The sequence below is a fragment of the Mytilus californianus genome, unplaced genomic scaffold, assembly GCF_021869535.1.
Source record: "Mytilus californianus isolate M0D057914Y unplaced genomic scaffold, xbMytCali1.0.p SCAF_14, whole genome shotgun sequence".
Taxonomy (NCBI): Eukaryota; Metazoa; Mollusca; class Bivalvia; order Mytilida; family Mytilidae; genus Mytilus; species Mytilus californianus.
This window is the reverse complement of record NW_026262626.1, coordinates 24105851-24167518: the sequence shown is the minus strand read 5'-3', so window position 1 is coordinate 24167518 and position 61668 is coordinate 24105851. Positions and strand designations below refer to the sequence as shown.

At 33.3% G+C, this 61668-nt stretch overlaps 3 protein-coding genes across 3 annotated transcripts; 1 reads left to right on the top strand and 2 right to left on the bottom strand.

The window, feature by feature from the left end:
* Positions 1-10137: 10137 nt before the first annotated feature.
* On the top strand, positions 10138-13159 carry LOC127724931 (uncharacterized). Its single transcript, XM_052231933.1, has 2 exons — positions 10138-10246; positions 12173-13159. The coding sequence occupies exons 1-2, from the start codon at positions 10138-10140 to the stop codon at positions 12745-12747; spliced, it is 684 nt and encodes a 227-aa protein (XP_052087893.1). The 3' UTR covers positions 12748-13159.
* Positions 13160-27096: 13937 nt separating this feature from the next.
* Positions 27097-31040, bottom strand: LOC127724930 (uncharacterized). Its single transcript, XM_052231932.1, has 2 exons — positions 30855-31040; positions 27097-30196 (listed from the first exon to the last, which is right to left on the bottom strand). The coding sequence occupies exon 2, from the start codon at positions 30109-30111 to the stop codon at positions 27097-27099; it is 3015 nt and encodes a 1004-aa protein (XP_052087892.1). The 5' UTR covers positions 30112-30196; positions 30855-31040.
* Positions 31041-35930: 4890 nt separating this feature from the next.
* Positions 35931-37480, bottom strand: LOC127724449 (uncharacterized). Its single transcript, XM_052231413.1, has 3 exons — positions 37446-37480; positions 36343-36497; positions 35931-36070 (listed from the first exon to the last, which is right to left on the bottom strand). Exons 1-3 carry the CDS (start codon positions 37448-37450, stop codon positions 35931-35933), a joined length of 300 nt encoding a protein of 99 aa, XP_052087373.1. The 5' UTR covers positions 37451-37480.
* Between the last annotated feature and the right edge of the window lie 24188 nt (positions 37481-61668).

Here is a 61668-nt window from a genome sequence, read left to right as displayed (position 1 = left end):
ACGAAGTTGAAGCTCTTGCTTCTGAAATTTCGTGCAACACCACATTCTTCAACATTAACTTTCGCTTTACCCTCTCTCTTCTTCTGGGTGTCAAATTTAATTCTCTCAGTTCTAATTCAGTTTTGCTGTTAGGTGTACAAGGTTCAGATGGCCTTCTAGTTCCGGAATTAATCTTAGTGCTGAGCCTTTTCAGTTGTCTGGACTTTGCTTTTAATTTTTTCAGAAGCTTTTCCTTTTCTACTTTCAAACGCTTCATTGCACCATGGGCTCTAGCTAAAGCTCTTGTATTTTTCTTTTTTCCTCCTTTCCTCCTTCCAACAAGTGGCAACTTTACCACCAATGGGCTACCTATACTTTCATAACCACTGCTTTCTGTAACAGATTCATTCAAAACCATTGCTGCTGCATTTCTTTTGCGTTTATGTGTTTGGTTGTGGACTTTTGCTCTTTCGTTTCTTTTTTTTCTTTCCTTAGTTGGCAATTCAGCTGCTGGAACATAGTATTTAATCACCCTGGCTGATTCTTTCTTTAAATAATTCTTTCCCTCTTTCAATTTCTTTCTCTCTCTGTACTCTTTTTGGATTTGACTTCGTGACTTAGCCATGTATACCTGAAAAAGGAGTACATGTTGCATCAAACTGAACTATAATGTTCCAGTTTTATGTTAATTTAGTGATATCAAAATATGAACTATATTAGCAAACACTTTGTTTTGAACGAAGATAGGAATAATAAGAAGTCTAGTTAGGTAAACATAATGTATGTTATAATAATGTAATAAAAAATTTACCTTTAAGCAATAATAAAATTTTGATATTTACGTTACAATTAGACCCAAAGGCAGATTAGTTGTAGTAATTGGTAAACTTGTATGTATTGTTTTTTGTTCATTTTGTTATCTTGATATAGCATAATATAAATGTTGAGATGCATTTTTAGCACGTTTTATTGATTTGATTGCTTAATTAATGGTGAAATTCCACGACAATTCTAGCATTACTACGCATCTTTTTAATGCAGCTACAGTAGAAAAACATTCATTTCTATGAATTTTAACCACTGAAACTAGCATCATATATCTATAAACCAACTTTAAAATCACAAAGACAACTTTTTTTTTATTGTATTCACTCTATAATTCAGTTATAGTTAGTAAAATATTTACGTTACCCAATCGTAACGTAAATACTTTCCCCATTCAATTAACTTGTGTAAATGATCAGTACAAAAAGTGTATTTGAAAATGACAAGAACTAAGCATGGAATACAATTAAACTTCTACTTCATCAGTTTATTTCAAAACGTAAGAAAAAATATATATCAAACATCGTCATAGTTACCTTGCTCTTCTATTTGCTTTTATCTCTCTACTGTAATGTATGGATATGTAACGCCATGAAATCTTGTAAACAACGTGTTAAACAATGACGTCATAGACGCTGTTTTTGAAAAGTGCTAAAATGATGATCAGTACCTGGGTCCGTTCCAAAGGTATATTTTGTATCGTAAATATCCGTAACGTAAATATTTTTGGCTAGATAGTAATTCGTTGTTAATACTAACTGTTTATGTAGAAGACAGTACAGATGTCAAAATTGTACATATACTTCCACCTCTCCAATAACTAAGAGCTGTTGACATTTGAGTTATGTGTTATTGTTGTGTCGTGCAACACGTAAATATCCCCTGTTTTTATAACCATGATCCTTGGTATGGAAAAAAATGCAAAATCAATGTGAACAGAACAATTTTGCTATATTTGATATTTGTCAGCTAAAACAATGTGTCTAAGGAATAAAACAAATAGGTTTTGTTTACTATAACTACATTTAATGCAGTGCTAACGTCGTTTAAGAAACACATTAATTCAAATAGTTTGGACTTGGTGACACTGGAAATTTAGAGTTCGTTTCAATCTGATTTTTAAAATGTGTTATGTGTATGCATTTTACAAGTATCAGTTGAAAAGTATGATAATTCTTCAAATAACTGCAGAATTTTTTGTGCACAAATAACTCAAATAACACGAGACTGAGATTTTAATAATTTGATACCTTGCCGTGGACAGTAACGTAAATACTGTTTTTGACGTTCATAAAGCTGGATTTTGTTTAAATTGTGAGAGTTACATGTGGAAAACAATTATTTCTATCTCCGCACCGGTATCCCCTATCCGACTATATATAGAAATGTACAAGTCTGTGGTTTAATATGTCTTTTACACTGCGGTACATAGAATTGTGACCCTAAATTGAGAATGAGTGAAATACTACACAGACGTTCTTACGAATGAAATTTTAAATTCATCTATATTCAAGTCCGTGCGCTCCACAGAGAGTCATATAGTAAATAAACATATCAAACCACATCACAGCTTAAGGCTTCTTCTGAATATTTGAAGGTCCCTACTATGTATTGGTTACCTAGCTAAACTACACACAAAAAAAACAGTAAAATATCGTTTCATCTCGGCCCCTAGTAAGTGTTCTACAACTAATCTTTCAGTGCTTTTAACAAGTTCCTTAGCTACTATCAAAGAACTTATCATAAACTATTGTAATAAAATATATGAAAATAGTGGAATTAACTTTTAGTGTAAACAATTCTTTGGATGTTTTAGATAAATAACGTGCTTTTGATGGTCCTGTTGATTGTGTTGACAGTTTTGACTTTTCTACTCTATACACTACACTTCCAAACAATCTTCTAAAACAAAAGTTTTCCTATATATATATTTAATTAAATGGTCGTTTGGTAAATCTGAATGCAAATATATTTGCTCCATTCATTCAGCCTTCTTCTATAACGAGAAAGTTAAATATGCTAGATATACTTACTGGAGGTGTGATGAGATGATTGAAGCTGTTAATTTTCTCCTTGATAATATTTATGTACGTTTCGGCAACAAAGTTTATCGACAGGTTGTAGGTATTCCAATGGGCACTAATTGCGCCCCTTTAATAGCAGACTTGTTTTTGTACTGTTACGAAGCACAGTTTATGACCAAACTCAATAAAGACCCGTCTAAATTGCATTTAATTGATAAATTCAACAACACTTACCGTTATCTTGATGAAAATTTTTCGTTAAATGATCAAGAATTTTCTAAACATACTGCCGAAATTTACCAAAAGGAACTTACTTTGAATAAATCTTTAAACGGTAATAACTGTCCTTTCCTAGATTTAGATATTTCGGTTTGACACGGAGAACTCTACACTAAAATTTACGACAAAAGGGACGATTTTTTCGTTCCCTATTGTTAATTTTCCCTTTTTGGAAGGTGATGTTCCTTTGGCACCATCTTACGGTGATTATATTTCACAGCTAGTTCGCTATGCCCGTGTTTGTTGTGACGTTTTTGATTTTGACGAACGTAATCTTTGTATTACTGGTAAATTATTAAGCCAGCGATTTCGTTACCACACATTACTTAAAACCTTCACTAAATTCTTCCATAGATATAAAGATTTGGTTTTGAAGTTTGATTGTACCTGTAGAACATTTATTTCAAACGGGATAGTACATCCTCATTTTAACGGAAATGTTGTTTACCGTGCCCGGAAATTTAGAAACGATCCTGGTAAACTTATCGATCCTTTAAATAAACTTATTCTTAAAGGTTACCGATTCAACACTTAAATTAGATCGTTGAATATTGTTTTATTGGTATTAATTTATATTGATTTTGTTAACAGTAAATTAAAAGCAAACTAAATATTATTGTTATATACATCTACACTTGCATGGATCAACAATCTTTCGATACCAGGTCCTGTATCTTGGCATTGCACAAGGTCATGTTTTTCTCTGACTGTTTATGACGTCTTTACACTAAATCCATTGGATGTTGGATGTGTACTGATTGATTATTTAGTCTTAGATGCATGATTATGCCCCGTCGTAGCGGTGGGGGCATTAAGTTTTACCCTTGTCCGTCTGTACGTACGTACGTACGTACGTCCGTCCGTACGTCCCAAAATTGGTTTCCGTTCTCTAACTTGAGTTTGCCTCAATCAAATGTTATGAAACTTATACACAATGCTCATTACCACAAAACACAGATCAAGTTTGAATTTTGGTGGCGTCACTTTAACCGTTCTAGAGTTATGCCCCTTTATTAATGGAAAAATTGCAAAATTTTTAGTTTCCGTTCTCTAACTTACGTTTGCCTCAACCAAATGTTATGAAACTTATACACAATGCTTATTACCACAAAACACAGATCAAGTGTGAATTTTGGTGGCGTCACTTTAACCGTTCTAGAGTTATGCCTCTTTATAAATGGAAAAATTGCCAAATGTTTAGTTTCCGTTCTCTAACTAAAATAACTACATGTTTTTTTTCCAGGATCTTCAGAGGGTTTTTATGCCCCCGCCATAGCGGAAGGGGCATTAAGTTTTACCCTTGTCACGTACGTTTGTACGTCCCAAAGTTGGTTTCCGTTCTCTAACTTTAGTTTGCCTCTTTAACTTTAACCGTTCTAGAGTTATGCCCCTTTACAAATGGAAAAATTGCTGAATTTTTCGTTTCCGTTCTTTAACTTTAGTTTGCCTCAACCAAATGTTATGAAACTTATACATAATGCTTTTTGCCACAAAATACAGATCAAGTTTGAATTTTTGTGGTGTCACTTTAACCGTTCTAGAGTGATGCCCCTTTACAAATGGAAAAAATGCTGAATTTTTCGTTTCCATTCTCTAACTTTAGTTTACCTCAACCAAATTTTATGAAACTTATACACAATGCTTATTACCACAAAACACAGATAAAGTTTGAATTTTGGTGGCATCACTTTAACTGTTCTAGAGTTATGCCTCTTTATAAATGGAAAAATTGCCAAATGTTTAGTTTCCGTTCTCTAACTTAAGTTTGCCTCTACCGAATGTTATGAAACTTATACACAATGCGTATTACCACAAAGCACAGATCAAGTTTGAATTTTGGTGGCGTCACTTTAACCGTCCTAGAGCAATGCCCCTTTATAAATGGAAAAATTGCAAAAATTTTATTTTCTTCTAAATATAAAGTAATTTTTAAAATTGGAGTTATCTTTCTTTGTCCATGATTATAGTTGAATCAACTACAATCAATGCTTTATACAATGCAATGTTTAATTTTGACTTCCACTGATAAAACACAGATCAAGTTGAATTTGGTAGTGTCACTTTAACCATTATTGAGTAATGCCCCTTTATAAATCGAAAGATTGCAAAATTTTTAGTTTCCATTCTGTAACTTAAGTTTGCCCCAACCAAACATTATGAAACCTATACACAATATCAGAAGTCCAGTAATGGACTTCTGACAATATTCATTACCACAAAACTAAGATCAAGTACAAATTTTTTGTTTCCGTTTTCTAACTTTAGTTTGCCTCAACCAAATGTTATGAAACTTATACACAATGCTTATTACTACATAATACAGATTAAGTACGAAATTTGGTGGCGACACTTTTACCATTCTTGAGTTATGTCCCTTTATAAACATAAAAATTGCTGAATTTTTTCGTTTCCGATCTCTAACTTTAGTTTGTCTCAACCAAATGTTATAAAACTTATACATAACCGTTCTAGAGTCATGCGTGTTTACAAATAGAAAAATTGCTGAATTTTTAGTTTCTGTTCTCTACTTTAGTTAGCCTCAACCAAGTGTTATGAGACTTACACACAATGCTTATTACCACAAAACTCAGATCAAGTTCAAATTTGGGTAGCGTCACTTTTACCGTTCTTCAGTTATGTCCCTTTATAACTATTAGATATGCAAGCGGGGGCATCATCTGTGTCCACATGAGGACACTATCCACATTTATTTTTTTTATTATTTGTTAGTGGCTTTGATCTAGCTGTCAGTAACTGCTAGTCCCCTCAGATCAGTACTAAGGGTCTTTTTGTTGTTGGGATATACAAGTACCCGGCATCGTTCACTCTGAGTTTTTGTTAGATGTATTTCTATTTGTATCCATCTGATGAGTTAAGCCTTTTTTCAACTGATTTTTATAGTTCGTTCTTATGTTGTACTGTTACACCACTGTCCCAGGTTAGGAGAGGGTTTGGATCCCGCTAATTTAAAATGTTTAACCCCGCCACATTCTGTATGTATGTGCCTGTCCCAAGTAAGGAGCCTGTGATTCGGCGGTTGTCGTTTGTTGATGTGCATATTTGTTTTCGTTCATTTTTTGTACATAAATTAGGCCGTTAGTTTTCTGGTTTGAATTGTTTTACATTTGTCATTTCGGGGCCTTTTATAGCTGACTATGCGGTATGTGCTTTGATCATTGTTGAAGGCCGTACGGTGACCTATTGTTGTTAATTTCTGTGTCATTTGGTCTCTTGTGGAGAGTTGTCTCATTGGCAATCATACCACATCTTCTTTTTTATACATGTTCACCGATTGGACTCAAATTGGTCTCTGCTCATTTATATATTTACACGACAGTGGCGGATCCAGAAAAAAAATCATAAAGGGGCCGGGATTGGTCCCACTGACTGCTAAAGAGGGATCAAGAGGGGGCCCGATCCAGTCATGCTTCAATGATTCCCAAAATAATCAACCAATGTTTCCCACAAAAGGGTTAATTTTCAAAATGTGAGGCGAAAGATAACAGGGGGACATTCAAACTCATAAGTCGAAAATAACTGACACGCCATGGCTAAAAAAGAAAAAGACCAATACACAAACAATAGTACACAAAGTACAACATAAAAAACTAAAGATTGAGCAACACGAACCCTACCAAAAACCAGGGGTGATCTCAGGTGCTCCGGAAGGGTAAGCAATTCCTGCTCCATATGTGGCACCCGTCGTGTTACCATACATGTGAACCTCCCGACGTTTTCAGGGGTCTCCTCCCGACCTCCCGTTGAAGAGAAAAAAATCCCGTGTATGAAATTTTTCATGAATGAAAAATTTCTGCCCAACATATCATCACAGACATCTGGTGTAACTGACATTACCTGAAGTTATATTTCACCTGTAAATCAATAACATGCATAATTATATGGCTTCACTTGTCAGCTTGGGTGTCAAACATACTGGTAATCAACGATTTTTTACCTCAGGCTAACTGCCGTTGTGTAATAAAAACTTTGTGTATTTATTGGGTTACTTCCATTGATTTATCCTGTTTTAAGTTACTTTCCTTCTTCTTCTTATGGTATCCAGTTATCCATCAGATTTTGATGATTACTAACTGTTGCGCATGCGTAGGATAATAATAAATAAGTATTTACAAAAGAATAGTGCCAAAAATAAACAAATACTAACATGACATGTGGTTAAAACTATATACATAACTACTAGGTTTACTGTTCTATATTGTAGAGAACAGTAGGTGTCAACTGTTCTCTAAATATATTTAGAGTGGGAGAAAGTACTACCTTTGGAGGTAGTACATTCCATTGTGTAATAGTAAACGGAAAAAATGAATATTTGTAGCAGTCTTTAATGTAAGTAGGTTTCTGTAAGTTTGTGGATGAATTTGCCGGGTTCTATTGTCTGTTGGTATGAGTAATTCTGATGGTACAGCGACAATATGGTGAACAATTTTATAGAACATTATAAGTCTAGTTTTAAGTCTGCGTTGTTGTAAGGTAGGCCAATTTAGAGTATTGAGCATGTCTGTAACGCTACTGGTGTTGTGATAACGATTACAGGCATACCTAGCAGCCCGACGTTGAACCATCTCAAGTTTATTCCTTTAAATAATGTAAATTTTTAAAAGAATATAAATAAAATATAAATTGAACAAATAATTATAAAATGATGGTAATTAAATGATTTTAAATGTCTTAGGACAAATAAAAATATAATAATTTGAAAATTATTTGAGGGTTCTATACTTCCTTTCAAGGCTTAAATTGAAATTTATATAACAACTACATATCTAAATCCTTTGCCTCTAGTTTAAATGTGTTTGTGAGTATGCAAATAAAAACTAATTGCAATTGCAGATAGTTAAACAAATGCTCAGAATGCAAAGATTGCTCTATAAAATAATGATAAAAAAGATATGGATTAAAAAATTTAATAAAGATAGAGAATCTTTATTAGTACAAGGGTACTATAAACATAATACATTCAGATGGAAAGTTGAAGAAAACACACTTTAAAAGACAATTTTTACAGCACAGGGTTACATTTACGACAAAATTTATGTCGATTAAAAACCTCCTGATCTGAGTCCTAATCTCCTGACCAAAATTTCCCAATCTCCTGATCTGAGTTTCACAGTCCATCACATGTATGTGTTACTCATGCTAGTACAAACCCGGTTATAAGTCTAATTCTGTACAATCTAATTAAAATTAAATCTCCGCACGCGTGGCTCCCACGCGCGACATATAAACAACGAGGAGCAAGTGCGGAGATTTAATTTTAATTAGATTGAATTCTGTAGGTTTCATTGGGGAAAATTTGAACTGCAAGTACTGCATGAGTCTCTCCTGGGAAATGATATATTAACCGTGCCAGGTCACTCAGATCTAGATTTTGTGTTTTTGTTAAGGTTTTATGTTTTAATTTTTGTGCATCTTGTGAGTTAAAGCTTGATTTTTTTTTATAGTTTGTACTTATTTTGTACTGTTTGTGACGTCATTGACCAGGTTATATGTAATAAAAATCGAGGGTTGACGCCAGGAAACACGTTTAACACTGCAACATTCTGTATTTGCCTATCCCAAGTCAGGAGCCTGTAATTCACACAAATGATTCAGTGCACGGTTGTTGTTTGTTGCTGTGAATCATATATTTATACTTGTCATTTCTATGCCTTTTATAGCTTACTATGCATGCTTATGGAAGAACTTCTAAAAGATACAAAATGGTGCTCTCCCTCAATGGTCACAGCCAGATTACAACAATATCAGTGCATTTTTGGACAAATTATAATTTGTATACAGTTACATAAAAATTATAATTAATTTTGTACAATTATTTTTTGTAATTAGTTATAATTTGTATAAAATGAGAACTTGTACACACATGACATATATTATACTCAAAGTGTGTTTTTTTTGTATAGTACAGTCTGACTTCCATAATTTATGGTAGATCAAGTTGTAGCAACTGACACTAAGCATTATCTAGTTCTTCGAAAGCTTGTCTCACTGAATAATTTTGTATTTGTTTGTCATTAGCCAAATTATTTGGATTGGATTAGGTAAATATATTACTGATTTGATATCATCATCTTTAAAAAAAAATTGGAAAATATAATATATCAAACCTGGGACTATAGTATAATAGTCCCAGATCAAACTTCTCCCGAAGGCTTTTATATAGGAGACACCAAAAAAGGAAATGCACTTCATCTTCTACTTTATCTCCGCAAGATTTGCATACGGAATCTTTTGTTTCTAAAGCTTTTGGTTTACTGTATCTCCCAGTTTCAATGGCTAGTGAATGTAGTACTTATTCTGATGTGTGTGCTGTTTTATTAGATTTATTATGCTAAAGTTAGCGATTCTTAATATCTTGCATTTATCAAAAAGGGTTATTTTCGTGCAACGTGTTTTGCCATTTTTATTTCACGTGCAGCCGTGAAAAAGGTTCGTTATTCACCGTGTTTTGTGAAATCGGTGAAAAGATCACTGACGTGCAAGAAATTTTTAATTGTTCGTTCAACGTGAAATGGCAATTTTCAATTTCGCGTTCTTCCGTGCAGATACCCCCCCCCCCCCCTTTTACGCCCCTCATAACATTTCATATATAACCAAGGATTAGTGTAAAGTATTAAACTACCATATACAAATCCTTGATATAACTGTAATGATGGATAAATGGTAAAATTTTCATAATCATATTCTGAACAAATTTAAGATAAGTTTAAACATGTTAAACTCTAAAACAAACTTGTTTCAAACATTTACTTGGACTCAATTTCTAACCCGAACTCTAACCTGGAATCCTGATGAAATATTTTCGATTTTGCAATTCAAATATAAGCTATATTCGAACCGGAAGTCCGCTTACGGTATTGAGAATATTGTGTCAGAATCCCAGACTAACCCGAACTCGAACTCAAATGGTTTTTTTTTTTCAGGGGAGATAACCACATTTCCCGCCAACCCTATAATTCACATCTGCTGCAGATGATAGTTTGACACCATGGCTTGCTCTTTGTTCTGGAATATGCATCTTATGAATGTAAATAGAAATCAACATTTGTTGAAGATCGAGTATGCCCGATCAAGTAGATCACAGTGTAAATCAATACTGGGTTGTTCTAAGATAGCTGAAGGTACTTTAATTTGAACATTTTCAAGTTTAGTTTTAAAATAGTACTGAGTTCGGCTGGTCACAGTCGTTCCGGCCTTAATCGATTCGGCCACACCATTTTATATTGTTCTTTGGGAGCGAAAATTTAACTTCAAAAAGGGGGGGGGGGGGGGGGAGGTGGGTCTTTACTTCACATTCTTATCCCAAATTTGATGAACAAAAATATTGTGGTCAAGTAGAGGACAAAAGAATTATTCTGAATCCATGATACCCCCATACCTTAAAGTGTTAAATAATTTGATCAGATAGCGTCGAAAAACTTAACATGATCAGAACCCCCCCCCCCCCCCTTTTTTAAGTTGAATGGTTGCTCCCTTATAAGTTTAGTCCCTGCAAATTGGAACTTCAACATGAAAATGTTATTGAAATCATTTTCAGACTGGCCCTCCTACAGGGGCTGTGCCCCGGCTTTACTTTAAGGGCCCATAGGATTTCTTTTGATTGGCATTTGGCTCATCAACTTGTAATACACCTTATCACTATTTGTCCGCCATTACTGGACATCACACAGGTTCCAGTAAAATTTTGATGTTACAATACAAAATATCTGACGCCACAATGGAAAAGTGATTGTTGTATGACGTCAAAAGTTCAAGCGGGACGTACAGATTCTCGGGTCAGCCGGCAATAGCGATAAGGTGTATTATCTCTGGAAAACCCCTGATCATTAGAACTGTGAATTCATATGCACAGAGACTATGCATACTTTTATGAACACTATATACCATGTATACTCAGTGGCGGATCCAGAAATTTTCATTAGGGGGGCCCGCTGACTGACCTAAAGGGGGGCCTGCTCCAGTCATGCTTCAGTGATTCCCTATATAATCAACCAAATTTTTCCCACAAAAGGGGGGCCCAGGCCCCCCCTCCTCTGGATCCGCCTATGATACTGTAAGTTCAGAAATTTTTGCCATGTTCATGATGTTTAAATTAAATTAATTAGGTTGACAACAATAAAAACTTGCATTCATGATTTAAGTAGTGATTCTCATTATTTTTTGCGGGGTAACAATTTTCATGGATTTTGCGGGTAAACATGGTAAAGGAATTCCTAATATTACCTACATTTTGTATACATGTACACATTTTTTTTACCATACAGTACATTACAATATGTGTTTTTTCCAATAATTAAGGTCCCTCAGGTACAATAACAAAGATGCAATCATTATCAGATAAATACAAACAAGACAGTACAATAAAATTGAGAAAGGAAATGGGGAATGTGTCAAAGAGACAACAACCTGACCAAAGAGCAGAAAACAGCCCAAGGCCACCAATGGGTCTTCAACTCAACAAGAAAATCACACGCCTAGAGGCGGTCTTCAACTGGCCTCTAAACAAAAATATGTACTCTTTGACATCTTCCCCATTTCCATTTTCCATTTCTCAATTTTATAGTTCAGTGAAAATTGATGTCACACTAAACCCTAAACAAATAATTGCACTAGATTTTAAAAAAAATACAAGACTAAAATAAAGAGGACAGAGGCTCTTGAGTTGGGACAGGCGGAAAAATGCGTTGGGGTTAATCATGTTTATAGTGACATCTCAACCCTCCCAAGAATACAATGTATAATACCAGGCAGTGTGGTAATGACAAAAACAATGAAAGAAGATTTTTGATATTGAGTTCTATGCAATGATGTCTATAAACTAACATGCAGACTTTTGAAAAAAACGCATACAGTAACCAAATTAATATCTATGAAAAATAGTTTTTCCTCATTTTGCCAAAATAATTGAATCCACAGTAATGGGCAAAGGTGGGACTTCAAGTATTGGAATCTCAACAGGACAACTCTTTGTTTTATCATCTAACTGATACACAACCAGTATTTATATATATTATAATGCAGTAATTTAAACAAATTTTTTTTCACAGGTGACTTAAGAATTGGTGTAGTTCATGATACCTGGCCTTGGACAGAATGGTACCATTTTGACTGTTTTTGGGGAGATGCATTTGAAGAATTTTTCAATGACAATAGAGATAATGTGGAAGATGTTGATATTGAGGATTTAATGGAGGGCTACAGGTCTCTTAGCGAGGACGATCAGGAAAACGCAGACGATTCTCTTGAAACGTGGATAAATATTTGTAAAGGAGGGGATGACGATGAAGATGATGTCAGTTTCGTTACGACAGAAGTTGAAAATCAGACTGAAACATCAGGAAATGATGAGAATGGGAATAACAAAAACAACAAAAATTTGCCAAAAGACCAAAATGGGAATAAAACATTAGGAAATGACATGAATGGGAATGTCGAAAACAAAGAAAATTTGCCAAAGGACCAAAATGGAAATAAAACTTCTGGGAAGGATGAAAAGAAAGTGTTGGTCACCAAAAGAATTACTGAACCTGTAAATAAAGGGTTGAAAAGAGAGATTGATCCTGTGCCAAAAGTACCTGAAAAGAAAATTAGGATCCTGAATTCTTTTGTTGGATTCCTTTAGACATAGATATAGATAAACTTGTAAGATTTGACCTGAATTAAAAATGTTAAAATGTTTTTCAGCTAGTACTTTTTGGTGTGTATTATTGACAATATTGTTCTTGTATTAATTCATTGATTTGACCTGACTGGACATGGTTTTCAACAGCTACATAAATGATTATCTTGTGTTTATTATGTCAAAATACTTATACATTAGCTGCAATGAAATATTTGATCACCAGTAAAATCATGAAAATACATTTATATATCCAGATTTATTGACCTAAACATTCTTGACTTACAACAAAATGACTGATTTTTTGTGTATAATTTGCAAAGAACTTGATATTGCAATTATCAAGGACTCTAAAGGTTAAACCATGTTAACCATGTACTTTTCATAACTCAGTTATTCCATGATTTGTTTATCAATAAATATCAACGATTTTTTATAGTAAGATCTTGCTATACAAATCCTTGCTAATACATGTATGAACTAAAAAGCTGTGCATATAAAATTAAATAAATTTGGTATATATATGTTTTGTATTTATGTAATGAGAATAATTTTTCTATTGAAAAATATGATAAATCTAAGGTGAATTTTTTAAACAAAAAAGTGCATTAAAAAATTTCCTCTGCAGAAGAGAAAAGGGGAGATAATTTCTTACATTTCATCTAGGAGTAATCAATATTTTTAACTGTTCTTTAATTTTGTCGATCCTGCGACTTTTGTCGCAGAAAGCTCGACTTAGGGATAGTGATCCTTCGGAGGCTACTACGGCGGCATTAGCTAACTTCTTAAAAGCTTTATATTTTAGAAGGTGAAAGACCTGGATGCTTCATACTTTGTATTTAGATGCCTCATGTTACTAAGTTTCCGTCTGTCACATGTCCATTGTCCTTGACCTCATTTTCATGGTTCAGTGACTACTTGAAATAATAGTTAAGATTTTTTGTAATGTTAATTTCTCTTATTATGAGTAATAGGATAACTATATTTGGTATGTGCGTACCTTGCAAGGTCCTCATGCCTGTCATACAGTTTTCACATGACCTCTACCTCATTTCATGGATCAGTGAACAAGGTTAAGTTTTTGTGGTCAAGTCCATATCTCAGTTACTATAAGCAATAGGTCTTGTATATTCGGTGTATGGAAGGACTGTAAGGTGTACAGTCTTCACGCTGAGTGGCAGCCCAGGCAGCCCAGGCAGCCCAGGCTTGTAAAATTGCTCTTGGGCCTGTAAAAATCATATCTACAAGCCGACAGAATCTAACTAAAAATTTTCAAAAATTGAGCTCCGGGCCTGCAGATTTAGCAGTTCATCGTGAAGACTGGGTGTACATGTCCAACTGGCAGGTGTCATCTGACCTTGACCTCATTTTCATGGTTCAGTGGTTATAGATAAGTTTTTGTGTTTTGGTCCGTTTTTCTTATACTGTATGCAATAGGTCTACTACATTTGGTGTATGGAATGATTGTAAGGGGTACATATCTAGCTGGCAGGTGTCATCTGACCTTGACCTCATTTTCATGGTTCAGTGGTCATGCAGAGTTAAGTTTTTGAGTTTTTGACTTTTTTTCTAATACTATAAGCAATAGGTCAACTATATATGGTGTATGGACATATTTTATGATGTACATGTCAGTCTCTCAGGTTTTATTTTACCTTGACCTCATTTTCAGGGTTCATTGCTCAGTGTTAAGTTTTTGTGTTTTGGTCTGTTTTTCTTAAACTATAAGTAATAGGTCAACTTTATTTGTTCGTTTGTTGTATGGAAGAATTATGATGTACATGTCTGTCCGGCATGGTTCATATGACCTGGACCTCATTTTCATGGTTCATTGGTCAATGTTTAGTTTTATTGTTAAGTCTGTTTCTTAGATAAACTATAAGCAATAGGTCAACCATATTTAGTGTATTGAATGATTGTAAGGTGTACATGTATTTCTTGTTTGGTTTATATGACCTTGACCTCATTTTCTCGGATCATGTTAAGTTTATGTGATAGTTGTAGTAAAGCTTTATATTTAGGACTATCAACATAATATCAATGATTAGTAAAGAAGGCGAGACATTTCAGCATGTGCACTCTTGTTTACCATACAATGTATGTAAATAAAATATTGGTAATTAATTTTCTTAACAGAATATACAAGGATGTAACATGATTTATTACACTGTTATAAACCAATTTAATTCTTGACTATCAAAATTCAGGCAGGCTGCCAATTTTGTGTATAGTTGTGGTTCTGATGTCCAACTTAAAGTTTGTGGTGGTTTTAGTCTTTTTTCTTTTCTTATTTTGCTGTCCAATATGTCAACATGATATAAGTTGCCTGAAAAATATTCAGAGAATCAATACTTTCACATTTCAAAAGAGCAGTACATTCATTTTGTAAATTTTTCATAAAACATGGACAAGAGTAATCCGATATATATATAAGTGTGATTTTGATTGTAAATCATTGGAATGAATGTTGTTTTATACTACTTCCAGAGAGCACATGGCTGTGATAAGTTAATATTTTCAGGTAAAGGTCATCTATCTGTTGTAAGGAAATAAATTACATGCCAGGAATGTAATCTGAAAGACTAAAATTGAATTAAAAAGCCTATATATTTATGCAATGAAATAAGTTAACAGTTATAGTATCAATTTTAGTTTCCTAGTTGTAATTTTTTAGTTGTTAAAGTTTCAATGTAAAAATTATTAGAAATGATATGATATATTTGTTTGTTTTTAGCTCACCTGACCTGAAAGGTCAAGTGAGCTTTTCTCATCACTTTGCGTCCTGTCCGTAAACTTTTACAAAAATCTTCTCCTCTGAAACTACTGGGCCAAATGCACCCAAACTTAAACACAATCATCATTCAAGTATCTAGTTTAAAAATGTGTCCGATGACCCCGCCAACCAACCAAGATGGCCGCCATGGCTAAAAATAGAACATAGGGGTAAAATGTAGATTTTGGCTTATATCTCTGAAACCAAAGCATTTAGAGTAAATCTGACATAGGGTAAAACTGATTATCAGGTCAAGATCTATCTGCCTCGAAATTTTCAGACAAATCTGACAACCTGTTGTTGGGTTGCTGCCCCTGAATTGTTAATTTTAAGGAAATTTTGCAGTTTTTGGTTATTATCTTGAATATTATTATAGATAGAGATAAACTGTAAACAGCAATAATGTTCTGCAAAGTAAGATCTACAAATAAGTTGTCATGACCAAAATTGTCAGTCGACCCCTTTAGGAGTTATTGCCCTTAATAGTCAATTTTTAACAATTTTTTGTAAATTTTTGTAATCTCTTACAAAAATCTTCTTCTCTGAAACTACTGAGACAAATTTAACCATACTTGGCCATAATCATTATTAGGGTATCTAGTTTAAAAAATTTGTCCGATGACCCCGCCTTCCAACCATCATGGCCGACTTGGTTAAAAATAGAACATAGGGGTAAAATGCAGTTTTTGGTTTATATCTCTGAAACTAAAGCTTTTAGAGCAAATCTGACAGGTGGCAAAAATGTTCATCAGAATTAGATTTATCTGCCCTGAAATTTTCAGACGAATCCGACAACCTGTTGTTGGGTTGCTGCCCCTGAGTTAGTAATTTTACAAAAATTTTGCAGTTTTTTGTTATTATCTTAGATATCATTATAATATCTAATATCTAATACTATTAATTATGATTTTAACCTTATTTTACATGATTTCCAAAGCATCAGTAAATACAGGTGAGCGACACAGGCTCTTGAGAGCCTCTAGTTTAATAACCCTGCTTTTAAAATAAGTGGGGGTATACTGTTTTACCTCCGTCTGTCTGTCCATCCGTCCATCTGTCCCATGAATATTTTTTGTTGCATCTTTCTAAGGAACTATATTACAAGGATTACTGAAATTTGGTTTCAGGGTTTATATGAGTCAGCTATACCTTGTGATGTGTTTTCAATTTAACTTTGGTCCCATTTACACCAAATTCAAGTTCCTTAATCCTCATTTAATTATGATAAAAATAAGATGTGGTATGAATCCAATTGTGACTACTTATCCACCAAAGTTCAAATGAAATAGATGAAAACATTTATAGGAAATCATACAGCCTTCAACAATGAAAAAAGGTCATACCCTTTTAGTCTGCTGTGATAAGCACGGACATGACATATATGAAACAAGTCAATTGAGAAAAATTCAGCCTAATTTATAACAAATAAAATATGACAAACATGAACCAAGGACAACCACTGTATAACAGGCTCCTGACTTACGACAGGCACATACAGAAAGTAGCAGGGTAAAATTAGTTTGCTAGCCCTAACCCTCCTGCTAACCTGAAACAGTGGTTTAACAGTACAACATAAGAACAAAATATTATAAATATCATTTGAAAAGGGCTTAACTCGTCAAAATGATATAAAGCAGAAAACCACAGAATTACAGGCTCCTGACATGGGATATGTTGAAAAGAATGTGGTAGAGTTAAACATTTTTGTCTGCCTCCAACTGTTCCACTAACCAGGGACAGTTTTTCCAGCAAAGCATTAGAACAAACTTCAAATGTCATTTGGGAAGGGCCTGGCTCACGAGTTGGACACTAAAGTATAAAAACTAATTAGTTTGTGAAGTTTCACAAAAGACCAATTGAGCTATTGTCATCACTTGACGTCCATCGTCATCTATCGTAGAATCTTCTCTGAAACAGCTTGGTCAAATATTTCCAAAATGTCCTGAATACTGAAGAATTCTATTTTTCCCAAAATAATAAAATCCTATTTCATTTATCAGCAAACCAAGGATTTGTATAGTAAGATATTACTATAAAAATACTTGAGCAAACATAACCATAGTTGCCAAAACTAAATAGACCATAGGGGGAATGGGTTTGAGGGCCGCAGTTGTTGGCTTATACCAAAAACTAAAACAGTTAAAGCAAGATTGACAATGGTAAACATGATCATCAGGTCAATGTCTATCTATTTTTTGGAGTTATTGCCACTGAAATGTCTTCTTTGCAGAATTGTTTGGTCACTATCTTTACAAATATTATAGATAGAATAAAACTTTACATAGATTATTTTAGACCAAAACATTACGATCAGTCAAGATGGCCAATTTGTCAATTGTCCTTTCTAGGAGTAATTACCCTTGAAAGACTTTTTTGTTGTTGCAAAAACTATGATAGAGAGAAACTAATTACATGTAGCACAATAAGATCTATAAGTCATCATTACCGAAATTGTCAATTGATCATTTGTAGGACTTGTCCGTTTCTTTTTCATTTCCCTAGAAACTGGCGATAGGGAAGAACTAGACATCAAAAATGTTCAGCACAATCAATAAGAACTACAAATAAGAGGAAATCCTCAAATGACCCCTTATAGGAGTTATTGTCCTTCAAAGACAATTTTTATCTTCTTTTTTTGCATTTTTGTTAGAAACTATAAGAAATAAATTTTAAAGGAAACTGAAGAGGAATAAATAAGATCAACAAATAAGTTAACAATTGTGAATTCATGATTTATACGAAGTATGTCCTGGAAAGACTATTTTTGGGAGTTTGCTATAGCAATACTTTCCTTAGGCGTCGGCCTCAAACTTCCGGTGACAGACTATCGCAAATGTTCTGCTCCGAGATAATGTAGTACTAGTGTTTGAATACGGATTCTAGGACGATGCTATTGAAATTTTTAGTCCTTTTGAAAAGATTACAGCTGGAATAAAAATGGAATGAGTGTTCACCGACAATTCAGGTGAATTTAACTTTATTTTGAAAATGAGTATCACAAACACTACTTCGCGGATTTGCCATGCGCTGAAGAGAAAATCAAAAGAAATCTACGCGAGACATCGTTTCATTCATGAATATTTCATGAATGAACATTTTCCCGCATAATTTTTTACTATGTACGATATTTACGAATGTTTATTATTAAATATAAAGTAAAAGCCCGATAGTATCGAAAGACTCCCGTATTCATGACTGACATTACTGAATGCAACTTGTTTATATTTTGACAAAGCGGCGGTCCTCTATGAATCTAGTGCATATAAACTTTTTATTCCTGTCGTCATACTGCTATTGTTATGTCCCCGCCATATTAAGTTTTACCCTTTTCTTCTGTAAGTATGTACGTCCCCGGCTTACTTGTACATACGTCCGTACATCCAAATATTGGTTTCTGGTCTCTAACTTTTAGTTTTCCTAAACCAAATTGTATGAAACTTATACGAAATGCTTATTTCCACAAAACACAGGTCAAGTTGAATTTTGTTGGCGTCTATTTTACAATTCTAGAGTTATGGTCCTTAACAAATTGGTTTCTGTTCTCTAACTTTAGTTTTCCTAAACCAAATTGTATGAAACTTATAGGCAGTACTTAATTCCACAATACACAGGTCAAGTTGAAGGCTTTGGTGGCGTCGATTTTACAATTCTATGAGTTGTGCTCCTTAACAAATGGAAAAGTTGCTTGGATATTTTTGTTTACGATCTCTAACTTTAGTTTGTCTCAACCAAATGTTATGAAACTTATACACATTGCTCATTATCACAAAATACTGATTAAATTTGAGTTATGGTTGTGTCAGTTTTACTGTTCTAGAGTTATGCCCCTTTATAAATTCAAAAATTGTGTGATTGTTGTCGAGCCAACGACTTTTGTCGAAAAAGCGAGACATAGCGATCCTACATTTTGTCTGCGGCGTCCACAAATATTCACTCTGGTTAATATTTTTGAAATTTTAATAACTTTCTTAAACTATCCTGGATTTCTCCCAAACTTGGACAGAAGCTTGTTTATGATCATATGATACATAGTACCCAGAACTAAATTTTGTAAAAAAAAATCCATTTTATCAGTATTTTACTTATAAATGGCCATGGACTTAGTTTTTCTGCCAGGAAACATAACCATGATAACATTCACTCTGTGACTAAAATTTTTAAAATTTTAATAACTTTCTTCAACTATCCTGGATTTGTACCAAACTTGGACAGAAGCTTGTTTATGATCAAAAGCTAGTATCTAGAAGGAAATTTAGTTTAAATTTTTGTTCTTCTTTTTCCGTATTTTACTTATTAATGGAATTAGATTCATAAACTATCCCGGATTTTACCAAACTTGGACAGATGCTTCTTACAATTAAAAGATAGTATAGAGAGGAATATTGTTTTTAATTTTTTTCCTCATTTTTGTTGATTAACAGCAAAAGTAGGCGATATACCGGGTTCCGCAGACCACTTACGATTTTTTCCGTGCTCTAACTTCAGTTTGCCTCAACCAAATGTTACGAAACTTATACACAATACTTTTAACCACAAAACCAAGATCAAGTTTGAATTTTGGTGCCGTCATTTTACAGTTATGGTTAGGGTTATGCCCAGTTACAAATGGAAAAAAATTCTATAAAATCACAGTTCCTAGATAAGGCATGGGGATATAAAGAAATTAACAGAGCTTATTGTATATTTGATTATTTCAGAACAACAGTTTTAGATTGAAATAGAAAATATCAAAATTTTATATGACAAACATATGAAAAAAAGTGATTTTTGATAATTGCTAAAAAGAAAATGGTTTAGTTAAAAACATCAAAGCTGTGATTAAATACATATTTGAAATAATACACATCTATAACCTATTTGAAATAATAACATCTACAGTTGCAAACTTCCCAGAGGTGCTATCCAGCACTTTGATTTACCAATGTGAGCGTTTTTGCAGAAACTGTGATAGGTAAAAACTAAACATTTTTAAAAAATTTCAGCATGATAATATCTTTAAGGCAGTTAATATTTTGCCGGCTCTGATTAAATCATATTTCACTGGAATTAAAATGTAAGAATAATAATTAAATATCAAAATTAAAATTTATAATTAAAAACTTTTGTTACTGTTACTCATATAAACACTTAAACTTTTAACTATCAAATTGAATATAGTCTAAAAATTGATATACAACTCTCCTTTAGAAAAAACCCATCATGTACCTGTATATGACTTAGGACAATTCTACTGAAATTTGAAAAATAGTACACACCAAATGAACTGAATATGGGTGAGTACTTTTCAAACAGGCTAATTAGTTGGTGAGTATATATAAAGTGTGATAATGGATGAAAGCACACATAAAAAAATTAAAGCACAATTCAATTCCTACAAAGAGTTTGCATTGGTTATAGAAAATTATGAAAAGGAACATTTTGTTCAGCTGTGGAAAAGGGATGCAAGTACCATCAAAACCATGAAATGTCAATCACCAAACAGAAAGATCAATGAAGAATTAGTATATGGGCAATTGAAATTATGCTGTGTGCATAAAGGAAAAGATCACAAGAGCTCATCCTCAGGTAAGTGTATGATTTTAAGGTAATAAGGTGACAACCATATAAGGTAAATGTATGTAGGATAAAAGATGTGAAACAGAGTATAGATGATACTATGGATTGATTGATTGTTGATTACTTAATGTCCAGTGGCAAATATTTCATGCATGTTCAGGATGATGATACTATGGATACTGTTAGAATAAAAGCAGGAGGGCAAATTAAACATATAAGACAAAATGACAGACAATGAAAACAAGCATGACACACATATTTAAAGATCAGGCAACATGATTATAACAATGTATGAAAACTGTAACTGTAATGTTAAACGCTATATCGATAATCTTTATTGACGCAAAACATAACTCTCGGAAGAGGTAAAAAACTGAAATAAACAAAAATGACAATTTTACTACAAGAACAAGAAAATTGCATGACTAGTTAACAATCAAAATAATGCTGTTAATGACACACTGTAAGAATAGCACAATAAACAGTTCATAGTTTTGTATGTTCGTAAAATGTTCTTTCTGTGTTCCTGAATATGCATATAATATATTTATAAACATAAAAATACTGATTTGTCGAGTATGTGTAATTCACATATTATGGCTTAAAAGGTGCACCATAAATTAATGCTCATCTGATTAAGTCTTTCTCATACACCAATGTCACATACATACTTCAAAATAACTTTGAAAAATAATTAAATCTAAAGCTTAAGGTGGTGCAAATTGCGTTCCATACTTATAAAAATTTGAACGTAGCTCTGAGCTATTTATACTTTCAAATAAAATAACACGCCATAATCTTTATAACTGTTCATTTTATGACAGATTGTACCTTTTCAATGTAAAAACTCTGAATCATAATGTATAATATCTTTGATACATGTATTCCAACATCGCACGTAAAAATACACTGAGTCTGCTTGTTTACATTTGTAATTTCTCATTTCTACAGATTTATACCACTTAAAAATAGAACTAAACATTTCAATATACAACAATATAACACTACACAGTCAGTTAAAATAAACTTACTCTGTGGGGGATCTAAATCTGCCTAAAAATTTGTCCGTGAAAAATTAGCCACATGCTTCTGACTTTTTTGTACTGATAAACTTTACCACGAGGAGTTAATCAAGGGAAGTAATTTTACTTTCACTTTCAAAATACTGTTCAAAGTACTGCTTAAAGAGAGATAACTCTAACGTAAAAAATGGTTTCATTACATTCCCCGTCTGATTTTTAACAAGAAAAATCACTTATCCAATTAATAAAAATAGTGATATTAATACTGACTCAAAAATACTGAATATGATAATGATAATCTCAAGTAAATTGTTACAAAAAAAAAAAAAAAAAACATTTATATATTGTTTCTTCACTAAGTCACTAAAATTTAACAATTCTATGTACCCGCTATGTACAAAGTCTCTACAATAATTCACATTGTCAGTTGGTAAACAATAGTTAAGGCGACAACAAATACACTAGTTCTTTGATTGGACGGGTGTATGTACAAGAGTTATTGTTCTTTGTGATACGGACGGACACTTTTCGGATTCTTCCATCTTCGCTTGGAAATGTTTCTAAAATCACACCAACAGACCACTGATTTCGTACTAAGTCATTGTCCTTTAGGAGCACAATATCGCCTTGTTTCAAATTATTTCTTTCCTCACACCATTTTGTTCTGGATTGTTGATTTTGTAAATACTGTTGTTTCCATTTTGTCCAAAAGTCATTCGCAAGTATTTGAACAAGTTTCCACTGTGATCGATACATTTCCCGCATATCAATATGACCAAAGCACTCATAATTTGTGTTCGTTTTCTGAGTAATAAGAGATGATGGCGATAAAACGGTTGGAGCTTCTGGGTCTGTTGAAACCGCAACAATAGGTCTGGCATTGACGATTGCACAGACTTCTGACATAAATGTACATAAAACTTCATGTGTGAGTCTATTTACATTGCGAAGCATTGGGTCCAGTATTCTTCTGGTGACTCCTATCATGCGCTCCCAACTTCCTGCCATATGTGATGAATGTGGTGCATTAAACTTCCAACTAGTTCCATTATCCAATAAGAATTTTTGCACTAATTTGTCTTCTACGTTTATGATGTTCATGTTTAACTCTTTTGTAGCTCCAATAAAATTTGTTCCTCTGTCTGACCTGAACTCTTTAACTTGTCCTCTAAGCGCTATAAACCTCCTAAGTGCATTTATAAATGATGATGACGTAAGCTCTTCAACTACCTCAATGTGAATTCCACGTGATGCAAGACATGAAAACATGATGGCCCAACGTTTGGAGTTTGCCTGTCCTCCTCTAGTACGTCGAGTGGAGATTGACCAGGGGCCAAAGGTGTCCACCCCTACATAAGTGAACGGTGGACATGGGGTGACACGGTCCACAGGTAGATCTGACATTATCTGGTGTTCAGTTTTACCTCTCAATTTCTTGCAAACAACACAGTTATGAAGTATCAAATAAATTAGGCGCTTGCCTCCAGTGATCCAATATCCAGCACTGCGCACAGTTCCCTCTGTTATATGACGTCCCTGGTGGTGTATTTTCTTATGATAATGCCTTACTAATAGTGTTGAGATGTGATGTTTCCCGGATACAATAATAGGATTTTGTTCACTGAATGAAAGATTTCCACGATTTAGTCTACCACCAACTCTCAGTAAACCATCATCATCTAACATAGGTGTAAGAGATAGTATGCTGCTATCTTTTGGTAGGGACTGTTTGTTTTTCAGACATATCACTTCCTTCAGATATAGTTCTTTCTGAACTTCTTTAAGAATAAACTTCTCTGTATACTTATATAACTCAACAGGTGAACGGTCAATAACTGAATGTTTTTCACGATGGTATTTTATATAAATTTGTCGTAGTTTCGATATTGCACAAACTAATCTTTTCCAGGATGAAAATCTACTGAAGCGTTCAGTTCCAAGTTGCTGACTAACCATGGTTTTACATGCCTTAACAACTGGTCTTACTTCCTTATCTTGTTCCGGTTGAATAAGCACATATTCTGACTGTTCTACTTGTAAGTCAGATTCATGGCATGATACTGACGGTGGTCCTTTTAACCAAAGGCTATTTTCCAAATTGCTGGCCGTTGCAGGCCTTGTTGCTTGGTCAGCAGGATTATTATGAGTTCGTACATAACTCCATTGACTTGCTTCTGATGATTTCCTGATTTTATCTACTCGGTTACTGACATAAGTGTAAAAGCGACGAGTTTCATTGTTTATATAGCCAAGAACTACCATGCTGTCTGTGTAAAATCTTGTTTTATCAACAGTTATATCTAAATGTTCTAAAAGGAAGTTTGCAACTTCTACAGCTAGGACGGCAGCACATAACTCCAACCTTGGGATAGTATGACCATGAGATGGCGCAATTTTGGACTTTCCCATAACAAATCCGTGCTCACTGTTCCCTTGTGAATCATATATTTTGAGATAAGCAACCGTGCCAATGGCTTCCTTGGAGGCATCTGAATACATGTGCAATTCCTTCGTAACAGCATCTTTGAGTGGAAACGTTGGAAACCTCCTAGATATTTCTAAACTTTCAAGATCTTTCAACGATACCTTCCATTTTTCCCATTCTGAAAGTAGATCTTCTGACATTAATTCGTCCCAGCCAATGTTTTTGGTTAATGCATTGTGAAGAAGAATTTTTCCACCTAAAAGTACAGGTGCCACGAATCCTAAGGGATCAAATATGCTGTTAATGGTAGAAAGCATTCCCCTCTTTGTAAAAGGTTTCTGTTCGTTGCTAACTTGAAATGTAAAAGTGTCCCTTTCGGTATTCCAACTAAGGCCTAGACTTCTCTGTAAATTTTGTCCCTCTGAATCAAATTCTATTTTGGAAGTATTGTTAGATCCAATGTCATCTTTTGGAAATTGAGCAAGAACACTTTTGCTATTAGAATTTATCTTGTGTAATCGAAGATTTCCATTGAGTTTCAAAGTTTCCTGTGCGTCTTTAATCAATTTCACTGCGGAGTCCTCGTCCGGCATTGATAAAAGCCCATCGTCCACATAAAAATTATCTTGTATAAATTTGCATACGTCACTGCATGATTCATCATGTTCCTCTTTATCACAAGCTGACTTTCTTAAGCCTAAAGTTGCAACTGCAGGTGATGGTGAATTGCCAAATACATGAACCCTCATTCTATATTCAATTAACTCATTGTTTGGGTTGTTATCCTTGTACCATATAAATCGCAAGTAATCACGATGACTTTCATGTACGAGAAAGTTAAAGAACATTTGCTCAATGTCAGCGGTGATAGCAACCTTTTCCTTTCGGAATCTGATCAAAACTCCTAACAAGCTATTGGTTAAATCTGGTCCGGTTATTAGCACATTGTTCAGTGAGAGTCCCTTGAATTTTGCCGATGAATCAAATACAACTCTTATTTTTTCAGGCTTTTTTGGATGGTAAACACCAAATATAGGTAAATACCAGCATTCAATTCCTCGCTTCAGTGGTTTAGCGACTTCTGCGTGCCCTTTTTTGAATATTGTGTCCATAAACGCAATGAAATGTTCTTGTTTTCTCGGATTGCGACGTAGGTTTGCCTCTAATTTCTTAGCCCTATCATAAGCCTGTTGGAAGTTGTTTTGTAGAGGTGGTCGGTTGTTTTTGAATGGAAGTGGAGCACTCCAATTACCGCTGTCTGTCTTGATAAATCCTGATTCCATTATTTTCTGAAATTGTCTATCTTCTATAGATGGACCAACCTTATCATCATCTCTAGTTCTAACAAATACATCAGTCCCAAAGTTTGTTGTATGGCAGATTCCATATAAGAAAGTGAAACAACTCCCATAAGCACGTTAGGCAAAAATCATAAGCAATGAACTTCTGTTTTTGAATACATGCTTTACTAATATCGATAAAGACAATTTGACCAAAAAAAAAATTATGAGCATCATCTTTTTTAAATAAACGAAGCCTTAAATATTATGTTTCTGACATAAGATTTGACAGACTTTATTGTTTCTGACATAAGATTTGACAGACTTTATTGTTTCTGACATAAGATTTGACAGACTTTATTTTTTCTGACATAAGATTTTGACAGACTTTATTATTTCTGACATAAGATTTGACAGACTTTATTTTTTCTGACATAAGATTTGACAGACTTTATTATTTCTGACATAAGATTTGACAGACAAATTGAGTTTCTGACATAAGATTTTGACAGACTTGATTCTGACATAAGATTTTTCATACATAAGATATTTTGACAGACAATATATATTTGGTTTTTTTGACTGACATTGGAAATCAAATCCTAGTTGAAAGTCATCTTTAAAACTCCTGGAAAATACTGTAGCCTAACATTTAACAAGATTTCACTACAGGTCAAAGAACTTTAACTGTTAGCACATTCAAATGTTTCAGACATAAGAAAACAAGTTTGACAGATCTTATGTAGGAAACATATAAGTTAAAACTATTGCTTGAATAAAGTTAAATGAAAGAATCAACATGTGTTTTTTCTTATGCACAGCATGACTTACAGTTTTAACTGGCATATATTGGAACCTACAATGATTTTGAAAGTTTTTACAGCATATTCCTGACATAAGATTTATTGACAGACACTGAGCTATAAAGCAAGATATTTGAAAGTGAAAAAAAATATATATCACAGATGTTTTTGACTAAAAAAAGTAACAAATTTGGGAACAGGGATGTTTGAATAACCAGACTACACTAGTAAATACCAGTATACAAGTGTCAACATAAAGCATTGCAACACATAAACATCGTGTAAAAAAATGGGAGTTAATTCTGTCAAAATTTTTGCATTTTTTCAACTTGATTTAATCATTTCTACTTTAAACGGAAACAATCATATCCAAAAATTATTTTTATAATTTCTTTTAACATCATTATTCCTCAAAACATTCACAGATTATCTTTAAAATAACAGTAATTATTATTTTTATTTATTTATTCATTTTGACAGACATTTCAATTTCTTATATGGAATCTGCCGTATGTCCTTCACATTCTATAAAGTCTATAGAATTCTGTTCCTTGATTGTTATGTCACTAGTGCATGGTTTGCAAATTGATGTCCTTCCGTTTTGTAAAACAAACGTCTTGTTCACATTTACTTTATCAGGTACATGGACCTTGCCAAGACACGTCTCACCAATCACAACCCAACCTAATGCTAATTTCTGTGCATAAGGTGTACGCTGTGGCCCAGTTCTTTGATCATACACATGGTGTGCCTCACCCAAGTCTCTTCCTATAAGTAAAAGTATCTGAGCATCTGAATCTAATGGTGGAATCATACTACTAATTGATCGAAGATGATCATGAAAGAATGCCACATTTGGAGTTGGTATTTCTTCTCTTACATTAGGTATGTCATTGCACTCTATTAAGGGTGGAAGGTCCAAACTCATACTTCCATCAAACGATTCTACTGTGAAATCACAAGCCATACGTCCGGAGACTACCATGCTTCCAGCACATGAAGAAAGTGTGTACTCTATTTTCTGACTGTTAATGTTGAAAAGTTCAAAGAACTGAGATGTAGCCAAAGTTCTATTACTCTGATCGTCCAGAATTGCATATACTCTAATGGCTTTCTCAGGCTGACCATTAGGGTATACCTTTACCAGAACAGTTTTAGCGCAGGAACGTCCTTTAAAACTGTCACCACAGATCTGCGTACATGCAGTAGTAACCTTATTAGCTGGTTTGCCATCTGACTGATTCTGTTCCCCGCCATGCCCAGTAGTAGGGTTTGGCCCTTTTTCAATATGAAGAGCATCTGGATGACCTTTTGATTGACACTGCTTGCATGGTTGATTTTCATTGCAGTTTCTTGCTAAGTGTTTCCCATTGCAACATTTAAAGCATATACCATTTTGCATAATAATTGTTTTTCTTTCGTCGATAGGTTTCCGTCTAAACTGTTTACATTCGTTTAATGAATGGTTTGATTGTTCATGAAGTGGACAGCCAAATTTAGTTTCTCTTTTCCATGTATTTCCACTTTTCTGAGCCACTTCAGTTTTCTTTGTAGACACACTGTTATAGTTCCTTGGCCTGTTGTATTGACCTTGTTTGTCATTATTTCCTGTTGGGTTCTTGTCATAGTTGAAACTTGGATCGTTTAGTCTTGTACTCATTTCTTGTATAAAGTAAACAAATACTTTGAATGGTGGATATACAACATGTTTCTCCAACTTGTACCTTACAGCCCGGTCTGTCCATTTTGTCTGTAGAAAATGTGGTAGCTTGCTTACAATTGGGTTCACCCCAGAAGAGGAATCAAAGTAGCCTAACAATGTGCTGTATTTAGGGTCTTCTTTTACGGAGTCTATTTCTGCTAAAAGATCACCAAGTTCATACAAGCGTTTATTGTCAGTGTTGTTCATTTTTCCAAACTTGAGAATCTTATCCTTTAAAGTTGACTCGATTAGTTCAGGAGAACCATATCTTTCGTCCAATCTATTCCAGATTCTTTCTAAGCCTTTCTTAGGATCATGTGTGTTAGATGCTCTCAATCTAATAGCTTGTTTGCTAGATTCTTGTCCTAACCAACGAATTAGGAGATCCATTTCTTCAGACGGAGTTACTTGGAGGTCATGCATAATGCTACGGAAACTGGCTTTCCATATAAGATAGTTCTCTGGATTATCGGTGAATGATGTTAATCGAGAAAGTAAAAGCTCCTTCTTCATAAAAAGTCTAGCAAATTCTGTAGCGGCATTCAGATTAGCATTGTTGTTATAGTCTATTGCGGCATCACGCCTAGTTTCAGTATTACTTACAGGACAAGAGAATGATTGAGGATTAGTTTCTTGTTGTAAGACTGGATTAGTAGTTACTTGCAAAGCACTAGAAATGTTTGAACTGTCTATTAATATTTCTTGAGCTATATCAGTTTCTCCTGTTTCAAGTACTTCTTGCTTTTCACTTGATTTACTAACTGTAACCATTGCAACATCAATATTGTTTTCGACTGAATACTTGGTTGTATTTTCGACCAGCTCAGGCTCTTGTGGATGATTGTACTCTAAGAAATTGTTTTTCTCTTTAGTGATCAATTCATTAGTGTTGTTTTCTTTTTCTTTTTCGATAACAGTTTCAATCTTTTGTGCACTTGAAGATAGTGATGATTGTTGGATGATGTATTGTTTCGTTCGATGTAGTTTTTCTGATGCTAGTTTTACACTTGACCTACTACTTGTAGATCCTGTTTCTGAATTGAACTCCTCATCAATTACCTGCAGTTCCGCTTGTGCCTCCATCGCGTCCCGTTTAGCCGCTAAAAGATTAATGTCGATTTCTAAATTCTTCTTTTGTCTAGCATGCTTCATCGCTGTTATGCACTCTTCTTCCTCAATTTTGGATTTTTCTAATTGTAGTTTTGCTTCCTGTTCTGCAAACTCTAATCGGCATTTTGCTGCTTCAGACTTCATTTTTTGTCTGAGATATGAACTTTGTCTGCTACCATGGCTGCTGTTGCTTGCATACGATCTATGCGATCGACTTGAATTGTGTTGAGAGGATGTTATTTTATCCCTCTGTGCAGGTTCCTTCTGACTACCAGTACATTTTGATAGTGTTTCATCAATAATACTTATTGCATATTGTACCTTCTCTGATAATGTTTTTGAGACTAATTTGTGAGCTGATATTTCCTGAATGCTTTCTCGACACCTTGACCGGTCTAAATATTCCAAGAATTCTCTGGATATTGTTTGATAGTTTTTGTTATTTTGTTCCAAATCATTTTTTAGTCTTATGGTACTTTCTGTAGTTACCTTGTTATCTTCTTGATTTACAAATGAGTGAATTTGTTCATCAATCGTTAAACTAACTCTTCTTAGATCTTTGGTAAAGTTATAAACATTTAATTCATATTGTTCTTTACCCCGTTCTGTCAACTGCCGTATACGAGGGTTTTCTAATTGATCCTTTTCTGTACCTTTGTCTAAGACCCATTTGTCGTCCTGATTTTCTTGATCCATGGTCGCAGATTTTTTACTGTAATGTTAAACGCTATATCGATAATCTTTATTGACGCAAAACATAACTCTCGGAAGAGGTAAAAAACTGAAATAAACAAAAATGACAATTTTACTACAAGAACAAGAAAATTGCATGACTAGTTAACAATCAAAATAATGCTGTTAATGACACACTGTAAGAATAGCACAATAAACAGTTCATAGTTTTGTATGTTCGTAAAATGTTCTTTCTGTGTTCCTGAATATGCATATAATATATTTATAAACATAAAAATACTGATTTGTCGAGTATGTGTAATTCACATATTATGGCTTAAAAGGTGCACCATAAATTAATGCTCATCTGATTAAGTCTTTCTCATACACCAATGTCACATACATACTTCAAAATAACTTTGAAAAATAATTAAATCTAAAGCTTAAGGTGGTGCAAATTGCGTTCCATACTTATAAAAATTTGAACGTAGCTCTGAGCTATTTATACTTTCAAATAAAATAACACGCCATAATCTTTATAACTGTTCATTTTATGACAGATTGTACCTTTTCAATGTAAAAACTCTGAATCATAATGTATAATATCTTTGATACATGTATTCCAACATCGCACGTAAAAATACACTGAGTCTGCTTGTTTACATTTGTAATTTCTCATTTCTACAGATTTATACCACTTAAAAATAGAACTAAACATTTCAATATACAACAATATAACACTACACAGTCAGTTAAAATAAACTTACTCTGTGGGGGATCTAAATCTGCCTAAAAATTTGTCCGTGAAAAATTAGCCACATGCTTCTGACTTTTTTGTACTGATAAACTTTACCACGAGGAGTTAATCAAGGGAAGTAATTTTACTTTCACTTTCAAAATACTGTTCAAAGTACTGCTTAAAGAGAGATAACTCTAACGTAAAAAATGGTTTCATTACAGTAACATGTTTTCTGAAATTGTGTTTTCTTTTTAATTCTAATATGACGTGCTTCTTTAGCTTTGTAAACAACACCGTGATAAAATTCTCGATATATCTATACTTAGCGCAGACTCAGAGATATACATAAAAATGGAAGTTACAATGTACCTCCCACGTAAATCCACATGTATTGGAACATATTTGCAAACGCTTTGCCGATTTTATTGTTTTAAAAATTGCAATTAAAAAGAGACAAAAGAACTTTTATTCTTATTCAAATGCAAAATGAAAAGATTTAATGCACAAGAGCTCAAGTCAGCGTCCTAAGCAGGCCACATTTACGCAAAGCTGCCCTTTCTTCATACAACTACGAACAACGAGTGATGGGAATAAGCTGATGATAACACATATGTACTGTGAAGAACATAATCATATTCTAAACCAGAATTTATTTAAGTTCTTACCAAGACAGCGGCAATTATCTGGCGTACCCGAAAAAGCAATTGTTTACCATTTCATAAGAATAGTTCCAACGAACTTGGATTCCTTATATTAGAACCTTTTGTTGGAATCGATTTAGCAAAAAATGTTGTTAATAACAACATTTTAATAACCGAGGAACAAGTTGAAACAAGACCTGAACTTTTAACTGCCTCTTGTTTGGACTCAATTGTAAACATTGATTTAATTAAAAAGTATTGTCAAAAAGATGCATGGGAAGCTATTCAGAGCGAATTTAAAGACAAGAAAAAGAATCCTATCTACATATGTAACATATGCACACATGACGCAGATTCAAAGGAAGCCAGTGTAATGTGAAGTTCCTGTTTGGAGTGGCAACATTTATATTGTGCTTGTGAAAATCAACTTTTTTATTTATATATTTTAAAAATATATTTAATAATGTATAAACAAATGTGTTTTCATGCTTTTAATTAATATTATAAAGTTATAAATTATTTATTTATGAACATCTTCAATATCTTATATTTGATTGTTCTATATTTTTATTGCTTGATATTGTGACAAAATGATTTTAAATTGTTATTTAGCGCTTTTATTTTCTACTTATCACACCAATCAACAGTTTTATTCAGTGCCGGCAAAATAGCATTTTTTTCTATTTTGCCGGTGCCGGCTAAATAGCAAATTTGCTATTTGGCCGGTGACGGTCAAATAGCCACTGCCTACCTTTAAATCAATCCACATCGTTATTTACAGTGGCGGATCCAGAACTTTTTTATAAAAGGAGGGGGGTCCATTGACTGCCATAAGTGCCCCCCCCCCCCCCCCAACACACACACACCCCCTGGATCCGCATATGAATTGACTCCTTATACTGTACAGAGGTTATTGCCTTTGATAGAAATTCATATTTATATTTTGTTGTGTTCTTTACAAAAACTACGAAAATAAGAGAGAAACATTGACATTTTTTCAGCACAATATGGTTTATTGAGCAGTCATGGCTGAAATTGTCACTTTATAGAAGTTATTGACATTGAAAAACATGTTTTTTGCATTTTATGGCAGACTATTAGAGATAAAGAGAAACTGTAACAAGCAAAAATGTTAAGCGCAATAATATCTACAATTAGCTTGGTATTGGTGTAAATAATCAATCAAATCCTTGTAGAAGTTATTGCCTTTGAAAGGTTATTGTACCTTCTTTTTTTTGCAGAAACTATTTTTGAGAGAAACAGTAAACGGAAACAATTTTGTGTACGCACAATCATCAATTACTATGGCTTCAAAGTAGTAATTATCCTTGAAAAGACATTTTTTGTGGTGTTTTTTTTTACTGAAATTACAAGAGATTGGAGAAAACTTGTAAAAATCAAAAATCTTTAGCACAATTAGACTTAATCATCAACTGATCATATATAGGATTTATTGCCCTTGAAAGACCAACTTATTTTGTAGAAGTTATGATAGAGAGAAATCCATAGTAAACTGCAAAATTGTTCAGCATAATAATATCTGCATAAAATTTAAACAGGACCTAAACCAATATTTGACTTGTAATAGGAGTTATTGCCCATGACGGATTATTTCCATCCATCTTTTGAAACTTGTAGAGAGAAACATTTTTTTAAATAAGATTTACAATTAAATCTGTCTACATTATATAAATAACACATAGCTGAGAAGGTGATAGAGCAGATTGATACCCCCAGAATACATACGGAATATTCAACTAACCCTTTATAGGAATTATTGCTTCTGAATGAGTTTTGCCGATGTTTGTGTTTTTTGCAGAAACTTCATAGAGAATCACAATTCAAAACCATTTTATTTTTGATTTTTACTTATCTCTTTAAACGGTCATCGATACACTGAAACTTGATCCAGCTAAAATTATCAACAAGACAGATATTGATCCATATATAGTTTCTATATGATCTTGTTGCATTGTATCAATTTATAATTGGCAAAAATTCCACGGCAGGTGAGCGATAAAGTCTCGTGTGAGCCTCTTTTATTTTCTTCTTTATATCACTTATAAGTTTGCTAAGTACAGTTGAAACGAGTAAAATCGGAAAAGATTGCTTAATGTGGCCCATTCATTAATAGAAATTACACAAAGCAAAACCTGTATGAATACTATGATACACAATATGTGTGCCACCAGTCTTTTTGTATATTTTGGGTTGACATTGGCCTTTGACCCTAGACCTTGATATTTTAAAGGTTTAGGTCATTTCTTCTTATGGTCATTACATTCATCAGTCACGTCTCAAACATGATGACGTGCTGGGCCAACCGGCTCCTCTTTACCTGCTATCTACGATTTTGGTTTATTGATGGATGGATCAACGACTTACAACTCAGTTTCGATCACAAAAACCAATCCAACGCCGTATATATAAAAAAAGAAGATGTGGTATGATAAAGTCTACATTGTTGTCTATGTAAATACCCCCGTCAGCATATACCCTAAAACCCACCTGAAGCTATAGGTTTAGCTTGAGGAGAGGAAATAACTATTTAATAACTTGTAATGTGCAATTCATTTGCCTTTGATGATAATCTTTTAAAGATAAAAGCTTGATGGCATTATAGAACTCTAGAATTAAGTATAATGGTTTCCAATGAAGAGAAGATTAACGTTGTTTAATTTGAAAGTCAAGGTCATTTGATAGTTTTACAAAACTTGAAATATGTTGGATTGTCACATAATATATAAAAAAAGAAGATGTGGTATGATTGCCAATGAGACAACTCTTCAAAAGAGATTAGATGACACAGAAATTTACAACTGTATGAGTCACCGTACAGCCTTCAACAATGCTCATATTTTCCTTTTTACTCATAACTTCGTCCGTACACAATTTGTTGCAGACTGTAAAATATTTTTACAGTTTTACTATTCTTCAGTTTATGATGGTGAGAACTTTCTTTACTTATTTTAAATTAATGTCACCATAAATTTTTTTATGGAAATTGAAAAAAATAATAGACACATAAGCAAACTGCACCAACTAATAACAACCAATGTGAATAAAAATATACACAAGTTCAGGAAAACAGTTGACAAATGAAACACTTTATAAATACGTTGCGTTCGAAGCGCTTTTCTGATGACATATTCACACGGTTACTGCAGTGTGTCACACATTTTGTGAATGCTAAAAAAAGTGTCTATCAGATATGATACAAATTGTATAATTTGTCTCTGTTTTGCCATGGTATCAATCGAAATCGAATCCTGTGGAAAGGTACTGTTACAATGCATGACTTAAATCTCAATACTAAAAATTATAACTGTTTCAATTTCTAAAAACATGAAACCCAGAGTTTAACATGTATTGCGTTCATTGAACGTGTTTTTCAAAAGACAATTGGCATTCCTTTTTGGAACAAACTGCGCTCCCCTTCATGTCAACTAGCTCCTTTATTATTTTGAGAAAGTATTCATCGTGAGCTTCTCATGAGCGATGAAAAGAAGCTAGCATTCTCTTTTACTTCACGTTCGTCTGTATAGATGATGTTCTCTCATTAAATCTATATTGCAGACAATGGTTTTCCTGTTGAATTATATCGTATTTTTTTCATATTAGGACCTCTTATATATTTTATTTGGCTATGGGTTTGCTCATTGCTAAAGGTCATAAGGTGTTCTATAATTGCTTACATCAATGTCATTTTGTACTCTTGTGAATTGTTTTCATTTTCAGTCATACCATATCTCCATATTTTTATGTTCAGTTTATTTGTATATCATATGTGAAATAAACTATAAATGAAATAAAAGTTAGCATGTGTGTATCTATTCAACATGTTTAAAATTGTTAGATTTTGAATCCAGTGAAGGAAGACCATTCACTACCAAACATGTATGTTCCTGTTCCTTGAGTTTAAATATACACTTTATCCTTGGCTACCAGTTGTAGTACAACACTATGCGTAGCTGACATCTGCTCGGGTATGGCGGAAGCTTCTGCATGGTTGCCTACAATTACTTTGCCATTGTGCATAATTTCTGTAACGAAGTTAGTGCCTTTATTAGCTAGTATTGTCCACGAAAAGTAATATAGACCTTCTTATCGCACCGCCGGTGAATTATCACGTTGTGATTGGTTTAACGCCGTCACGTGGTGACCCCCTATGGATCCGTAGGGGGTTAGTAAATTTCATAGGGGGTTCATGACGTCATGTCTACTGTTAATGGTGACGTCATCTATTGATGTTGTGTTTTATTGTTTATTTCTCTACAAAACACAGCGGAAAAAAGTCTCGCGGGCGATAAATTCGTTATGTATACGGTTAACTATTGACCCCCTACGGACCATAGAGGGTGAATAAAATCCATAGGAGATTCGGCCTTCGGCCTCACCCCCTATGGATTTTACTAACCCTCTATGGATCCGTAGGGGGTCAGTAGCGAACCATATAACTTATATTATGGGGCAACAAAGTTTCCGTTGGAAGAATCATATCCACCACCAGTATTAGTGACAACTGAATCAAAGACCACTACTCCTTTTAAATTGTGTAGTGTTTTGGAACTCTTAGCTAGAAATCCAACCATTTTATTATTGTCTGAAAAATAAATGTAATAATTGTTTTATGAGAATGTTCATTGAAATTTATCATTATTTCTGTGATGTAAATTCAAAGTTCAAATGTTTACAACAAAGAGTTTATTTTTAATTTAATAATTATGGTCATTGTACATTTGACTCAGTACTTAGTAGTAATTGTAACTAATGGCATTGTCCTGTCATTTTGTTTTATTTGGGAAAAGGTGGAGAAAATATGGATGAACATTTTACATGTGTTGATTGCAATGTGTTAGACATATATTTACTTACTTATGTCTTTTGATCCACAGTCACATCTTCCCTCAGAACTCTCAACCAACTTTAGTTGATATTGGATACTTTTCAAAAGGTTGGCATTTTTAGAACATTGCTTGTGTGCAATGACCGATGCCAAAAGGGCTATCCATGCAATTATTTTGAGTAGACTGAAAACAATAAAAAAACAACTTTATTTTAAGTTAAAAAATGAGTCAGCTCTATATTCAAGATATAAACAAGTTTCTACATAAAGTAATCAAATTCAATGTGTTATACTAACTACTAGACTTGAGAAAAAAATGTTTTCTGAACAATTTTAATGTGTTTAAGCCTTGAAAATATTTCATCTGCAATACAGTATTTTAAGCAGACTTGCTTGTTTCAATTTGGTTAGTCAAATAAGAAAATGAAACAGTTTACCCTTCAATACAAGGACGTAGAAATACGTCGAACTCCAATTGAGTTATATTGAAATAACTTGAACTCAAATCTACACTTTTAGGGTTAAAAATGATACATTCATGACATCATGATTATATTTATAAAGTATACATTATGATTTATAATAATTTAAGGACAAGGAAAATTATAACTGCCAAACTATCTAACAATCGCATGAAATGATTTAAAGGAATATGAAATATTCATAAATAACAAAGATAAGGGGAAACAGCGTACATTTCTATATTGTGATGTTATACTATTGTTTCAGGTAAGGGTGAAGGTTGGTACCTATTGAAATATTTAAACCCGCTGCATTTTTTTTTTGCGCCTGTCCTAATCCGGGAATCTGATGTTTAGTGGTTGTCGTTAGTTGATGTGGTTTATAAGTGTTTCACGTTTCTCGGTTTTTATATAGATTAGACCGTTGGTTTTCCGGTTTGAATTGTTTTACACTAGTAATTTTTGAGGCCCTTTATAGCTTGCTGTTAGGTGTGAGCCAAGTCTCCGTGGTGAAGACCGTACTTTGACCTATAATGGTTTTCTTTAACAAATTGTGACTTGGATGGAGAGTTGTCTTCTTGGCACTCATACCACATCTTCTTATATCTATTGTTGACTACTACCATTAATTGGTTTCATTATTTTATAAATTTCTAAAATTTTATTCTTACCTCATGGTTTCTTCAAGGTGTTGTTGAAGTGTCAGTTCAGGTTTTAAAATTGTATTGTTCATTCTTACATTTTCAGGTAATTTTATACGGTGCCATGTAATATGAAACCTCTGCGGAGACACGCAAAATGCCAATTATTGATATTCAATACTTCTGTCTAACCTGTGGGTGCCCTCCTTGGAATTTTCATAGTTTTGTTGTTTTGAAAAAAGTCTGTGTATTTTAAAGTACACATTTAGATAGTTTTTATTAATAGTTATAGCATGGGAAAGATAAAATTCATGCAACTTATGCTGTAGATTTGAGTTTGAATTGTTAAATAGATATGTCTATGGCTAATATATAAATAAGAAGATGTGATATGAGTGCCAATGAGACAACTCACAATCCAAGGCGTATGGCTGATAAGCCTTTAAACCATTCCATGCAAGCCACCATGAATTATTCAAAAGAGAAAAGATTACAGTTATATCAACTGTTAGAGATATTTAGTAACTCCTTCTTCTCAAAGCTGTAGGTCCCCGCAGTAGCGGAGGGAGCATTCAGTTTTACCCTTGTCCGTCTGTACAATGTACGTACGTCCGTCCTTCCGTCTGTATGTCCCATTGTTGGTTTCCATTCTCTAAATTTAGTTTGCCTCAACCAAATGTTATTAAACTTATAGACAATGCTAATTACCACAAAGCACAGATTAAGTTTGAATTTTGGAGGCATCACTATAACTGTTCAAGAGTTATGCCCCTTTTTAAATGGAAAAATTGCTGAATTTTTCGTTTCCATTCTCTTACTCTAGTTTGCCTCAACCAAATATTATGAAACTTATAAACAATGCTTATTATTACATAATACAGATTAAGTTTGAAATTGGGTGGCGTCACTTTTACTGTTCTTAAGTTATGCCCCTTTATAAACTTAAAAATTACACAATTTTTCGTTTGTGTTCTCTAACTTTAGTTTGCCTCAACCAAATGGTATGACACTTATACACAATGCTGATTACCACATACCGGTAATACAGATCAAGTTTGAAATCTGGTGGAGTCATTTCTACTGTTCTTGAGTTATGCTCCTTTATAAACATAAAAATTGCATAATTTTTCGTTTCCATTCTCTAACATTTAAATTAGTTTGAAACTTATACACAATGCTTATTACCACAAAATACAGATCAAGTTTGAATTTTGGTGGTGTCACTTTTACTGTTCTAGAGTTATGGCTGTTTACAAATGGAAAATTGTTATCTAACTTAAGTTAGCTTCAACCAAATGTTATGAGACTCATACACAATACCTTTAACCACATAATTCAGATCAAGTACAAATTTGGGTGGCGTCACTTTTATCGTTCTTCAGTGATGTCCCTTTATAGTTTTATTTGATATGCAAGCGGGGGCATCATCTGTGTCCCATGGACACACTCCGAGGCCCATTTATTTTGAGAAAGTATTCATCGTGAGCTTCTCATAAGCGATGAAAAGAAGCTAGCATTTTCTTTTACCACACGTTCTCTCACTAAACTTATATTGCAGACTCGAAAAAGGTGTTGAAAGTTTAACATTAAATAAAATTTATTTAACCAGAATTTATCCGACCTTTCCAATTTGACCCGAGTATTAGTTCAAAGTCCAATCTTCAAGGCAACAGTTCTACAGTCCACATTACTGATCGCAAGTCTCCTTTACCTTCCAAATTTACTTTAAACTGTGCGGGAAAGTATGTTATAGCAAGGAGAGGGGACAGAACCACAACTGTGACGTAAACACTGCAGCTCAAAACGTTCCTATCTCTTCGTTCTCGGACGTAGCACAAGATGGACAAGAGGAGTTTTACTGGCAGAATGTCCATGATTTGTTCCAGCTCGACGAAACTACGGACAAGCTGCAAAAGGTATATTTTAGTGAATTTTAATTATTTAAAAATAAATATTTATGTTGTCACTGTTGTCTTTTATATCTGATTAGAAACTTCATAACTTTTTAATTTTGTTAATAAAAATTGTCTTATATTTGTAATTTTGTAAAACAAAATATAAAAAGGAAATAGAGAAAAGATGGAAAAAAAATAACCGTACTCCCGTTCGAACGTTGGTAAATAACGTCGAATGCCGCAGACGTCACACCTATTGTTCCCCGTTTCTACATAGTTACGCCAAAAGATCGTGCATTAAGTTGCTCTAATTTTCACTGCTTTTAATATTTCTTCTAAACCTTGAAAATGTTGCAAAAACTTGCAGATTTCTGGACTTTTAGAGATTGGGAAGTTTTACAAGTAAGTATATATTTTGAAATTAGATAAAAAAAAAGTTTTATTCACAAATTACTTAAATTTGATTTGTAGTCCTGTTTGAGTGATGTCCGCCTCGGCCACCTTCTCCATGTACCTAGAGCTTGAACATACAGCACCTCGCTATTTGTACTTTTAAAATAGTTGGTTACCCAATATTATTTATTGTTTCCTTATATAAAATTGAGAATGGAAATGAATCAAAACAGTTTTTTGTCAGTTTTCTAAAATATTGCGGTGTATATCGGTGACGATGGATGCCGGCTGATTAACGTCCAGCGGCAAGTTAAATGCATGTTTTAATCTAATATTAATATTAACACTGCATTGTACTAAACCGACCCGCTATGCCGGAGTTTCAACGAGCTAGATGAAAAGGTAAATCAACAGGAAGACATGTCACTTTGCCCGGACACATTATTCAAACTTCAAACCGAACAGTCTTTGCCTTTTCTCCTTAATGCCGCGTGTTTGGTGGACAATTCTAAAGTCTTTAATTGACACGGCTGGATTCGAACCCACGACCTCCCGCAAAGCTACATTATTATGTATATCACTCACAATTACTTAATTTATACATTGTATATATTATATTTCTGCCTATTTTTTCAGACAAAAGAAAAAAGACCAAGATTTGGTCCGTTACGAAAAGTCCAAGATTCCTCTTCTGATAAACCAACACCGGTAGAATGGCTGAGTGGGACTACAAAACATCAAGATTCAGTTAGATTCGCCGGTGGTTCGGGAGAGCCTGTGAATAAAATCCACAAAGTTTTGGTAAGAATCTTTGTTTAAAAGGAAATAATCGGTTTAGTGGCCGATCCAAAAGGGGACAGGTTCCGGGAGTTGGCACCCCCTTTTTGACGATCAATGCTTTTGAATGGTGATATATAATTGGTCCTCCCTTTTTTATCCTAGGTTGAGAACCCCCTTTTAAAAATGGCTGATTCTGCCTCTGCTGTTAGTTCTTTGCATAAGCATAAGGGTGTTTTTCATGGCAAAAATCTTTGACCCATCGAACTTGATAAAATTCAAAGCAATTACTTTGTCACTTTATTACTGTTTTTATCCTAAAGAAAATTTGAGGCTTTCACCTTTATGTAAAAACTCTAACCATTCTAACCTCATTTAAAAACGGTACTTCCTATTTGTTTTGAAAAGACACACAAGTTTACGTCTATAAAAAAGAAAATGTGCTATGATTGCCAATACGTCAACTCACCAACCAGAGTCTGAGACCAAAAGACGAAGATTTAAGCATCTATATTAATATATATGGTCACAAAAAGGCAAAAGTGATATTGCCACAGAGGATAAGCATAAACCTTATTTTTTTTAAATGTAACTATGATCGCTTGGAAATATTGAAATCAGATTGACATTAAAGCTGTCATTTTAGTACGACATGTTGATTGAATGATATATTTTATCTTTGCAGGATGTTGATTTCAAGAAACTTCCCAATACTTCTCATGTTCAACAATCAAATATTAACGAGGTAAGTAAAATGTGGCTATATATAATAAAATTGTGAAGAACCAGTCAACTTTTAACAAGTTGTTTTCCGTTTTGATATACCATCAAAAGGTGACAATTTGTGAGATACTAACCCCGATTAATTTGTGTTCCTGATTTTTAACGACCGGTTCCCATTTTATAATGTTGTGGATCTGCGACTTCTTTATGAAATTTTTACACATGTATAAAACGACCATTTAGTTTCTGTCGACGATTATAAACTTACAAAATCCAACTTTTTAAGGTTTACACATTGCATTACAACAAACTATATTTGTGTTTCAGACTAGTGACAATGTTGCACCAGGATTCTTCAATATACAAAATTGGAGAGAAACTTTTGAAAGGAAAATGCAGGTATTTAGAAAAAATAGTACTTTTGTTAAATAAATTAAACACGAACATCAAAGCACAGACTATAATTTTGAGTCTTAAATTATGTTGATATTTTTCTTATTTGCAATAGTCTGGATAGGAAATCCTTGTATCTTTATCCTTTAATATTCACACCATTTTACTCTACTCTTGATTTAGTTTGCCCATTGTGCTCTATCCTTTATAGTTTGACACTCCATGATTCTTTATTTTTAAGTCTCCCAAACGAAGTTTGGGAAGACTTATTGTTTTTGCTCAGTTCTTCTTCTTATTATTATTATTCTTCTTCTTCTTCTTCTTCTTCTTCTCCGCCGCTTTTAAATTTTAACTTGTCCGCACCCGTTCTCCAAAACCGCTTGTCGGATTAACTTAGGGTTTCACAATATGTTAGACTGACATGTCTAGTGGTGCAATCAGGGTTTTGTTTTTGCAATGGGGTTTATAAAGGGGTACTTTGAGGGGCAAAAAGAAAAGAGGGTTTTACTATAGAACCCTATGGGATTTTATTTTTTAAAATTTTCAAATGATTATAAATTGAAAACCGTTCGTGATAGACACAAACTTTTTAATTGAAAATGTTCTAAATGATAAAGCCCATTAAATGAAATACAGGGTTAGTCCCCAGGGGTCACCCCCACCCCCTGCCATTTAAGAAAGTTCTAATATCTTCTAAGTGGTCAAGATCCCCACCCCTAAACCATATATATTCTGGTTTGTCATGCTAAGATGGTTTGAATGATATACAGGGTTAGTCCCTAGGGGTCATCCCCACCCCTGTCATTTGAGAAAGTTCAAATATCTTGTAAATGGTCAAGATCCCCACCCCTAAACCATATATTTTCTGGTTTGTCATGATAAAGCACATCAAATGTAATACAGGGTTAGTCCCCAGGGATCACCCCCACCCCCTGCCATTTAAGAAAGTTCTAATATCTTCTAAGTTGTCAAGATCCCCACCCCTAAACCATATATATTCTGGTTTGTCATGCTAAGATGGTTTGAATGATATACAGGGTTAGTCCCCAGGGGTCATCCCGATCCCCTGCCATTTGAGAAAGTTCTAATATCTTGTAAATGGTCGAGATCCCCACCCCTAAACCATATATATTCTGGTTTGTCATGATAAAGCACATCAAATGTTATACGATGTAAGTCCCCAGGGGTCACCCCCCACCCCCTGCCATTTAAGAAAGTTCTAATATCTTCTAAGTGGTCAAGATCCCCACCCCTAAACCATATATATTCTGGTTTGTCATGCTGAGATGGTTTGAATGATATACAGGGTAAGTCCCCAGGGGTCATCCCGACCCCCTGCCATTTGAGAAAGTTCTAATATCTTGTAAATGGTCGAGATCCCCACCCCCTAAACCATATATTCTGGTTTGTCATGATAAAGCACATCAAATGTTATACAGGGTTAGTCCCCAGCGGTCACCCCCACCCCTTGCCATTTGAGAAAGTTCTAATATCTTGTAAATGGTTGAGATCCCCACCCCTAAACCATATATATTCTGGTTTGTCATGATAAAGCACATCAAATGAAATACAGGGTTAGTCTCCAGGGGTCACCCCCACCCCCTGCCATTTGAGAAAGTTCTAATATCTTGTAAATGGTCGAGATCCCCACCCCTAAACCATATATATTCTGGTTTGTCATGATAAAGCACATCAAATGTTATACAGGGTAAGTCCCCAGGGGTCACCCCCACCCCCTGCCATTTAAGAAAGTTCTAATATCTTCTAAGTGGTCAAGATCCCCACCCCTAAACCATATATATTCTGGTTTGTCATGCTGAGATGGTTTGAATGATATACAGGGTAAGTCCCCATGGGTCATCCCGACCCCCTGCCATTTGAGAAAGTTCTAATATCTTGTAAATGGTCGAGATCCCCACCCCTAAACCATATATATTCTGGTTTGTCATGATAAAGCACATCAAATGTTATACAGGGTTAGTCCCCAGCGGTCACCCCCACCCGTTGCCATTTGAGAAAGTTCTAATATCTTGTAAATGGTCGAGATCCCCACCCCTAAACCATATATATTCTGGTTTGTCATGATAAAGCACATCAATGGAAATACAGGGTTAGTCTCCAGGGGTCACCCCCACCCCCTGCCATTTAAGAAAGTTCTAATATCTTCTAAGTGGTCAAGATCCCCACCCCTAAACCATATATATTCTGGTTTGTCATGCGAAGATGGTTTGAATGATAGACAGGGTAAGTCCCCAGGGGTCATCCCGACCCCCTGCCATTTGAGAAAGTTCTAATATCTTGTAAATGGTTGAGATCCCCACCCCTAAACCATATATATTCCTATTTGTCATGTCTCGAACATTTGAATGACGTATACGGTCAGTCCCCAGGGGTTCCCCCACCCCCAATGTTCTAATATCTTGTAAATGGTTGAGATCGCCACCCCTAAACCATATATATTCCTGTTCGTCATGTAATGAACATTTGAATGACGTATAGGGCCAGTCCCCAGGGGTTCCTCCCCACCCCCAATATTCTAGTATCTTGTAAATGGTTGAGATCCCCACCCCTAAACCATATATATTCTGGTTTGTCATACCAAGATGATTTGAATGATATACAAGGTTAGTCCCCAGGCATCACTAATGCATTTAACTTTACTGGACCAAACCAATTTTCACCGGACGTTGCCCAATGTCAGGCGACCCTGGGAATTACGAATTATGGGAGCTTCGTTCAAAAATGGGAGACTTCGTAACAGCATCCTGTTACAATCATTTCTTGTTTGTACCTATTTTTCTCAATTCTTTATATATTTTACCCTTTATTCTGTCCAATTGCCCATTATTTATTATTGATTATCTGTAAATGTCATCCGGACTCTCTTTTAGGCAGCTTGATTGTTCATATTGTTTCATATAGGCAAATTAAATCTGAAAAGAAAAAAAAACGCCGAAAAATAAAGAATCGAGAATAAAAGGTAATAGGCCATAATTTTTTTTAGAGAAAAATGGCCTCAAGAATATAGAAATGAAGGACCAGCATCCAGATCCTCCTTAAGGATGTTCGCTACTCTGTTTCAAAATAACAAGCTTTTTAAAAGACTGTTATAAATTGATAGTATATAAATAAAGAAACAAAAAAAGCATAAAAAAATGAAGGGTCCGTGTGCTTGTTTTCGAGATATAAGCCATTGAAAATTTGGCGGGAAATAATTCTCTCTAGATTTTACATACATTTAACATTGACACCTTTTTTCTTTCAAAAAAGATGAAAAAATAACAAGGATTTTATAAGATTTTCAAAGATGACATTTTAAACTTTATGTAATCAAATTATGGAAAGAAAAGTAGTGATAAGTGGGCAAATTTTTTTATGGCACTACATGGATAAAACCAGAGGATTCCGAATATCTGGCAAAAATTCAAAAACAAGAGGAGCGAACATCCTTAAACAATTCATATTACGGAGTCTACCAGCTTGTCCGGGTTTTCATATTTGCTTCAATCAAATGAATTTTGTCTGTCTCTTGGGTCGGGTTTCACAAAAAATACTTGCGACTACGATTGATCGCAAGTCATGAACAATTCAGTATACTTACAACCAATCTTAGTCGTAAGTTTTTCTTGTGAAAGCGACTGCAGAACTTTGTTAATGCATTATTCATATCAAAAAGCGTAATCGTATACTGACGATGAAATTGTGACCAGAATCTTTGAATTGAAATTAAATAATGTTCAAAATTCGTGTTTTATTTTTGTTAGATATATATAACTTAAAACTAAATTAGAAGGAAATAAGGGGAGGGTACCAAATAAATATCAAAGTCTGATCAATCGAAACAAAAAGCCAAAATAACTTGACAAAAAAAGAACCTGGCGAAAAATCAAGCAACAATCTTATACTTTTTGGAATTTTGGGTCCTTAATGCTCTTCAACTTTGTACTTGATTGGCTTTATACTTATTTTGATCTGAGCGTCACTGATGAGTCTTATGTAGACGAAACGCGCGTCTGGCATATTAAATTATAATCCTGGTACCTTTGATAACTTTTTATAAATATTGATAAGTTTATAAATATTAAAGTGATCTGAAGATTATAATAAATGAAAATTCACTATAAATAATTGTTTAATTTCAGATACCAATGTATACTGGCTCCTGCACTTCATACACCGACTATTCAGACCATTTTGCTTCTCACTGCAAAGATGTCTCCCTCGAGGACGACCAACCAAATCTACAGGACATTTACTTGAATGAAGAATCATATTACCGGTCTGCACAGGAAATCAGAGAACATAACCGGAAGTCCGATATATCGAAACTAAATATCGCTTCCGGAATAGATAGCGATATAGCAGATATTGCTGCTCAGCTGATGCAAGGAGATTCTGTTCTTGATGTCGTAGACAAAATGGCTGCCAAAGACGACTGGAAAAGCCAAATAAGTTTCAGTAAAACTGATTATCAAAGTCAGCCTGCCAAAACAAGAACCTTAAAATTAAACGACTGCTCTGAGGTTGTCGTCAACCTAATCGAGAAGACCCATCCGTTGCTTCATAAAAAACGATTTCCAACACCAAGACACCATGTCATACGCCATTTTTACCAGTTCATCGACAAAACGCCTTCAATCAGATTCCGATTTCTACAAACTCACTCCTTCAAAGATCAAACGTCAAACTGAACTTCTTGTCGTCAAAACAGAAAGCAGATCCATCCACTCCACTTATTCGATCAAAATCAGACTGTGAGGTGAATTTCAGCAACATCTGGGACAGTATTTATCAGCGTTTTGTCGTTTGCTCTGCATACGAAAATAGAAGATCAACAAAGGAAGTACCAGTATTTACCTCCACATCCGTGGCATATGTATCAACAGCGACAGTCACTGAAAACCGCAAAAGGAAGGCTTCATCCACATTTACTAATCAACCAGCTGCAAAACGTCAGAATAGCGTAAATATAAAATCTCTTGTGTCGCCTCGAATTATACAGGCTGGATCATCATCATGTAATGACCTTTTTGCTACACCACTGTATATTCCATCCAAGCATGACCAGATCGTTTGTTTTTCATCTGCAACGAAATCGTCAGCAAAATACAGACATCAATGAGGATGAATGTGACAATTCTAAGCTTAACTGTGATAAATCAATATGTTTATACGGGTAGTTTTATAACATCTATTTTGTATTTTTCTTTTTTTTAATAATATTTCACAAGGCTTTATGGATGGATTCAAAACGATTTTTAGATAAAGGTAAGTATACAAAAGTTATATTCATTGATCATGATGCAAATTCATTCTGAAGCCTTTATTTAATTTGGTTCCAAATTTCAGACATTGTACTTTATTTTTGTGTACTAGTATATATATATATATATATATGCATGTGTGTATAATTGCGTGGTTGTATGTATGTTTTTTTATGTGTGTATGGTTGCATGATTGTTGGCTATGAAGTTGTATATGTTTGATGTTTGTGTGTGTTTGCATGCATGTATGTACACTTGAATTGTTTATGAATGATTTGTTAGACTGCATCTTGTTTGTATGGTATTTGTTAGACTTTGAGGGTCTGGTGATTGGGGTCCTCATTTCTGTATTCTTGAACTTTTTATGCCATTTTTCTTTATTCTTTATTTTTTGGTCCAATATTCTCTATTCTTTTTAATTCAGCACACCATTATTCTCTATTCTTATTTTTTTTGCCTATTTTTCTCTTTTCTTTATAATGTTTTGCCTTTGTTCTGCACTTTTTGCCCATTATTCTTTATTCTTATTTTTTTTGCCTATTTTTCTCTTTTCTTTATATTTTTTTGCCTTTGTTCTGCACTTTTTGCCCATTATTCTCTATTCTATAAACCCCACCAGACCCTCGTATAAGCATTGTAATTATTGTATGTTGTATATATGTGATTGTATAAAAAATATTTTTTTGAATTTTCGATGTTGTCGTCATTTTGCCTTTCATGAATACTAATATGATAAAGGAGTTTTATGTCTGGGTTATAAACGACAGTATTTATAGCTAGTATATTACAATCTTTAGGTATCTGTGTAAATATACGGAGGATGTGCATTTTAAGCATAATAAACTTTCCGGAGCACCTGATCTCACTTTCGGTTTTGTATTGGAGTTCGTATTACCCAAACTTTAGAATTTTGTGTTCGCTATAAGTATACATATTTTCTTGTCTGTCCACACACTCATGTCGTCGCTTTTGACATTACTCGTTTGCATACTTTCCTCATGATTTCCGTTTTATTCCTCTAGAACATCATTTTTCTACCGTTTTTTTTCTCTCATCGGACACCTGCAATGGTCTGATCTTGACAAATGTTAGTAATTTTGATTGGGATTTTCAACAAACAACAAAGGTATACTTATTCAACTTGATTTTGTAAATAAATAAATCATACATATATATAAAGGTCACAGTTAACATTCAAAGACCAAGTGTACTGCATCTCATTCGCATTTCGACCTTTAATATTCTCGCCTGAGCCCATTATAAACAAACTCGTCATAGATACCAGGGTTCAACTTTTGTACGCCAGACGCGCGTTTCATCTATACAAAAGACACACCAGTGACGTCCCAAAAGTAAAAAAAAAAAGTGAAGGTAGATCATAGGTATATATTTCTCGAGATAGAATTTTCTTATACTTTGCCAAAATGAAGATTTTACTATGCTTTTTTTTAAATATAATAAAAAGTATGGGTCACCGTTCTATTTTCCAAGCTATGAGTCGTTGAAAATTGCCTAAATTTGGTTAGATTGTTTATGAAAAAACACATTTGTGTGCATAAAAAAAAATCTATGAGATAGAATTTTGAAATAAGTTGTGAGAAGATAGATTTTAAAATATATTTTTAGGAAATAAAAAGAAAAAATGGTGTCACCGAGCTTGTTTTCTTGCTACAAGTAAAAATTAAAAATTTCCCTATCAGTCCAGTATATATTTTTTGCTTAAAGAGTTATCTCCCCTTAAATGGTTTATTTGAAAAAATTGTTTCTAAAAACACAAAATTTGATATTTGTTTAACTACTTTGAGTTATACAATAAATCACCAAGTTTTCTTTATATAAATAAACAGTCTAACCAATAAATTGCAAAAATGTCTCCAAATTTGCAGATTTGGGCAAATAACTAGACCGATTTTGTACTGGGATTGTACAATTCAAGATAGCGGTATACCATGAATCTACCTTAAATAGGTTAAAAATCATACGCAGTTGAAGAGCTTTGAGGACCAAAATTCCGAGAAGTTTTGCCAAATACAGCTATGATAATCCCTGTGGTAGAAAATCCTATATGACTTTATTTAAGAAAAAAAACTTATACAAACGTTGACGAGCATATAATTAAAAAAAACCTAAAGTGTTATATAAAAGCCGGACTATAGGAGTCATGGATGTGCGTTAAGAAGATACATAAACAAGATTCCATTGTCTAAAGTGCACGTCATTATTTATGTATACACTGCTAGTTTATATCAAAATTTAAGATGACGTGGTATGATTGACAAAAGGGTTTAGATGTAAGCAACTCAAGGTCATTGTATATTAAGCGATAAACCCGGCCGGCATGACAACATGCGAAACCATTCGAACGAGAAAAACAACGGGCAGACTTATTTACAAAGCAATATAAGAAATCAAATATGTCAGACAGCAACCAGCGATAGCTATTGACTTACAGGCCGACTTGGGACAGGTACATACAAAAATATATGCTAACTTTACTTTTAGGGACGAAAGTTTGGGGAATATTTTAAACTACTTCATTTGCATCTAAAAATTAAGACGGGTAGACACATACAAAAACCTATATAGATACAGTAATCATTTACTCAGGATGGGAAGCAGTTCCTGCTCCAATAAGGTAATTCAATAAGATCTTCTTCCTATTCCAGATCAATTTAAAACTGAGCAATTTTAAATCCACAGTTGAACCAGAGACAGTCTACATAACGTATACTACACAGTTAGCATGGATATGCCTTTTTTACCCTCTCTGCCGTGGTATTTGCCAAAAAATACTCTATCCGACTGGACGCTTGTAATGTCACGATCATCAATGCGTTTTATGTCACGATCATCAACGCGTTTTGTACGTTATCATTCGGTGTAATTAAACAGATATAGCATGTTCTTGAGGGGTATTTGCGAAAAATACCAGTCTTGAGAATGAATTTCCCTCGCCTTACGGCTCGCGAAATTTAACATTCTCTCGACTGGTATTTTTCGCAAATACCCCTCCTTTAACATGATATATCTGTTCAAATTACACCGAATAGATTTTGACTGACATTTTTGTTTACAGTTTTCGGATTATCTCTATCAAATCATGTTAACGTTGCCTTAATAATCGGGATAAGGTGGAAAAGGTTCCGAATAAATTGGGCGGGAGGACGCTCGCGAGGGTAAAAAAGGAATATCCAAAATCGCAAATACCACGGCATACGGAGGGGAATTTGAGGCATATCGATTCACCGGCAGTGGTGAAAACAGGAAAATTCGTTTGAAATGAGGAAAACAAGTTAGAATATGAGAAAAATACACTGGCTTCCAACCAATCAAAATCCGGCATTTTTATATAAGGTGTAATCACAGGGGTTTGTTACAATTTGCCGGGTTAACTATCCATACGAACCCCGAAAAAGTGTTACAATTTGCCGGGTTTACTATCCATACGAACCCCGAAAAAGTGTTTTTTTCGGGGTTCGTATGGATAGTTAACCCGGCAAATTGTAACAAACCCCTGTGGTGTAATTAAGAAATAAAGGACATACATTACCGATCTTTACCGTTACTTATGCCAAATTTTAAAAAGAAAGTTCCTTTGGTCTTTTTATATATTATAAACGCTTAATTGTACCCAGTTATATATATATAAAAAAAACAGTTTCTATTTATTATTGGTAATATATATTTTACTAATAACTATTATTGCATATTCAATGTGCGCAATGCATATACTACATGTACTACAGATTTGTTTTGTTTCCTTCTTCCTATTAAAGAATAATATAAACAACGAACAAATTGAAATTTGAAATTTGGCTGATTATTTGTCATGGCATTTTTTCAACATATTCAACAATATAAACCAAAAAACAACTAACATCAACGAACTGACCAACAAGTTAAAACTTGATGACAATTGATCACTGAAGGGAAAGCCATGCAACAGTAAATGCAAAACAATTTCTAGCTGCTAGGCAGATCCATAACAGCTCAATGAACAATATTTGAATAAATCACTACCGATTGAATCATGTTGATGATGACATCTTACGCACTTTCCATATTGAATGAACGGAATGCCATGATGACGATAGACATATTATTCTTCATATATTACTGCAAATCCCTTGAATTTTCGGGTTGAAACGTGTGACATTTTTGATGATGCATGACAATCTAATTTGAACATTCAATACATTTGAATCTGTTCACCATTCAATATGAAAAGTGTTTATATATAACCAAAGTCCACAAGGTGCTTCATAGCATATGCTTTCGTATGTTTAAATATAAGATAAGATAAGATATTTTATTTTCCAAATTAGGTCAAAAGGGGGACATACACATGAATGTAAAAGAATGTAGGACAGAAAAAAACGGGACAAAAAGTCACGGACAAAAAGTCACTAGACATAAAGTCACAATTCAGTTTAGAGATTATTTTTCTTTGACGAAGAAAACATTTATTTAAAAAAAAAACGTTTTTGTATGTTTCTTGTACTATTTTGTATACATAAACTTTGTAATTAAAATTTATTTAATAAATATAAATATTGATTAAATAACTATTGCAAGCCGTTTTACTATTTATTCGAATTTCAAGATATCTCATTTAATATATAAGATATCTTATATAATTTAATTTTTATAAGATATCTTATATACTATAGTTTATAAGATATCTTCTAAAGTTTATAAGAAATCTTATAAAGTATATGAGATATCTTATAAATATTTTTTATATAAGATATCTTATATACTTTATAAGATATCTTATATAGTTTATCAGATATCTTATATAGTTTATAAGATATCTCATACAGTTTTTAAGATATCTTATATAATTTATGAGATATCTTATAAAGAAAATTATATAAGATATCTTATATAGTATATGAGATATCTTATAAATATATAAGATATCTTACTATATAAGATATCTTATTTACTATATAAGATATCTTATATACTATATAAGGTATCTTATATAATATATAAGATATCTCATATACTATATAAGACAACTTATATAATCTGTTTTTATAAGGTATCTTATATAATCTGTTTTTATAAGGTATTATATAATATATAAGATATCTTATATAGTATATAAGATATCTTATATACTTTATAAGATATCTCCTAAAGTTTATAAGATATCTTATAAATAATTTTATATAAGATATCTTATATACTTTATAAGATATTTAATATAGTTTATAAGATACCTTATATAGTTTATAAGATATCTCATATAATTTATAAGATATCTTATAAAGAAAACTATATGAGATATCTTATAAACTATATAAGATATCTCATTAACTATATAAGATATCTTATAAACTATATAAGATATCTTATAAACTATATAAGATATCTTATAAAGTTTATGAGATATCTTGAAGTTAGAATAAATAGTAAAACGGCTTGCCATAAATAACTGTGAAGAAAACAGAATGTCAAAGTGGACCGGTACTTTAACGGCTTCATGGTGCAAAGAAATATAATATCCTTTGCATGATTAAGATTTAATAAATTTTCATTTATCAAGGCTAATGAACAGTTTCTTAACTGTAAAATGAATATATGTAAAAAAAAAAGTGAAAATATTTCAAGATCTTTCTCTTATATATTCAACAACTGTCAACAAATTATTTGTGACTTTTTGTCCTGTGACTTTTTGTCCTATCAAAGTTTGTGACTTTATGTCCTGTGACTTTTTGTCCTGTGACTTTCTGTCCGTTTACCCATACACATATAACAAACATAATCTTTACAACAAACAGTATTTTACAATCAATTATATAATACACCTAAAATATTGATATGGAGTGTTACAGGAATTAAACAAGTTGCTTTAAAAAACAAAAAAAGACAATACGTGAACCTTAGAACTTTTTTATGCTAATTATTAATTCAACTGAATTAGAAATTATATCTCAGTGTTTTCATGGCCATGTGTGTGGAGGATAATATTTTCTTTCTATTGTAAATCATGACAATTTGGGCATGTTGAGAATGGTGTTAAATATAAAGTGAGGAGAGAGAGAAAAAAAGAAATAGATTCACAGACGTATAATTTCTTAAAGAATAATAATGATTCAAAACATGGACACAAGTACCTTCTTCCAAAAATTCATTTAATTAATCTAGAAATATTCAATGAGGCATTGCGAACTGGTCAGCTATTAGGAGACATTACATAATGTTCCTTACGGAACAATCATCACTAAGTGTAACTCTCCAACGAGACACATTGCGAGATTACTTGATCTAATTATACAGTGTAAAACCATTATTGAAGAGGCATAACTTTTACATTCAAGATACAAAAGATTTCAATTATAAAATAGAGTCACACGAGGTCAAAAAAGAATGCATTCTTAATGCCTATGATGTAACGTTAATGTACACAAATATGGTCATTGATAATTTAGAAGAAACTAGCTGTTATCAATACATTAGAATTAATTGACGCACAAGAATATACTTTACAGATTCTCAACAAAAAAGATTTAACACCATTTGTCTGATTAATTCTTAAGAAAGAATGAATTTGAGTTTAATGGACAGTTATACAAACAAATTATAGGAGCGCCAATGGGTGGTATATTTTCACCGACATGCACAGATCTGCATCTGTCTGTCCTAATAATAAAAATCTTAGATAAGTTCTAATGGAGAGAAAGCATAAATTACACTTGTCAATATAGAGATGACGGTTTTATGGTTTTCACGGGCAAATTAGAGCAAGTTGAAGATTTCTTTAACATAGCAATGAAATTGACCCTCTACTTAAGTTCAAATATGAGGTGTCGACATCTAGTATGGCCTATTTAGATACCGTAACTATTGCATAATAATTGAATTCTTTATGTCAAGTCACATATTAAAAAAACAGGAAACGTATCAATATTTACCAATCACTAGTGCACATCCAAAATACACATAAATTTAAGAGTATTACAGTGTGTGAATCTATACATCATATTAGAAATAATAGCGACATGATTGAATTAAATAAACATTTAATTAACTTACAAGATAAGTTAATTGATAGAGGATATTGTAAAGAGGAAACAGAAAATGTTATAAAAAATGTTAAAAATGCAACGGATATAGAAAAACTACCTTAACAAAAACCAATAGAACAAAATAAGTCACTCACTCTCATTACAAAGTATAACCCAATGGTGAAAACCTGAGTAAAATCATAAGAAAACATTGGAACAATCTGCAAAATAACAAACAATGCAGTGAAATTTTCACTTAAGTGTCAATTATAGTATATAAACGCAACACACATATTAAAGAATACCTTGCGAGGTAGTTAAGCTGGGAGACTTTTGAAAAGGGACCCATGCTTAAACAAGTTAAAGGAAAAATCCCGAAACACTGTGAAAATTCTGAATTATAGGCAACAAGCATAAGTTAGCAAAAAATGGTGTAAAGTCTTGAGATTTATTACGTATGTTGGTTGAAGGAACCGCATTTCATAATAATTTATTATTTTAAAACATTTGAATTATTTAAATTATTATTTCATAAATTCAGATATATTTATTAAAAGAATGTTGGTCTCAGTAAATATGTGTTTTCAATCTTAATTCGTATCCTGATATATTATTTAAACAAATACCAGAATGTAAGATCAAATACGCTCTTTTTCTAATTTTACCATGTTTACAGAATTCATTGAGTACTATTAGTTACATAGTGTGCTAGTGACCTAATACGATATATATTGGGTCAGTAAATTCCATATGGGGTGAGAGCGAAGCTCGAATACCTATATGGAATTTACTGAACCCATATATATATCGTATATTAGGTCACTAGCACACTATGGAACGAATTTATCTTACCCGGACTATCTTAGCATGTGGTATTTAGACTAGTGGCCTATCAGTGATCAAGTCTTCAATACCGTTAGTATTAAGAACCTACTTCCGTTGGTCTATACAAAAACAAATGCCAACAGAATAACAACTTGTAAGCTTTAAATGTTTTTTATGAAGTTCGATCGTCTGTCATCAACTATTTCGTCTGTTGAAACCTTTAAGATTTTTCCTCAACCGGCACTGTGTTGATTTTATAAAGGGACGTAAATATAAAAAAATAAGATGTGGTATGATTGCCAATGAGACAACTCTCCACAAGAGACCAAATGACACAGAAATTAACAACTATAGGTCACCGTACAGCCTTCAACAATGAGCAAAGCCCATACCGCACAGCCAGCTATAAAAGGCCCCGAAATGACAATGTAAAACAATTCAAACGAGAAATTTTCGGCCTAATTTATGTACAAAAAATGAACGAAAAGCAAATATGTAACACATAAACAAACGACAACCACTGAATTACAGGCTCCTGACTTGGGACAGGCACATACATACAGAATGTGGCGGGGTTAAACATCATGGTTAGCGGGATCCCAACCCTCCCCCTAACCTGGGACAGTGGTGTAACAGTACAACATAAGAACGAACTATAAAAATCAGTTAAAAGAGGCTTAACTCATCAGATGGATAAAAATACAAATACTACAAATACAAGTGGACGTGGCCGGGTACTTGTACATCCAAACAACAAAAAGACACTATAAGTACAGATCTGAGAGTACTCGCAGTTACTGACAGCTAGTTCAAAACCACTAACAACTAATCATGAAAAACACCATGTATTGAAATAAGCCCCGCCTACTAACCTAATAAGGAATATACACGGTCTCCACGCAATTGCTTTTAACCAATCATATTCCTAGAAATGTATAGGAGGTAAGATAATTATGCATATTCAGTGTAAAAATCTAGAGTTAATTGTTTTGTGTATTTGTATTTTTTCTTTTGCATGAAATATTTTTGAAGCTCATGAAGATTAACATGCAATAGTTAAATCGATGTTCGATACCATAGGTCGTTAAATCTTGACCATTAAACTTACACTTGTTTATCGAACGGTACACCTCTGTTACTGTCAACAGTTTGCTGAAGTAAACACTTGCGATGCATAAAATGTAGCTTTAAAAAAACATACATGTTTGAAAGTGATCAATAGATAGTTTATTATCATCAGAGACATATATACACATGTGTATATATGTCTCTGTTATCATATATATATCAGATAAATGAATTAGCGATCTGTGAAAAAATCTTTATTGCCACGTTTTTAATATCTTAGATACCCCATATAGAGGTGCTCTTAATTGCAGGAAGCTAATACGGATAAGATGAATAAGTGTTCCGAATGAATAATAATTTAGCTTGCGAATATTCCTACATAGACTATATTTCTCACTAACATATATGCGTGAACCCCTGAGGGTTCCAAAAAGGGTACTACTGATAAGAGTTGCTACTCCGGAGATGCGGCAAATGTCCTCTCACTTGATTTTATTTGCAGTTATTTTTAATTTTATTTTTTTAAATATAAAACAGATAAATTATATTCTATTTAATTGTATTCTAAATCTGTGACTAATAGATAAATGCATTAAGACTACTATAGTCCCACTGAGACTACTATAACAGTAGTCTCAGAGTCCCAGTATAAAATCTCGGTATTATACATATGTTTTGAACTCTTCTTTTGGATATCATTTGAAACATTGGTGGAAATAACTAATTGAAATAGCAAGATTAAAGATTGTGATGGGATGTGCTTTTATTCCAAATTCCAATCATTGATTTATAGAAAATATGATGACCGTGATATCGCTTAAATGATTATCAAGTCCATTTCAGTGATTTGCGCTTAAACACAAAACATCGGTAATAGAACAGACTGACAAAGGGAGATAATAATTTCTGAGAAAAGCGAGGGAAAATCAAAATATCAGAATGGCTTTCTCTTTCAACAGGACACCCTACTTATACTCTTTAGGCTTACGAAGGTATGCAGAACCCAAGTACCTGCTTAAGATTGACTATGCCGTGTCTTCCAGGGCACAGTGTCGGGCGTACGGCAGATGCTCTGTTGATGACATATTCAACGACTCCCACAAAATATCAGAAGGTAATTATTAAATTAATGTTATTTATATTGAAAAAATATACTAGTGAAGCTGCTGATGTGTGGGAGTAACCATAGGGTCAGCTGTGGGACTAACACGTTATTATGTGAAACTGAAAGTCGATTTCAGAGTGGGAGGATGGGATCATTTGAAAATAAATATCATGGCCTGGTAAAACAAATATTCTTCTATACACATGATACAACATGTACAAGTTAATCTGTTTTAGAAAAAATACAGTTAAATTTTGTAAAAGATGTGCCCCATCACATGTCATGATTTCATTTGCTTAAATAATATAATTTGTTATGAGTCATTTATTAAAAGAAAATAAGAATATATATAAAAGCAGGGACAATCTATACCATACAAAATTTTAATAAAGCCTTTGCATTGGGTACAAGGATACATTGACCTGAAAGAAGTACATTTGTATATTGACCTGAAAGAAGTATATGGATTGAGGACGAAGTCCTAGGTCGATATATCCTGTATTGACCTCATAATAGGCTACAATTGTTATATTAGTAGTTTTTGACCACATTTGTATCAAAAGCTTCAGTTCATTAATATATATTCTCTTTTTTTAGATCATTAATTTTGTTGGAATTTTATTGTCATATTGTCTCTTTGACAATAACAACATATATATATCAGTTGTTATTTCTATCATTTTTTATGTTTTATTTTGTGTACATCATATACATTTGAAATTTTTTTTTCTAAATAATCAATCTTGAATATACATTTTTTAATTATAGAATAACTAATCGTTAATTCAAAAAGAGTAAAATATTCAACGAGTGACCGAACAACACATTAATTCACGAATGCGCATAGCGCATGAGTTAATTATCAGTGTTGTAAGGTCATGAGTTGTATATTTTTCAATAGTTGAATTCTTTGATTAGTTATTCTTTTTATTACATTGGCAAATGTCTTTTTTCTGAAATTAAAGTAGAAAATGTAAGGAACTATATCTTTAACTAAGCATTCACAATTTGTTTACATCCATCGTCATGACAACGCCTATTGTTGTATGACATCAGAGTTACATGTGAAATTATCGTTTTTTATTTCACTGGGAAATCAATGTAATCCATTGCAACCAATGTAATAAAAACTTTTAACCGTAGATTCATTTATAGAAAACGTCACAAGGTACAAAATGTATATTGGTTTTTAGTTATTCTAAAAATAACCTTGCAATATTACTTTTCTATCTGCCTTTTCAATAGACCTTTGGAAATACAGATTAACGTGACTATTTCTGAACGAATCAAATTTGTCTAAATATACAAATTAATAATTGTAAATAAACTAAATACTTGAGAAAGAATCATACATTTATGGACTGTACTGTAGTTCCATTAATATTTAAAAATGACAAAACAAATTTCCTGACTTGAGATGTTTGGAAATTAAAGTTGTGCTTTTAGCTTGCAAAAAATCCATAATAACTGACTTATGGAAATGAAAACCTGCATTCCATAGGGGGTCTAACTGGGCAAAACACAATAAAGGGAACACTTAAGGTTGCACTGTCATCCAAAGGAAAAATCCAGTTATTAATTTAGTGTACATGTAGTATGGGGGGTTTGGTGGATGGGCAACCGGCTGGTAGCTGCCAACAGTTTCCATGCAATAACTACAAAATACTGTATGAACCATTTAAACAATGCTTTTCAAATTTTAATATGTTGCTACATGTAATAATAACAAAATGGAGGTCAAGTGTAATATTGACAATTTACACTTTTACCGTTAAGGAGTTTTGGTCCTTGATATATTAGAAAATGGCACTTAAATGAACCATTTGTTTTCAAATTATAATATATTGTGACTGATGACAAATTGGAGGTCAATAGATATAAGAAAATGTGTATAGGAGTGCAAATGAGACAACTCTCCATCCAAGTCACAATTTGTAAAAGTAAACCATTATAGGTCAAAGTACGGTCTACAACATGGAGCCTTGGCTCACACCAAACAGCAAGCTATAAAAGTAAAATCACAAAAATACTGAACTCTGAGGAAAATTCATAAAGGGCCCCAAAAATGACTATTACAGTTCAGGAGTTGTGATCCTTGTTCTATTGGAAAATGGGACTTAAGTTAATGTTGTTTCTGTGCAATTACTTACAAATGTATTAACCACTTGACCAATACTTTAAAAGTTATAACATGCCTTTACTGATGGAAAAATGAAGATAAAATTAGATTTTGATGATTTTCACTAATGGTGTTCAGGAGTTATGGTCCTTGATAAATTGGAAAATAGACAAAGAATGTGGCAGGTCAAAAAAGTGTCTTTCAAAATACTAAGGAATTGAGAAAATAGGTAAAAAAAATCAAGAATATAATATTATGGTGTATTTAAAAACAAATGTATACAGAATAGAGAATAATGAGCAAAACAAATTAAAAAATCGAGAAAAAGGGCCTTGAGAATTAAAGAACAGAGGAAAAGGGTCTTAAGAATTAAAGAAGAGAAAAAGGGCCTTAAGAATTAAAGAATAGAGAAAAAGGGCCTTAAGAATTAAAGAATATATATAAAGAAGTGAAGACCCAATCCATCCAGACCCTCATTAAGGTTTTTGTAATTCTCATTTAAAAATATCTGTATATTTCCATTTTTGTCTCGCTTGACCGAGTCAAAAAGCGAGACATAGGTATGCTGTTTCCGGCATCGGAGATTATTTGGCCCTGCCCCCTCAGTCATGGTCTATTGACTTTGAAACTTTTGCTTATTTAACATGTATTAGTTTGTGATTAGGTCAGTTTATGGGGAACCATTAGTGGTAGGTCAATGATATTTGGTATACAGTTGTATGAGCATTGGCACATCTCATTTTCATGCAGATTATTTGGCTCAGCCCCCTTAGTCATGGTCTATTGACTTTGAAAATTTTGCTTAGTTAACATGTATTAGTTTTATGATTAGGTCAGTTCCAGGGGAACCATTAGTGGTAGGCCAATGTTAATTGGTATTCAGTTGTATAAGCATTAGCACATCTCGTTTCAATGGAGAATATTTGGCCCCATCCCCTCAGTCATGGCCTATTGACTTTGAAACTTTTGCTTAGTTTACATGTCTTAGTTTTTAATGTTTGTGTTTAGGTTTGTTTAAAGGGAACAACTTATAATAAGTCAATGATATTTGGTATGCAGTTGTATTAGCATTGGCGCATCTCATTTACATGGAGATGGTTTAGCCATGTACCTCAGTCATGGTTCATTGACTTTGAATATTAGCCTAACTTGGTATTGCCATTTTAATTTCAACATTTGCATAATCAAAATTACAAAAAAACGAGACATATCTCTGTGATAACAGTTTATTATAAATTTGATAGTCTGATAAAGTTATGTAAATAATCAAAGTAATTATTTAGTCATCTAACATCACAAGCAATATGTTTCTCTGTTTTACAGCAAAACATCAGCAGTGGTGGATCCAGAAATTTTCATAAAAGAGGGGGGGGTGTCCCACTGACTGCTTCCCTAAGATAAGATAAGATAATTTTATTAACCAATCATTTGAGCTATATGTCATGGTGTGTTATTTGGCTTATATTTGTGTTAGTGTTATTTTGGATAAATAATATGTTTTATTTTAAGAAAGAAAATTTTATATTTGTATTTTGTAAAATTTTTAATTAATTTTGGTTTAATTGATTTTACCTATGCTGTGGCATTAATACTCAAAATGTCACAGTTTGCTCAAAGCACTTTGTTTTTAAAATATTAATTGTAATTAGCATATGTCATTTTGAAAGTTTAAGATTTTATCAAAACATTATAGGATTAGGCTTTGTTAATTAAAGTCTATTTTTGCTAATGAGAGTAATATTAACATGTCGAGATATATTTATTTATTTTTGGATTTAGTATAAATATCGTTGTGAAATTTAGGAAAGGCAGTCACCTTTCGGAAACCTAAACTTGCACTGCTAAAGTCTACTATACTGGATCTGTAAGACTGTTGATCAGTCTACCAGTTGACTTTGTAGTGTTAGACAAAAATGTTATTTTTGACTCACCTTTTATTTTTGATAATTTTTTAGAAAACAGTCAGTGTTTCGGAACCGTAACCTCTCACTACTCACGTCATGATACTGGACCTATAAGACTGTCTACCAGTCTACCAGTTGACTGTGTAGTGTTGAGACAAAATTTATCTCTGACTCATAATTTAACTTTGGAAAATACTTTTGGGAATCTTTTATTTTTGAGACTTTTACATTTTGATTTTGAGATTAAGTTCATTTTATGATTTAGTAGTTTTGGCATTTATTTTACATTTTATATTGTAAGGAGAAATAGTTTTACTTTGGAGTTGATATTTAGATTTTTTACTTTGTACTTTAATTATTATTATTATTTGGCATTGTTTACTGATTGATTTGTTATCATCATTCATCAAAATTGTTATCGTTAATTAAATTATGAAAACCTTCCTTGCGTTTTAGCTATGCCTATCAGAACATTAAGTCTAGCAATAGACTGACCCCCTGTCCCTTGGTTCCAGCACATACGAGTTAGCTCCCCTTATCTAACAGTGCTCTGGAGTGGACCTTGGTGACAGATATGGTGGAGGACCCGGGCATGATACAAATGAAATTCTGCATAGCATAGCTAGAATGTAGGTTGGCAAAATTCATTCAAAATTATCTAAAACTTAAATTTTCAAAATTGAGACAACAGCAGGAGAGACAATAAGAGGAAGAGAGAACCAGTAACAGCAGAGACAAGTTGCAGATTCAACAACACACAACTAAAAGATA

Bases quoted from the DNA above. Each gene is read 5' to 3' on its own strand.
- LOC127724931 (XM_052231933.1), top strand. From the start codon at position 10,138: ATGCATCTTATGAATGTAAATAGAAATCAACATTTGTTGAAGATCGAG. The intron at 10,247-12,172 runs GTACTTTAATTT...TTTTTTTCACAG, and splicing joins TTGTTCTAAGATAGCTGAAG to GTGACTTAAGAATTGGTGTA.
- LOC127724930 (XM_052231932.1), bottom strand. From the start codon at position 30,111: ATGGATCAAGAAAATCAGGACGACAAATGGGTCTTAGACAAAGGTACA.
- LOC127724449 (XM_052231413.1), bottom strand. The intron at 36,071-36,342 runs GTAAGTAAATAT...TTTATTTTTCAG, and splicing joins CTGTGGATCAAAAGACATAA to ACAATAATAAAATGGTTGGA.